At 40.3% G+C, this 72,089-nt stretch overlaps 4 protein-coding genes and 3 pseudogenes across 4 annotated transcripts in view; 4 read left to right on the top strand and 3 right to left on the bottom strand.

The window, feature by feature from the left end:
- LOC133903785 (wall-associated receptor kinase 5-like) overlaps positions 1 to 869 on the top strand; it is a 7,954-nt gene extending 7,085 nt beyond the window's left edge. The window contains exon 5 of the mRNA XM_062345247.1: positions 1 to 869. This exon is cut by the window's left edge and continues 566 nt beyond it. Coding sequence (XP_062201231.1) covers positions 1 to 684 — 684 coding nt within the window. The 3' untranslated portion in view covers positions 685 to 869.
- Positions 870 to 11,864: 10,995 nt separating this feature from the next.
- Positions 11,865 to 13,160, bottom strand: LOC133904049 (protein HESO1-like; annotated as a pseudogene).
- A 10,782-nt stretch (positions 13,161 to 23,942) lies between these two features.
- LOC133903336 (wall-associated receptor kinase 5-like) lies at positions 23,943 to 31,858 on the top strand. The gene is made up of 5 exons (XM_062344660.1): positions 23,943 to 24,132; positions 24,717 to 25,597; positions 28,817 to 29,293; positions 30,287 to 30,391; positions 30,467 to 31,858. The coding sequence occupies exons 2-5, from the start codon at positions 24,745 to 24,747 to the stop codon at positions 31,714 to 31,716; spliced, it is 2,685 nt and encodes an 894-aa protein (XP_062200644.1). The 5' UTR covers positions 23,943 to 24,132; positions 24,717 to 24,744; the 3' UTR covers positions 31,717 to 31,858.
- Positions 31,859 to 39,074: 7,216 nt separating this feature from the next.
- Positions 39,075 to 41,617, bottom strand: LOC133904048 (protein HESO1-like; annotated as a pseudogene).
- Positions 41,618 to 53,615: 11,998 nt separating this feature from the next.
- On the top strand, positions 53,616 to 58,600 carry LOC133903337 (putative wall-associated receptor kinase-like 16). The gene is made up of 4 exons (XM_062344661.1): positions 53,616 to 53,987; positions 55,430 to 55,906; positions 56,924 to 57,073; positions 57,149 to 58,600. Exons 2-4 carry the CDS (start codon positions 55,567 to 55,569, stop codon positions 58,396 to 58,398), a joined length of 1,740 nt encoding a protein of 579 aa, XP_062200645.1. The 5' UTR covers positions 53,616 to 53,987; positions 55,430 to 55,566; the 3' UTR covers positions 58,399 to 58,600.
- A 1,226-nt stretch (positions 58,601 to 59,826) lies between these two features.
- On the top strand, positions 59,827 to 60,838 carry LOC133903715 (uncharacterized). Its single transcript, XM_062345157.1, has one exon. It carries the CDS (start codon positions 59,930 to 59,932, stop codon positions 60,761 to 60,763), a length of 834 nt encoding a protein of 277 aa, XP_062201141.1. The 5' UTR covers positions 59,827 to 59,929; the 3' UTR covers positions 60,764 to 60,838.
- Positions 60,839 to 69,251: 8,413 nt separating this feature from the next.
- The window catches only part of LOC133904046 (protein HESO1-like), a 3,799-nt pseudogene continuing 961 nt past the window's right edge, over positions 69,252 to 72,089 (bottom strand).

Here is a 72,089-nt window from a genome sequence, read left to right as displayed (position 1 = left end):
CTTCATTCCGCAGCTTCAATATCAATCTTCCATCGTGATGTGAAGTCTTCTAATATACTTTTGGATGGAGACTACACTGCTAAAGTTTCAGATTTTGGTGCATCAAGATTGGTCCCTATTGATCAAACCCATGTTGTTACAAATGTACAAGGCACTTTTGGGTACTTGGATCCTGAGTACTATCACACTGGGAAATTAAATGAGAAAAGTGACGTGTACAGCTTTGGAGTGGTACTTGTGGAGCTCCTCCTTCGGAAGAAACCTGTTTTTACAAGTGAGACAGGGATGAAGCAAAATTTGGCCAACTATTTTCTTGGGGAACAAAAGGTGAAGCCTATTACAGGCATAGTGGCTCCTCATGTTCTCAAGGACACAACAGAGCAAGAAATTAACATGGTTGCCTCCCTTGCGGAGAAGTGCTTGAGACTTCGTGGTGAAGAAAGACCTACAATGAAGCATGTAGAGATGACATTACAATTGTTGCGAGCAGAAAGGTTGAACTCATGCCGTGATGTTCTTGGAAACAAGCAATGCACGGAACCATTTTTAGGTACAAGCACTACAGCCTATTCTGAGCCATTGGGTTTTGACTTTTTGGGCGAGAAAGCTACTTCCGAATCCCAACAATCCAAGAAATGTTATAGCTTGGGGCAAGAGTCTTCTTCTGTCACTCTGCCGCGTTAAATATGTCATCAGTTCTATACAGTGTGTATTTTTGTTATAAATACCGATTGTCTATTTAGAAGGATACAATACTATGGATTAGTTTACTATCCAACTGTTTAATTTAGAGGCATTGGTTCCTGAAAGAAAACTATTTTGTTAAGAATCATGTAGCGATTGTTGGACAGAACACCTGATGGTCAAAATATTCACTTATCTACTATTTATAAGTCATTAAATTGCTTGATAATTTATGTGTTCATAAATGATCAGCATTGATGAACTTTTTTATCTCCTGGTTTGAGGCTAATTAGGAATTTTTGGGCTAGATTAGGAATGGAGCATTTGGCTCCACCACTAAGTTCATATTTTTCGAATTGCTCCATTTTACTGTTTGAAATTTGTTCGTGACCAAAACTGGAATCATTGCTCCATTTTTATCCATCCTCCTACTAAATTAAACTACCCCTAATAATCAATGGCTATGATTCACCCCAAGACCTCTTGTGGAGTAAGTGGGACTGATTGGAAGAGAGAGAGATTGCTCCAGGAATGTTTAGGTCCTCCCTTTCGAAACAGGCCCAAAATGAGCCCCATAAATATCACAAAAATGACAATGGCCATTCTTGTGGGAGCATTCTTACATCCAGCCTCTTAATTCATCGTAAGAGGCTTTGCATGTGCCTTTGCTGCTTGCAGGAAGAGACAAAAGAGAGTCTCTCTGAGCTAGCCATATCTTCAATTTCCCTAGCCCGATCGATGAAACTAGCACCTAGTTTTATTTACTAAAGTATACCCTTTTCCTTGACTGCCACCAGCCGCCAAGAAAATGTGTTTAGCCGAAAGGAAAACATAGTTTCTCAGCAATCTTATTTGCACTATACAGTTGTACTAGCCATAATTAATTGCACCATTTGCACATGCATAAAGAGAAAACAGAGGTTTAACATATAATTTGTTTGCACCATTACACATTCATACACCATTCTTCCAGTTGTGAGCCAACATGTGACGAACTAGTCCCATGAGATGTGCATGTACAAGTGAGTTAAAAAAAATCAGCAAGCAATTATGCCAGTCTCTTGAGATGTGCAGAAGGTAAAGTTGAATAAAAAAACAGAAATATAAGGTTGTAATTTGTCATGCAAATCAATTGTCGGATGGTTTAGGAAGTCTTCTATCAGGAAGGAACTAATTTATTCGACATGAGGGAATTTTGGCATTCAGGCACAAGAATGCTTCGTGGCAGAGATTCTAAACTTGTATTAGCAAGCATTGTGGTCACGCAAACCGACCTTGAGTGATTTTACCATGAGCAGGGAGATCGTGGACTGACCAACCTTTGTACATCCATCCACTCACGGTCTACTGTGTTTGTACTCCAGGCCCAGAGGAAGATGCTACTGAGCAAACCTCGAAGTCCAAGCGGAGCACTCGAGCCCGGAAAGATAACACTCGCTATATTGGGCCGGATTGTGTCTAACACGAGTTTTTTTTAATTTTTATATTTTTTTATTAAAAATTTAAATAAATAGATTCCCCGTAGGAGAATTTGTAAAACTAGACGACCGTAGCCCTCTGAGATGGCGGTTAGGGCCTTTTTTTCCTCTAAAAATGTAATTTTTTGTGTAATTAAAGAAATAAAAAGGAAGGGGTGTAAGGAAATTAAGAATTTAAATTTGGAGTAGGTTATGTAATAGTCGGAGAATAAAAAATCAGTAATTAGCAGTCACAGCATTTTATGTGGGTATGGGATGCGAACGAGGACAAACATAATATTAAACATAGGGTGAAAATATTACAATACATTGTAACCGCGACGATACGATGAGGAAACAAAGGTGGCATGTACGGTTCGCACTAAGACCAACTTATTAGTGCGCCAATCCTAATCATAACATGCCTTAGGGAGGGAAAGTATGTCGGGTTACATTAGGTACTCTCTACTGAGTGCATCTACGATACTTTCCCTTTCGGAGGGCATCGGGACCTGCCGCCTTAGCACGGCGAGCTCTCTCCCACTTCCTTTCCCTCTCAGCCTCCCGAGCCTGAGCCACGGTATGGTCGTGCACCGCCTTCCTCATGCGCTCTTCTTCCTCCCGCTTGAGGCGAAGTTCCTCTTGCTGTTGCTCGTACTCCTGACGTGCGTACGCTTCCCTTCTCCACCTCATGTTCATGTCGACCCACTGCTTCTGTGAGTCATTTTGCTCATTGTTGAGCCACTGAATAAAATCACAGAGCGGTGGAGGGGACTGATAATGGAATAAGATGAGCAGTTAGTAAAAGAGGGTGCGAAATCGGAAGAGATGAGGCGGATATCTGTTACCGTACCGGTCGATAACCAATTTTTGCATGTCGAGGTTTGTCATACTCGTAGTTGGCACACATGAAGAAGCGCAGTCCATAAGTGTATGAGATGTCCTGCGACTCGCGGAGCTTACAAAGGTCACCACAGAAGCACATTAGTGGTTCGAGACCTTCAGGCATGGTAGTCCCCCAATGTTTCTTTGGTGGGTTTGATGGAGCTGAGGAAGACATTGCACTTGAGAGATATGAGAAATGAGCGATGCTTCAACGTAAGGAGGTTCGGCTATTTATAGTTGGGGGAGGCAGGAGCATTGGATTCGCTCGTGAAGAAAGGAGTGAGGGTAGGGGCGTAGCTGGTGGTAGGAGCATCGGATTCCATCTTGAAGAATGAAAAAGTTGTGTCATTGCTCATGGTCAGAGATTCCACATTTATTGGTACCCATGTTGTCATTTATTGTTTGAAAAAAAGCTGGGTAGTGTTGTCATGTCTTGTTTAAAGCCTGCACCAGGAGGCATGTGTTGTCAAGTCATGGTTAAAATTTAGTGGTGTGGTCACTTCTTCATTGAACGTGTCTGAATACGAAATGCATTTATGACATGCTAAGTCGACCATACAAAGTAAACGTGTCTTAATACATAGGAGTACATCACGAAGCGAATATGCATATGTAAGTTACATAAAATGTAAAATGCTACTGATGTCTCCCTCATTGCCGTCGCCCGTGCGCCCCATCTTGGTCCCAATGCCGCTGGTTAACCCTCACGTGACCCCTAGAGTAGGTGAGGGGGTCGGGTGGATCGACGTGTCTGGTAGGCCTAGTAGGGACCACTGGTGTCGAGGTCTTGTCCTGCGTGGGCTGTGTCCGAAGGGGAGCACTGGAAACCTGGGACTGCTGGAGGATGTCGTAGTCAGGTGTGCCCCCAAAGAAGTCACGAACGAGGTCGTATGCGGCGTCGGGGCCAGCCTCATCCTCCTGACTAGGGTAGGAGGACTGTGAAGGCTCCGCAGGCGTCCATGTGTACTGGCTGGAGGGGCCTACAAACAAATAATCACGTTAGATACGAACAATATGGTGTAGAAAGTAGTAGTAAAAATTGTATAATTGTACCTGCGTGGTACGACGGTGCAGCAGAAGAAGGCCACGCTGACGTGCCGTAGTATGGCTCGTACGTGGCGGGCGGGGTCGGGCGTGGGGCCGCTGAAGACGGACCGGCCTCGTCACCGAAGTAACCTGAGCACAATATTAACTTATTTTGCTAAAAGTATTACAAACTAGGATGAAGGGTGCCAGCAGTACCTGAGGGTGGACGCACATGGCTCGATCTACGAGGCTGCGTCGAGACTTGTGCAGGCGGATCTAATGAATGTTTAATAATAAGTAAAGGATATTGTTCAATATTATTCAAAAGTATAATTCGTACCAAGTTGCTCCAAGCCTCCATGATGTGGTAGAAGGGGTCGTGTGAATGCCGACACGGAAGAACATCGGTGAACGTCTGACAGTCGAGACGACTTGGCGTGGACACCACTGGACCTGGGAGGAGCCCCTGCTACATCTGTGGTATATCGGCAGGAGGTAAGCTTCAAGGTGCGCGCCGTCTTGTCGAAAACTCGCTTAATGAAGCTCACAACATCCGGCGCACTTAGGTGGTGCCCTTGCCGGACGCGGTCCATAGCAGCAGTTGCATCTCTATGTACATCATAAACGATATCTGCCTGCGGACACGAACAGAAGTAAACAATTACAATATACGGTTATGTTCGTTCAATATGGACTATGGACTTCAAAAAGTAACTTACTGCTAATGCGGCGTCCTCGTCCTAATGCACCGGGTATGCCTCCGTTGTCGACACGATGTGGGGCCAGACACCCTCAGGGGTGTAGGTGACACGGGTGCGCCTACGTGGAACATACCACCGTAGGTACTCCCTGAAGTTCCACTCGCTGTGGGGACGAGCCTCCTCCACGACGTCTTGTAGCGCTTGGGCCCATGTTGCCACGTAAGGGGCCAAGCGCTCTGCCCAGAGGTTGCCAGCTAGCTGGCCTTTCCGCGTGTACCTGTATTTGAACCATGGTAAATGTAAGTCACAGTGAAACGAAGGTTCGTAAAACTGTAATTTTGCATATGTACCTGTGGACTTGCATGGGGACGCTATGGATGTGGACGAGCGGGAATGCATGGTGACGGCCAAACTGCTGCATGACGCGGTGTGGTGAGTACTCTTCGACGTAGATGTCGAAGACAAAGGGCGCCTTCGTGAGCCAGTACTCCTCGTCGCGGGTACACAAGGGTGACAAACCCAACCCTGCACGCGCCTGCACGGCCAAGATGCTGTATGGCTCTCATACCACATCGTCAGGACGTAGCCTGTCAAACTGGGTAAAAAATGCTCGTACGCGCTGCGAGGCTACTCGTGCGCCCAGTGTGCCTGCGTGACAAAGATCAATACAAATATTTAGAGACAAAAAGAATATGAAGGAAACTGTTAATGTAAAATACATACACGACGATGACACCACATCGAGGCTATAGTAGGCGCTTCCTCGTCCGGCTCGCAGTACCATTCCTCTGGGTACGGGGAGCGGTCCACCATCGGCCTGCCTATGGAGAAATGCTCATACGACCACAGCTGCAGAAGAAGTGGACACCCGGCGAAAGTGGCTAGTGGCTCCTTCTTCGTGCATGCATCGCAGAGCGCCCGATACGTCGCAGCAAGAACAGCGGATGCCCAACTGAACTGCGGTACGTTCTCCGCATCAGCATCCGCTATCGACCGGGCGTACGGCACAAGCGACCTGACAACCAGGTGGCCTTGGCCACTAGTGAACATTACCCACCCAAACAACCAAATCAGGAAGGCCTCCAAATGCCTCGAGACCGCGTATGCGTTGGCGTGTGGGTGTATGTACGCCGGCTGCACATATGACTGGTGTCAAAAACGATCATTACGACATACTATATTAGTATTCGATAGGTTGTATGGTACCGTACCTGGATATGGCAATTTCGTATAAGTGTTGCAGTATATCAATAATATGGAGCAACAACAGTAATATGGCAATTTCGTATCAATAATAAGAGGGCGGTAAGGACCTCTACCCCCCCCCTCAGGGGGCGGTAAGGGCTCCGGTCGGGCGGGCAGGCCGTACCCGCCCTCTAAGGGGGCGGTTAGGCCTACCTCCCTCTCAGGGGGCGATTAGGACTCTTAAGTGCCCCCTCAGAGGGCTACAGGCGTCTAGTTTTGCAATTTCTCCTGCAGGGAATCTATTTATTTAAATTTTTAATCAAAAAAAATAAAAAAAATAAAAAAACTCCTGTATTCACAGTAGGACACCTGCGTGCGTCGCCCATATATGTTCACGCTTGTGTGACTCAAATATGTGATCAGCCGAACGGCTAACAACCTTCTTCCGCAACTAGCTAATTGTCCATATATTATAATAAAAATATAAATATTTGTTATGATAACATCAAACATAAACTAAAGATATGGAAATATGGATACACTGTGAGAACACCGACGAATGAATATGTCCGGAACGAAGTCGTTGTTTGATTTCGGATGGCATCCAGAAAAGAAAGAGATTATCCGTTAATCTTCCTCTTAATTCTTCATTTATTTTCATTAGTAAGTCTCAAATCCCTAGCTGGTAACAAGGCGGGGAGACTGGAGGACGAGAGTGGATGATAAAAGTAAGTAAATTATTCGAATTTTAGGGATTTTTATTAAATGAGAAGAAGTGACACGGGAACCAACTTATATTTTATATAGTACATATTCATCTCATATCCCAAACTCTCCTTCTCTTAATCCCAATTCCCCATTGCTTTGCTCGTCAAGACTTCCCTCTCTCTGAGGTCGTTAACAAGCAGGGTGTGATGGATCCAAAAATGAAGATCATCCTCGACAAATTGGAGAATCTTGGAGAGAGGTTAAAGGGCGTGGAGAAATGCATTGATGGGGTGGAGCACACCATCTTCAACCGGTTCAAAGCGGTGGAGGATGCCACGGTTGATCTGAATGCCTGGAAGCCAAACATCGACGCACCATGGAGGATCTCTGCCTCAAGGTCCACGCCCTCCGACAAGCATTGATCGAGTGATCCTTGATAAGGGAACGACCATGCCTGACATCTTCATTATTCCAGGGTCAGGTTGTAATGGAGTTATAATACCATTTCAACTCAAACAATTACATTTGCAATGAGAAAAAACAATTTCACTGTACACAATCTGATAGAATGTATACAATGAAATTTGTTTTTTTTATCATTATACATATTATATTTTTATCTGAATTTTTTTAAGAGCTAGATCGTAATGTTCTCTACAGTATACATTTTTTCAGAATTTTTCATAACTATTTGAATAGTGTTTTGAATTTTGAGAGCAATAGAACAAAGTATTTCTTTGATTTTTTTTAACCTGTCACCCGTTGGAAGGACGATATCTTTATTTTTTGAACCTATCGCCCGTTGAAAGGGTGAAACCTTGTGCTCTATAATAGGCTACTTTTGTAATTTTTTCAAACGGACATCTAGTTTTGCAGTTTTTTTATTTTTGAAATAAAAAAATTAAAAAAATCTCTCACACAATACCTTCTTGGGTTCTCCTGTTCTGGTCGATCGCACGGCAGAACGGGCGCACGGCAGCAAGCGGCAGAAAAGAGTGTGGTTTAGCGGCTAGGATGGGTAGCAGCGGTGCAGTGCACGACCTCGCAACATGGTTGCGCTCGTTCATCGGACCCGCGCTCACCATAATGCTGTGCTTACCGGCCGCTGAGGACTGCTGCAAGGCCACCTGGACGGCTCACGGTTGGACTTAGTGCTCGCCTGCATATTTCAGTTTGCAACTTTGCTCCTTAGGTTGATTCATTCAATGATTCAATCATTCTTGCAATAGTTAGTTTGTAATGATGTGGTCAATTGAGATCACTTGCAAAATTATGTTTTCTTGCCTAAATTTCCTAATTGATGTGTTTTGCGGATGAAAACTTAAATGGTAAATCTCGTTTATCTGAGCTTATTTTTGAAGTCTTCCGACAAAAGCAGTCGGAAATGATATTCCGATAAAATCGAAAATAGAAAAAATACACGGAAACAATATTGCGAAGAACTTTGGACTATACTGATTGTTTATGAGTTTTTACGTTTTGCACAGTAAATTACTAGCTGTAATTACAGTTTTTCTCCGATCCCCAAAAGGCCCACAAGGCCACGATGACACACAAGGGCCACACGGCCACCCAGTCACCCGATACCTCAATTCTCTCTCGCTTAGTCATGCTATCATGCATCACAGTCATGCATCACATCTAGACCTCACCTCACCTCACTTACAGATCTTGTGGCCTCCCTAACTTGCCCCTTAAAACAATAGGGTCTTATCACAAGTTATATAACACTTGTCTTATGGAACATATCTTATTGTTTGTCTTGTGAGATGTGTCATGTAAGACTTGTGAGATATCTACCCTATATTCCTATGCATTGTGTTAGGGCCCAACAGTACGGTTTGGTATTTTTCGTTCGCTTTAGTAGCAACCATTCACGGGATCTAGTATCCACATGCTTTCAAGGAATTATTGATTCTCAATCAATACCAATATCACTACATAAGAAGCCATCAAAGAAGATATATCATTAGTGATAGCTCCTCAGTATACATCACTAATACACTATTAGTGACGGGTCGTCACTGGACCCGCCACTAATGTGTGGCCCGGGATGGGCCAGGGCTGGTACCCCTGCTGTCCACTTCGACTGGGCTACCAACTGCGTCAAGTCATCCATTTGGGCCACATCTGTTGAAGACTAGGCTATGGGAAAGTATATGAAAGCCCCTAATTTGAACTGATGGCACAATCCCATATGGTCGCGTGCTCGTAGCAGTGGGTAATCAGGCAGATAACACAAAAGTTGAGCTGATGGATCATTTTGAGGCTTTGCGGAAAGAAGAATGGAGAGAGGCCATGGCTGTTGAGCATAAGGCATTAATCAAGAATCGGACCTAGAAAATAGTGCCACCACCTAAAGGTGCAAATGTGATTGATTGCAAGTGGGAATACAAGATCAAGCGAAGGCTGATGATAGCATCGACTGGTACAAGGCATGTCTTGTTGTGAAAGGCTTCAAACAATGGTATGGACTTGATTACGGTGATACATTCAGTCTAGCTGTTAAACCTGCTACAATTCGATTAGTAATCTCCATGGTTGTATCACGAGGATGGGTTCTGAAACAACTAGAGGTTCAAAATGCTTTCTTACATGGATACCTAAAAGAAGAGGTGTATATGAAACAACCTTTGGGGTATGAAGACACTACACGTGCAGATTATGTGTGTCATCTTGAGAAAGCCTTGTATGGGTTAAAACAAGCTCCTCATGCATGATACTCCCGGTTAAGTGCATACTCGGTTAATAAGGTGTGTCAGTTCCTCTCCTCTCCTACAACAGCTCATTGGAGTGCCGTGAAAAGGATCCTTCGGTACTTGCAGCTTACTACATCAACAGGGTTGGAAATTTGCAAGTCGATGTCAACAATGCTCAGTGCTTTCTTCGACGCAGACTGGGCAGGTTGCCCTGATGACCGATGGTCCACATGAGGGTATGCGGTGTTCTTTGGTGCAAACTTAATCTCAAGGAGCTCAAGGAAGCAAAGCACAATGTCCAGATCGAGTAAAGAGGCAGAATACAAATCACTTGCTAATGTAACTGCAAAACTAGTTTGGATGCAGTCACTTCTTCAAGAACTTGGCATAAATCAAGGACAGCCACCGGTATTGTGGAGTGACAATTTAGGAGCCACATACCTGTCAACAAACCCAACATTTCACACACGGACTAAACATATTGAGATTAATTTTCACTTTGTGAGGGAATGGGTTGCAAATAAGCTTTTAGAGATCAAGTTCATAGCGTCAGGAGATCAACTAGGAGACATATCCACCAAATCACTAGCCACACGATAGTTTGTGAACTTACGACACAATCTGAATATCACAACTGGATGAGATTCGATTGAGGACAGCTGTTAGAAATAGTGTTCGGTTAGGCTATTATGATATGGTGGTTAGGATTCATAGTCTGTTGTAACAAACATGTAACAACTTCTGATCTTGTACGATGACCTGCACTATATATACATGACATCGCCCCCTGGTTGTGGTGCCCCGAATATCCCCTAATCCTCATCTTTTGTTACACCCAATGTAACACCCTACTCTACGACTAAAACATAATTCAGCCAAAAATTCAAATTTTCAGCAACACCTAATTTGTATTTTGAGGTATAACTAACATATCAACACATGCATGACAATATAATATCAAGATAAGATAAACATCAATTGAACTGAGTTTTTTGCACCACAAAAGAGAATAACTCTTCTTAAAACAAAGCTTATAACAAGTAATAACGCCGCACTACTAAACTGAGTTTTTTGCAACATCAATTGGATTGTTAGCATTGTGGTGTGTGGAAGCTTCTAGTCCCCAGCCCATTATGCTCGCCAAAATGGTCTAGGCATACCTGTAAAAGATATAACAGGGTGAGATAAACTCAGCAAACAATGACTATGTATATAAACATATCTCACACACAGTTGAATAAATGATTTAATCACCAAGATAGGTAACGACATGAGCAAGTACATGGCACTTTATCTCATGATAAAAGCATATGCCAAACCAATTCTCTGGATTTTCTTAAAAAGACAATGATACCATATACTCCTTGATTTCTATATTCTCCAAAAGATTCCATACTCTTCAAACATTATGAAAATATACGAATGCCATGATGCAACTCCATTTGAGAGTTTAGTGTTGGGTGATGCCAACCTCTCATGCAACTCCATGTGCTGGTATTAGTCACGGCATGATGGCGGTGACCGACCTTTATCTCCATATGAAATGCATATCTATGCATATGAATTGACATCAACGCTCAAAATTCTCATAACTCCTTATGATGAATAACACCATCACCAATCCATGACGCCAATGACATAGTCAAAATAATTAAAATAGCATGGATTCAATTCATCAAATGCAAAATAACATACAACGTGCACCATTAAGCAACGCCATCCATGATCTGAATAAATTAGGAAAGGCAAGCATCCTAGTATACAAATTATAGGCACAGAAGCACTCGCATCGTATAACAACCAACAACCATACCATAGTTAAATATCAAGATAAATCAAATAATTATTCTTGATGCTATATACTTCATTTTATTCATAAGAGAGGTAAGACATGAATATAAACATAGCATTGACCACACTCCTACGTTACTTCCTTTTATCGAGACGAGGCATTGGATGAACTTGATTGTGTAAACCGAGAAGTATTAAAACATGGTAGCCAATATTAATAGAGCCCCAAATTATTTCCTCCAAATGGTTCCAACAACTCCCCACATCAATGTGTTAACCAAGTCTGTTCTAAAACCCACCCTAAAAACATCTGGAAGCTCAGCATACCCCGCTCCAAAGAATACTGCAGCTTGCCTACTACTGTAATGAGTTAGTGCTCCAAACAAATTTGTGTTTAACGCCAAAGAAAGTGCTGATAGCACACGAGGAACACCAGCTGCTATATGCATAGCCAGAAATGCTGAGTATAAAGCTCCGACATGCCCAGTTTGGCTTGCAAGTAAATAGTGGATGAGGAAGTAGGAGGCCTCAATAACACAAAAATGTTGCAGGCCACTTAATGAGAAAGACAAGCAACTTGGCAACACAGCTCGACATCCACAAAACTATTTCCAGATTAGTGAGCTGTCCGGCCATCCCAATCAGAGCAGCAAACCAAGCCAATGTATCCCATATTCGGGCGTCGAAATCTTGCTATGTTTGCCGCACACACTTCATCAGCATGTTTCTCACCTCAAAACGCCATTTTCTGGAGTGTTCCGATCATAAATCTCCTTTAGAGGTGGTAAGATTGCAGGCTCACATATCTGAAAAATGATAGATGATGAGCAGGCATAGAGAATATGAGTTAAGAGTTCCAGCTTTTGGACCATTAATATTTCGAGCTTTTGCCTTGACCAATAAAACCATATCGCTGAAGCACATATCTAAAGTATTGATCCAGTAGAAAATTTTGGACTTAGATCAACCAGGGAAGTTGTCAATTGATATATCACATGGAATTCCAAAATGGTTGCTCACATACTGAGGAACTAGAATCTTGCATTAGGAATGAACTGCAAATATCCAGCAACACCTCTAGATTGTGAAGCTCTCCTTAGTTCTCTTAAGACATTTTGCTCCTTTCTCTTGCTTATATGGACGTTTGATTCATTCCAGAGATCAACTGATACATCCAAATCATCTGACGTTGCATATAGATTTGATACAAAGGATGCAAAAGGTTTGACAGAAGCACCTCTCAAGGCTTCAACTGAATAGATGGAATCATTTAGCTCCTGGATTGCACATAATTGTTTCTTTCTATCTTCCTCCACCGGTTAATTTGATTAGAGAAAGGATGTCTTCGATATATTTCTCCAGCAGATCATAGTCAATACATGCGTAATCATACTAAAATCCTAGAGAAACCATAGATGGTGTAGTGGTATAGAGTGAAGTTCGATAACCCACAAAACGGAGCATAAACGGACATCATGCAACGACGATGGTACGGAATGAAGAATCTAGCATTTCAGTGGTATGTATCAAGCTGCATGCACCAACCAATTCACCTAAAAGCTTAAGCTGATAGGGAAAGATAAGCAATTCACTTATACTTCAACACTCTCCTTCATGTGGAGGCTCCCTCATGCCTCAAATGTGGAAATAAGAGTCAGCTGCAATTTTTTGTTTAATTGCGCTCGCCAAGACTTGAACTTGAGACCCTTGGCCTTGATACCATATTAAGCTGCATGCACCAACCAGATCATAGTCAATACATGCGTAATCATACTAAAATCCTAGAGAAACCATAGATGGTGTAGTGGTATAGAGTGAAGTTCCATAACCCACAAAACTGAGCATAAACGGATGTCATGCAACAACGATGGTACGGAGTGAAGAATCTAGCATTTCAGTGGTATGTATCGAGCTGCATGCACCAACCAATTCACCCAAAAGCTTAAGCTGATAAGGAAAGATGAGCAATTCACTTATACTTCAACACTCCCCTTCACGTAGAGACTCCCTCATACCTCAGACATGGAAATAAGAGTCAGCTGCAAGTTTTGTTTAATTACGCCCACCAAGACTTGAACTCGAGACCTCTGGCCCTGATACCATATTAAGCTGCATGCACCAACCAATTACACCTAAAAGCCTAAGCTGATAGGGAAAGATGGGTAATTCACTTGTACTTCAACAATATGGAGTGAAATCAAACTTTGTCGATGACAAATAATGAAATTGGGATAATCTCGATGGCATACAGTTAATTGACCCTTTTTTATACACATATGTTACACCCAATGTGCTAGATGCTGGGGTTTCCGTGGTCCAAATAATCCACCCGTCTTAGCAGCGTTCATTACCTTTTAGCATCCATTTATTGATACTTCCACCCCTTTCTAATTGCAGATGCCAACTAACATAGAAGAACTGGAAGCTGCAATACAAGGTATTGAATCGGAAGCAAATTCTATGTTGTTTCTTAGCCAAAACCGGCAATGCGAGGTACAATCAGAGTTTGCTTTACTTGCGTAGCTGTTTTGTCCTTAGCTATTCAGAATCAGTATATTTCATCAGGGATATAAATTCCTTGACAAGTTTGTTAAATAAAACTATGCCTAGTTGATGCGTACAGTGTGTTGATCAGTTATTAGGGTACTTACGTTTTCATCTTTGTTGGGTACCCATGTCGCTGGCAGAGTTGCCTATTGAAAGCTTAGCACTAGCCTTTTCTTGGGTTGTCAACATGTGTTTCTTATATCTTGCTCTAGGGCATAACTTGTTAAGGAAATGATGAATCAAGGGTGGTGATATGAAACAGTCTATTTTCTGAACCGCATTAGAATTTGTGGAGGTTGCCTCTGCCCCCAGACTTTCCCCTTGTGGAATGCTTTGCTTTATATGCATAACGTGCTGATATTTCAGTGTAATTGTGTTATTATTATGTCTTTGTGTCAAAGAAGTAGCATAGTAAATATTGCACCTTGGAGCCTTGGACCATTTCAAAACATAACAAGTTTGAGTTACAACAATAGCATTTCGTCATCTACCATATCATTATCTCTTACATTGAGCTACTCATCGACCTACTACTTCCACCTAGACTTCTTACTGACACTGCCTATTTGGATTGTACAGATAGAATCAATATCAGATAAACTTAAAGATGATAAAGAAGAATATGAACGATGCTGCTCTGAAATAGGAACCATAAAAGTTCAATCACTTCATTTTATCATATATATTGAAATCATTTTTTAGTTTTTTGGGATTAATCTCTTTTGACTTGACTTTGACTGTTTTGTAGGATAAATGGCTTCTGACTTTGCAGACTCTAGTTTCAAAAATAAACAAAAAATTTAGTCGTAACTTTCAAGATATGGCAGTTGCTGGAGAAGTTTCAGTGGGTATGTATGGTTCTGTATTTTGCCATTATCAGTAAAATATAGGATAACACACCAATTGTTGTGCATAAATCTCCTTGCAGATGAGCACGATCTGGATTTTGATCAATATGGCATTCTAATAAAGATGAACTTTAGGTGAGTTCCTTTTCCAAGTGTGAGCAACGTTCTGAATTCTGATATTTCTTGAAATTGGATAAATAAATAACCTGCACTGCTGCACCTTATTAATCACGGTACTGCCTCCAAATGGTAACCTTGCTTGGTATTGCCTACTCCTAATTCGGACAGGGTGACTAGGCTCAGTCCTGTTAGTAGTCTACAAATGATCTATTAGGAAGGAAAAATGATGAGAGGAATATTAGACAAACAGTCTTTGTCCTCTAAGGCTCTAACAAACAGTCTTTGTTAGAGCCTTAGAGGAGTCTTTACCTCATATTTTATTTATTACTTGCTAGAATTGATAATACAGATAGCTGAAAGTAATAAAAGTATAAGAAAACGACAGCCTCAAGCAGAGCGAAAAGATTGATAACAACACTTCGTTAGATGGACCAAGTCACCTATTCCTGCAAAGATTGTCTCCCTCTTTCTGTTGTCATTGTAGCCCATAGTAAAAGGTAGGTTTTCTAGAATTGGATGAATTATAGCACACTAGGTCTTATATTCACTTATTTACTCCTTCAAAGCTGTTTGAATTTCTTGCTTTCTTAAGTTCATGAACGCAAAACTGTGAACTAGACTGGCCATGTCTTGTTGTGTGCTAGTATATTTGTAGTGGACTGCACTGTCTTGAAAAAGAACACTATGTGCAGTTCCATTTCTGAGTGAAGATCACTATTCATTTCCATGTGGTCTGAAAGTGAACAATGGTCATGTGAAGTAGCCAGTAGGTTCAGTATTTCAAAAGGCGATAGGTGGGCGGTGGGGTGGCACCTACAATTCGAAGTCTTCCGACCAAAGTAATCGGAAATGATATTATGAGGAAATGATAAAAAAAATAGAAAAAGTACAAGGAAACAATAATGCAAAAACTTTGGACTCTATTGGTTGTTTATGAGTTTTTGCGTTCTAGGCCGTAAATTACCGGCGGTAATTCCATTTTTTCTCCGATCCCTAAAAGGCCCATAAGGCCACGATGACACAAAAGGGCCATAGGCCCACCCAGGCACATGATACCTCAATTCTCTCTAGCTTAGTCACGCTACAACGCATCACGGTCACGGCTCACATCCAGACCTCACCTCACGCCTTATGGTTCATGTGGCCTCCCTAACTTGCCCCTTAAAACACTAGGGTCTTATCACAAGTCATATAACACTTGTCTTATGGAATGTATCTTGGTGTTTGTCTTATGAGATGTGTCATGTAAGACTTGTGAGATATCCATGCTATATTCCTATACATGGTGTTAGGGCCCAGCACTACGGTTTGGTGTTTTCCGCTCGCGTTTAGTAGCAACCGTTCACTAGCTCTAGTATCCACATGCTTTCAAGGAATTATCGATTCTCAATTGATACCGATATGTTTCTATCCTAATAATATCGATTCCGATTTTCCTGTAGTACTAAGTCTGTTCCTAACAAAAAAATGAAACTCAAAGTGGTTTAGGTCTTTTCTCATCGTTTCCGAATTGTTTTCACCACTAGTTTTGATGGCTTTATAGTTAATTGACTACTTTGTAATTTTTAATTTATTACCAATGGTTAAAGAAAAACACTTAATTCATTTTACAAAAAGGAAAAGAGATGAATCAGTGGAGAAGATCTTTTGTCTCCTGTATTCTTAGTTGAATTGGAACAGCAAGAGCAAGATGAAGAACCATGGAAAAAATGAACCTGCCATATTTCGAGGCATTGAATTCTCAAGCGACATCCTGCATTACCGTCACAAATTTGGCATCTGCATCGTTTCCAGTACAGTTGGTTTGGTCAATTTCCATCTTGGTTAGAGTACTCAGAGAGCACTCACCATGCATATTTGTCTACTTTGCTTCATTTGCACCAAAAATATAAATAAAAAAGAAGTGGTTTTGATGTCTTCACAACACAAGGTTTTGACAATCGGAAGAGTTAACATTGAAGAAAGTGTTCATTCTTAAGTCTAAGGTCATACAGGATGTGATCTTTGCTCGCAACACAAGTTTACAGTTCAATGGAGGAGGGGGGATCTAACAGGACCAAAAAAATCAACATATCATGTCGCTTCTATCAAAGTCATCTGTCAGTCTCATGTCCATTTTCATACATCTCCATCCTAAGATGCCAAAGACAACATGTCCATATTAGTAACAACATCAAACACGCAAAGATTATTACCGGCTACCTGCCTCATACACTTAAAGAGGAAATGATTCGTCAGTAGAATAAATTGAACCTTTTTATTCAGTAGGAAATGCAAGACATGAATATTCCTTACGTACCAGAAAGTTGGTTTTTACATCATATTGCTTCCTTAATGGAAAGTAGATGATACTCTTTTTTTATCTTGTGTACGCCCTATACGTGAATATGTATACCAATTAAACTTAGATGCAATCGTCGAGAAGATTAAATGATTGATTTAACCTATTTAGCATGTTGATGAGGTGTTGGTAAGTTGTCTGATCTTTCTTTTGTGAGTTCAAGACAACTTGCTTAAGTCTGGGTGGATGACAAGGAGGATCTAATGAAAATTGCAGAATATATAACTATAGCAAATTAGTACTACAATCGAGTTGCCTATAAAATGAGGACGCCCTGGCGCGCAAACACGTACTCATAATTGTAGGGTAAGAGTATGAATTTTTTGTATTTGTGGTGAAGCAGACACGTCAATAAATAGCCCTCGGTGAAGTCTAGATTCTCCCTTATAAGTTTCTGGTTCACAAGCCCAGAATCGATGAATCCTACTTACTTATTTAAGTCTTGTCCGCATGCTTGGATCTTCATTCTACGAAAGAGAGAAGTTAGCTATGCAATTTCAAGGTACAAGATCATATAACGTGAATTATATGCATAAGTCACTTACAGAGTCTACACTCTGACTATAGCCACATCGAGGGCATCTGCCTTATACAATTCATACAAGTCATTGAACTACACCCAGAAGGAGCCATCCCCGTTTAGAAAATAATCATATGTATATCTTACGAGGAACGTCTGAAAATCCCGTCTAGAATGCTCTAAGTACCACTGATGTAATCGGCGCATTTGAGTTATAAGGTTTCTTTCTATATCTGGTTTGACCAAATGTTTGGTCAACTCAAACAGCTATGTAACATCCAACTTTTGGATATCCGCTTCCATAGTAAGCTGTGCTAGTTCCTCTGCTATTATTCTTGATTCAGCTAAGAAGTCCGCAATGCTTGGAGCATCCTTAATGATTTGGTCTGACTTACTCTTGGTGAAAATGTATCTGCTGGGTGGTGGAAAACAACTTCTTGTTCTCGCAATCGACGCATAGACAGCATATGTATTGAGGTTGTGTATTTGACTTGTGTGCCGCGGCTTGTACCAGGAAACAATCCACGTCGTTCTTGTACTCTGCGCTCACACAGCTCGCATCGTACATCTATCTTCTGTCCATCTACAATTATATCATTATTGTAAATCCAAATTCATAACATCTAGAAGATTTTATGATCACCAACAAATAAATTACCTCGTCGTCTCCTACCGGCAATTGGCCCGGGTTGAAGGAGCTGACTTTTGTAAGCTTTCGCGTACGTTTCCGATGAGTATTTGTTGGTGTCATCTCTAAAAATTTTCTTTATTATTCAACCCTTTTGTAGGACTAATTAAGTAAAAAAACGCTCATACATAAAATTTATATATTGGAGCTTGCTAATGAAATAAAATATAAAAAATATAATCGGATCTTGCTACATACCAAAATATCCTGGAGAAATTTTTTAATTCATTAAAAATCAAAATAAATACGCTCATACTTAAAGTTTTCATATAGGAGCATGCTAATTAATTAAAATATAAAAATATAATTGGAGCTTGCAACATACCTAAATATCATGGCTAATTTTTCTAATTTATTATAAATCAAAAATAAATATGCTGATACCTAAAATTACTATATTGGAGCTTGCTAAATTAGTTAAATTATAAAAAATATAATTGAAGCTTGCTATATATCTTAATTTTATGGCTATTTTTTCTAAATCATTAAAAATAAAAAATAAATATGCTCAAACCTATAGCTAATGTAAATCAATAATAAAGACATTTTCCGCCATAAGCTACTAATTGAAGCTTTCGTATAATAAATGAGATATAATTGTATCTATATTGTCTTATAACATCATAGCCATAGGTGCATCTCCATCTTTTCAAAATCTAGGGCAGTTTAGCGAATAAAATTCAACTAGAAATAGAGTGAAAATGAAGTTACATAACTTAGAACACCTAAGGCATAAGGATTCCTCAAAATTTTGAAGCCACTAAGAACTTGATGACCAAAAATAGCTGCCACCGAGCAAATAAAGCTCCTCTCTGTGGTGTGCTCGGGCTTAAGGAAGGAGATGGTGACTTTTATATAGTCGAGACATCATTGTCCGCTTATATAATAAGCCGACAGTGATGGTCTGCTATCACTGCCGATCGGTGGATTAAACCGGCAGTGAAGATGGAGCAGGACATCACTGTCGGCTCAAGCCAACAACCGGCTGTGATGTTCTTATCACTGCTGGTTCGTAAGCCACAATGACTATATTTTTTCCGCGTGGCTTATGAACTGGCAGTGATTCCCCATCACTACTGGCCCATTAGGAACTAGCAGTGATGGACTGGTATATATAGGAGTTTATGCAGTAGTGTGTGCAAGTGTCTTAAAGGTGAATATGATTGATGACGGAATTGAAATTAAGTTCAAAGAAAGACCAATATTCTAGTGATCAAAAATATTATACGGAACGTTCATACTAGAAAATAGTGTACGTGGAGTTGAGGATACAGACATGTAACGAAGATACAAGTGAGCACGGTGTGGATGGCGCGACTTCTGGTGTTTTGGATTGAGGTGCTGCGGCGTATGGATTGTCCGTGAAGGGGCGTCGGGCAGGAGTGCAGTACGAGGTTTGCTGTCAGTCTCCATCAAGCGTAGCGTGTAATAGAGGCCAGATGTTCAGTGTTTTTCATTCTGAATTATCGATTCTCAATCGATACCGATATGTTTCTATCCCGACAATATTGTTTCTGAATTTTTTTTAGTACTAAGTATGTTCCTAAGAAAAACAAAATGAAACTGAAAGTGGTTTAGATCTTTTCTCATCGTTTCTGAACGGTTACCCCTAGTTTTGATGGCTTTACAGTTAATTGACTACTTTGTAATTTTTAATTTATTATCAATGGTTAAAGAAAAATGCTTTATTCATTTTTTTTCAAAAAGGAAAAGAGATGAGTGGGGGAAGATCCTTTGTCTCCTGCATTCTTAGTTGAATTGGAACAACGAGCAAGATGAAGAACCACAAAAAAAAAATGAACCTACCATTGTCAGAGGGTGAACTCCTAAAGCAGGGATCCGGAGGGACCCCCTTTGAGATTCGGCTGGGGGGATGATTCTGAATCTGTCTTGCGGGAGAAATAAATGGGCGTAAATGCGATGACAGGTGGAATGGAATGATCGGATGCAGAATGCAATAAATGCACTGGAGGTTTTTAGACAGGTTCGGGCCGCACTGAGCGTAATACCCTACTCCTGTGTGGATGCTATAAATGCACTGAGAATGTCTCTCAAGGATGTTGCTGGTTACAAGAATATTTGTCTATCCTAGAGCTTCGGGCTCCTTGTTCTTCGGTGATCTCAGTTTCTGTGCTTGTACTGGTGTGTTCGAAATCCCAGAGTCGATTCGGGGTCAGATCCTTTTTTCCATCCAATCTCCCTCTTCTGTGTCGATCGGATCCTCTTAAATACTCACCAGTGGTAGCGTGCCCAGAAAAGGAGGGTACGAGTTCTAAGGCACCATAAATGAAAAAGCAACCATCATGGGCTGCTGCGTGAAGTGATGGGGGGTTGAAAACGCGCCCCCGCCCAGTTTCGATCGTCATGATGTTGTTCTGCAATGGGCGCCCCGAAGAGGGCCCACTGGGCAGCCACTGAACGGCCCAGCGTGCCCGCCCGATTTTGTACGCCTGACACAGCAGGGTGGCAGGCGGGGCGCCTTGGGCCTCGCGATGTTATCCCGAGGCATGCCGGATGACGCGAGATGGGATCCGTGCATTAAATATCCCCACGCCCTCCTGCCAGAATGTGACAGGGACTGACACCGAGCATGGCAGAAGCAGTTGGAAGTGACAGGCCGCACTCCCTCTTAAATGCGGCATCGGGCCTTTCACTGGTTGACACCTCACCGCTGGACCTCTGTGGGAGCCACCGGCGAAGGACTTCTTAGGCCGTCGGGGAACCGAGTGCTCGGAGGTCACTGTTCACATCCCTGAGCACTCTCTCTCGGATATGCCCTTTTTTGGTCCTCAGGGAACCGAGTGCTCGAAGTCCACTGTTCATGACCCCGAGCACTCTCTTCTGGAATTGACTGTTCAGATCCTCGGAAAACCGAGTGCTCGGGGGCCGCTGTTCATGGCCCCGAGCACTCTCTCCCGGAACTAACTCCCTTGGATCCTCGAGGTACTCGGGTGCTCGGGGGTCGCTGTTCGCAGCCCCGAGCACGCTCTTCCCGGTACTCGGCTTTTCTAGTCGTCGGGGGAGTTGGGTGCTCAGAGGCCACTGTTCACGGTTCTGAGCACTCTCTTCCCGGCGGTTGGTCTTCGCGGATCATCGGAGAACTCGGGTACTCGGGGACCACTGTTTATGACCCCGAGCACCCTCTCCTGGGACTTAGTCTTCTCGTACATCGCGGAGATGATCCCCGCGGGAGGACGCCACGTGGCAAATTGCTGATCTGGCCTCAGGACTCAGGACCCCTGGTTCCTGATTCACCGACAGCCATATTTGGAGGCATTTCTCGAGCGAGATTCTACATTACCACCACAAATTTGGCATCAACATCGTTTCTAATACAATTGGTTTGGTTAATTTCTATCCTTGTTAGAGTCCTCAGAGTGCAATAAGCATGCATATTTGTCTACTTTGCTTCATTTGCACCAAAATATGAATAAAAATAAGTGGTTTTGATGTCTTCACAACACAAGATTTTGACAGTCGGAAGAGTTAACCTTGAAGAAAGTGTGCATTCTTAAGTCTAAAGTCATATAAGATGTGATCTTTGCTCGCAACACAAGTTTATGGTTCAATTGGGAAAAAATCTAACAAGGCCAAAAAAAATCAACATATCATGTCGCTTTTATCAAAGTCATTCGTTCAGTCTCATGTCCATTTTCATACATCTTCATCCCAAGATGCCAAACCAACTTGCATTGTCCACAGGATTTGTGGAAAGTAATTTAGAACACATAACGGTATGCGCTGCATTGTGTGGAGGATCTGTGGAAAGTAATTTAGATCACAAATTCTTCGGTTGTACTTTAATTTGATAGCGACTTCCTCCTTTAGTTTTCATATAAGTGTTATTTCCGATGTTTGTAAGGTCATCGCAGCATACCCTTCATTGACCCTGAATAGTAATATGCTTGCTTGTGGACTTAATAAAATTTTAATATTATGAAAGTATTCTACAAACCGTATTAGTACTATTCTACTATGGTAGATCTAAATATTCATAAAGATATATTGTTGATCAGTGTTAATGTAATTTTATTGCACATGTTCATGGATGATTTTTTCACAGGAGAGAAGATCAAACTATCGTTATCATGGACTAAATTTCCTATTGAGCAGGTGATAGAATAGTCACGGTGTTTCATATTCTTGGATACAATACCATTCACTTTCCTGGAACTTACAACGTTAGACTTCTCGGTGTGCAGATTATCCAAGAGAGTCTGAAATCATTATTCAAAACTGTACCTCTAAATTGATAATTTTTTATTCGCTATTCATAATGATATTTTCGATGAATGTTATAATGGTTTAACTTGATGCATTCCAAGATGACTTTTTCAGGGGAAAGAGTAGGTCAAGTTATCATAATCATGGTTTCGCATTTTTTTGGGTGCCCATTTTAGCTACTTGAAAATTCTGATGTTACACTTTAAGTGTGCTGATTTTCTACGCATAGTAATGAACTACCTGGAATATTCCAAAGATATTCTGAAATCGTTATCCAAAACTGCAGCTCATATATTGATAGAATTTCTGTTAGGCAGTTGAGGAAGCACACCCTAGACCTACTACACAAACATACTGACACCACACTGTACGTCCTGTAAACATAATAGGATTTTGGAGGCTCTGACAATCGCAGGATCTTACACGAAGGACATTATCTGCGTCCTCAGTGAATGCACACATATGTGTACTCTAAAACCAGCTTCCAATTGGTTGTTGTGTTGGCTGATATATTGGTATTATTTTCTAAACAGAATCAACTTGGCAATATCATTTCAATATGTCAAATTAGAGCATATCGCCCAATACGACCAATTGATGTGGCTGATATCTAATTTTTAATGTTTTAGATGTGAATTGAAAGTTCCTAGTGACATGGATCAAATGTTTTTTATTTTCTCTTGTTGCCATAGAGGATCAAAGTACCATCCAATGTGGTAGACCCACCAAATCTTGCTACCATCCAATGTTGTGGAAATGCGAGTAAACAAAACCCATAAGGCACTGTTAGTTTCTCTTGAGTGGGATTATATGTGATAAAAAAATTGGTTTAATGATAAAATTGATAAAAATAAAGTGATTTAGCATTATAGCATAGATGATATGCATGCGTTAATAATACATTGTTTCGATATTCTCATGGTAACATAGTAATATTTTTTATTTTAATATTGATACAATATACCTGTGTGAGTGTTGTTGCATAAAAATCTTAACTCTAAGTTAGAAAAAACTTATGCTCATATATATGTGTCTTAAGAGGAACATAATCGATGATACGATTGAAACTAAGTTTAGAGATAAACTTAGGTTCTAGGGATCAATAATATTACAAGAAATATTTATGCTAGAAAACTGTGTACATAAAGTTGAGGTTGCAGACATACAACCAGATGCGTTGTGAGTAACGAAGATGTAGGTGAGGTCGTGGCACGGAAGAGCAACAAGACCGGAGTGAGCACGGTGTGGATGGCGCGACTTCGGGCGTTTTCGGACTGAGGGGCTGCGGCGTGTACGTGCGGGCAATTTGGGTTGTCCGTGAAGGACACGACACGGCGTCGGGCTGGATCAGGTTTCCTGTCAGTCTCCATCAAGCGTAGCATGTAACAGAGGCCAAAGGTTGCATGTGCAGCCGCATGCAGGAGGGCCCACGGGTGTCCCATTAATGCAAATGAAGGAAAAAAGGTACCCAGGCGTTTTGGAAGTTGAACTCCAGTCTTGCACCTCTGGATCACTGCTGGAGTTTGCAGCCGAGTATAAAAAGAAGGCCTCGGGCCTGTTGTCTTCAGGTAGAGTAGAGCACAGAGATAGTGCAGGTGCCGTTGAGACCGAGAGAGAGAGAAAAAAAACTCGTATAGGGCTTCATGAATTCGTGAAGAATTCTTATAGGATGCTTGTAAGAGGCATCTACGTAATGAGATCAAATTTTGTAAGTTAATGTGTTGATATAATTCCGTTCCTTTTCTTCATTCTTCGTTTTGCATACTCTTTTTGGTTTTTACGGAGTTCTTGTTTTAACGTGATTTGTTTTAATTTGATCCATCCAAAATCTTTCTAAGTATCAAATCAATATTTAAAAAATCCATTGGTTAATCTTTCGTAATTCTTTCTTAATCAAGAAATTAGAATTTAATCAATTTTTATCATCATCTGTCGCAGTCTGCTTTCAGAGTTTATAACTTTAAATCTAAATATCCGATTGACATGATTTTTAGTGGTTTAGTTTTACAATTTTATCTAGTTCTTGCTATTAAAATTTGAGGTCGATAAGAGTTACAAATTTGGATTTACGTTATTTTTATGATGTGTCTACAGTCTATCTAAAAGTGAAATACGGGATTAATTTAGGTTTTTTATTAAAATAAATTTTTATTTAAAAAATTAGTTTCCATAATCATTCAACGTCCCTCTGATTGACTGATTAGTGAATAAACGATCCTATATCTTGTGTAAAATGCACAATCTACATACCCTGCATAAACCTCGGACATAAACATACTGAAGTCATTTCAGAATTAGTTTCAGCACCAGTGGTGATGAGATGGGCCTCCTCGATGCAATTCTCCCTGTGCTCTTCTTTGGATTACTACAGATGCCAAGGGCAGGAGCATCGTTGGGTCTCCCCTCTGCTACCACGCTCTCTAGCTGCCCGAAAAGATGCGGCAACGTGGACATCATTTATCCTTTTGGCATTGGATCTGGGTGTTTCCGACAGCCCGATTTCAACCTTACCTGCGATGACACCAACCAGCCGCCCAAGCTCTTCCTGCACGATGGCGCCACCGAGGTCGTCGCTACTCCTCGTAACACGGTTGGGTGGTCGTCGTTGATGACCTACGTAGCTATTTCTCACACTATCCCTATGATACCTGATGTTCGCATTTACAACTTTTTATGGAATCTCAGCTCTTTCATTATGGCTTATGCCTCTTTTAATATTACTGGGTGTGACTTGGATATTTATCTTCTCGAACAAGAAAGGAATAGTTCCATATTGTTGTGTACCAACAGTTGCCTCCACAGCAACATCACAGAGATGGTAGCCAGACAGAACTGTAATGGTACTGGATGTTGCACAGTACATATTGGACGGTATATTCGTGATTTCCAGCTCAAATTTGTCCGACATAATAAAACCAAACTAGATGCTTACTCTAGTCGAAGCTCCTTATGGGACATGATTAATATAACTACCAACGAGGCGGTCCTCCGGTGGAGTATAGTCGATCAACCCACATGCGCCAGGGCAAAGGACAATAAGACAAACTATGCATGTGTTAGCGTCAACAGCGAGTGCTATGATGTCGCGCTGTGGGATCCTGGTTACATATGTGAATGTAACAGTGGTTATGAAGGCAATCCTTATCTACTTGATGGCTGCAAGCGTGATGAAGGTGATTATTCTCTTATACTAAATCATTTTAATACCTCATGTTCTATTTATTATATATATAGGTCAGTATGCAATCATGTTAAATTAATTTATAATGTGTCATACAAATATAGACTATTTTGGGATTTTAGACAACAGACACCGCCGTATTTGAGAAAATAGATAACATATTGACGTATTTACAAATTTAGCATCCGTATTCGGAACCTCAAACACCGAAAACTGACTTTCGGTAACTCAGAATCCGAAAACACTCTGGCCCCACAATTTTCGGCAACTCAGTTGCCGAATACGGCCTCTGCATGCGCCGGCGCCCGGAAGCTACAGGAAAGAAGCTAGAAAGCAAAAGTGTATAAAAGTGCATGTTTTTTATTTAATTCACGATTTTTTTTGAAAATACAAAAATAGTCCAAAAATTCTAAATGTTTTCATGATCAAACTAGAGATCACCATCAACCCATTTTAATTAGTTTGGTCCAAAAAGTCTGAGCCAATATTTAATTAGAATTCTCCAAATAAATCAACTTTTATAAATTCTAGCAATATTTAATGCCTCAAATAATTTCTAAAAAATCTAGAAAAATTCACTAATATTGTTATAATGTGATATACTAATTTATAAAAATATTTCCATCCCTATGTTATTTAGTGTAAAAGTGAGTTCCTTTGTAATGCTTCGTTTATATGCATTTTTATCATTTCATGTGATATTCTCTTTTTAATTCAATTTGAATAAAAATAATGCAACATGCACAAAATTTTGGTTCTCATATTAATATTAAGCCTTTGTAATGCTCTATTTATATTTTTTTTTTATCATTTCATGCCATATTATCTTTTTAATTCAATTTGAATAAAAAAATTCAAACATGCACAAAACCTTGGTTCTCAGATTAATATTAAAGCATTTATAGAATTTTGTATTCAAATTGAATTAAAAAGATAATATGGCATGAAATGATAAAAAAAATATAAATAGAGCATTACAAAGGCTTAATATTAATATGAGAACCAAAATTTTGTGCATGTTGCATTATTTTTATTCAAATTGAATTAAAAAGAGAATATCACATGAAATGATAAAAATGCATATAAACGAAGCATTACAAAGGAACTCACTTTTACACCAAATAACATAGGGATGGAAATATTTTTATAAATTAGTATATCACATTATAACAATATTAGTGAATTTTTCTAGATTTTTTAGAAATTATTTGAGGCATTAAATATTGCTAGAATTTATAAAAGTTGATTTATTTGAAGAATTCTAATTAAATATTGGCTCATACTTTTTGGACCAAACTAATTAAAATGGGTTGCTGGTGATCTCTAGTTTGATCATGAAAACATTTAGAATTTTTAGACTATTTTTTATTTTCAAAAAAAAATCGTGAATTAAATAAAAAACATGCACTTTTATGGACTATTTTTGCTTGCTAGCTTCTTTCCTGTAGCTTCCGGGCGCCGGCGCATGCAGAGGCCGTATTCGGCAACTGAGTTGCCGAATACGGCACTGTTTACCGTGTTTTCGGCAACTGAGTTGCCGAATATGGTACTGTTTACAGTGTTTTCGGTAACTGAGTTGCCGAATATGGTGAACAGTGCCGTATTCGGCAACTGAGTTGCCTAAAATTATGGGGCCGGGCTGTTTTTGGCGTTTGAGGTTCCGAATACGGATGTTAAATTTGTAAATACGTCAACATGTTGTCTATTTTCTCAAATACGACGGTATCTGTTGTCTAAAATCTCAAATTTGCCTACAAATATATGTTGGTTATTTCCGTTTCCATTGTACATTTATTCTTGAATAGTATGCGTTTATGCCTGACTACTCGTATAAAAACTCTTTCTTTTTTCTTGCCAAGATCTATACTTAGGGAGGTTGTATATATATTATCAACCGACTGAAAAGTCAGTCTTTCACACTCAATGATTGTAGATCACCATATCTTGATTGGATGTGCCTCCTTACAGAGACCTCCAACCAAAGAGTTCTCTCTGTCTCTCTTCACAGTGCTGGCGTGACTTGCTCTCCCACCATGCCCTCCTCCTTTGTCTTGGGTTGTTCTCTCGTCGCTAGGTCTACGACTACCAGTCATTCCCAATTAACCCGACGGTGTTGTAGGAAAATTATTCAGTACTATAAAAGTGAACCAACATCTCCGATATAGCTCTATGCCTCCTGTATTTAGGATTTTTTATTATATTTTTTAAATTTAGCAATTTTAGACTGTCGTTTGAAAAAAATAACTATAGGTGTTTGTCGCCCGTTAAAAGGGCGATAGGTACATGTTGCCCTACCACTAGGCGTCACGTTAAAAAAATAAAAATACAATTAAGGCATTAAAGCTCAGCGGCATATAATATGGCGCGGATAAAAGGGGTCCATTTTTTAAATAAAGTTCTAGGTCCAAATGAGGTTTTACCAAGTAATAAACAGTTAGGGGTGCCAAAAAATGTGCCATTTTGAGTGCCAACTAAGTCCACGTCAATGAAACGTCTACCACCTAGTAATCTAGTATACAGATTTGATAACTCGCACATATGTTTTATTCAATTGCACATAGATTGTCAAATATGTCTACAACTCTAAAGCATTTCAAGCATGAAAATTAGGAGAACTATTATTACTTGATATGTAACTGAGAAAATCAAAGGAACTGAGAATAATAATATATAAGTATTTAACTATGATCATAGTAATTATTTCACACATATTACATTTTGTTAGATTAAAGAAGATTTATTCTAAGATGAAATAATGTTCCGGCTTTGAACCAAGTGGGTACACGTAGCGATTACATAGAAAAAAGGAGAGAAAAAGAAAAAGAAAAAGACAAAAACTGATCATGCACAAAGCAATACCGAATCTCAAAACAAGACCAAGAGCTCGTAACAATCGTACACTTCTAGTCGATGAAAAGCTTTCTTGTTGGTATTTCAATTGCTCATGTAGGGAGAGAAAAATACTAGCATCTATTGTCTTCCACCACAGATTGAGAGGATCTCGATGACTCCCCAAAATCTAATGTCTGCCCATTTGAATTCATAATCAGATTTGACCAATTGAAGTATTTTTCATGCGGAAGTTATTTGATTCCAGTATTTATGTCTTATGATACTAATTGTTGGATCATTATTTTTACACAAAGAAACTAGAAAAATATTTTTTTTGTAAAATTAGTGGTGAACCTCACGATTTGTTCACTGAATGCAGGATACAATCCAATTCAACTAAAGGAAAATTGTGCTCAGTCATGCGGGAATATCACGGTTCCATTTCCTTTCGGTTTACAGGAAGGCTGCTCTGCAAGGAAGCTATTTCAACTCAACTGCACCAATGTGACATCGTCCATTCTCCAATTTGATGATGACCATGTTGTGACGGATATAAATCTTACGGAAGGTCTTGTGGGCATTAAATTTACCTCACGTTACGAAGATCAGGAACTTGGAATGTACGTACCAGAAGAACCAAGTCTGTTTGTTGGTTTTGGGGAATCTGTGTTCTTAGTGCACTGGGCTGCTGCCAATCTAACATGTCAGGAGGCTCAGAAAAACCTCTCTAAATATGCATGTGTCAGTACGAATAGCAGATGTTTAGGTGTTAACTCTATGGAAGGTTATGTTGGATATCGGTGCAAATGCTTAGATGGTTTTCAAGGAAATCCATATATAACTAATGGCTGTGAAGGTATAACTATGGTCCCCCTCTTTCCCCCTGTTAGATTAACTATTTCTATGCTACACTGGAGAACAACTTACATCCTCAATTTTGTATATTAAGTCTATATTATTTGGAGTTGTTGCTTAACATACATGTCCACTTAGAAAATCAAAATTGTTGTTATTGAAATTTTTTCTCTCTACCTTGATTTAAGCAGGCATATCATACACATTTATGGGTTTGTATGATCCCACATTAGTTATTGCTACGAGTGAATAATTGTTGCAACATACAAACATTTTCTACTCTAAAGAGAGATGATACATTGATATTATCTGCATTCTATACACGAATAGTAGCTTTGGCGTGGTTGTAAGTTACTATGTGCGCAATGGTGTGATCTCAAGTTCGACTGCCATTGGTGAGGAACTGAGATCCGGCAATGCCTTGTGAAAAATCCTATAATCCTTGGAAGCCCATGATGCCAAGACTGTTTAATTGTTATATTTACTTTTATCTATACCCATGACTTGAGCTATTATAGGGACAAATATGAGGGGAATATGAATTTTTTTTCATGTTTCTGAGTCAGCATTCAGCATAGATGAGAGTTCAAAAATTATTTTTATTTCTCACCATTGACATGGGAATTCAGGAGCAGGAATAAATTCTCTGGTTACATAGTCACGCCCTTAAAAGTGTACATTTTTGTAAGAATTGTTGTCTTGAATTACATGCATATTTGAATGCGTTAATGGTGATTATTATATATACAACTTTTTTATTTAAAAATATATTTTTTGGGAAATTTTGCACTTTACTTTTTATGTACAATGGTCAAAGATTGAATAGTTGACAACAATAATACTAGAGAGAAACGTTTGTTACTTTCATCTGAAACATTTAGGGTCTAAAAACAATTTATTATCTGAATCTGAGATCAATCGTTACTTCCAGCTTAGCAATGTCGTTTGCCATTTGTATGCGGGTTTCTTATTTTACAGTTAATTATGTTTCCAGACATTGATGAGTGCGGAATGCCAGGCATTTGCAAAGGGGTATGCCATAATGTTGTAGGGAGCTACTACTGCACCAATTCATCCAAAAGACAGAATCTTCTCTTTGGTATGTTCTCTGGTCGACTTGAGTCTTCAGAACTGAAAATTCTATGAAAATAACATTAATCAAATATCTTATTAGGTGTGATCATTGGGCTTAGTGTTGGCTTCGGCATTCTACTATCTGCCTTGGGTGTGATGTTTCTCATCCGTAGATGGAAAAGGGACATTGAAAAGCAACTACGAAGAAAATATTTCAGAAAAAACCAAGGCCTTCTCCTGGAACAACTAATATCATCTGATGAGAATGCCAATGACAAGACAAATATTTTTTCTTTAGAAGAGCTCAAAAAGGCAACAAATAACTTCGATCCATCACGTATCCTTGGACGTGGAGGCCATGGAATGGTATACAAAGGTATCTTGTCAGATCTGCGTGTGGTAGCAATAAAAATGCCTAAGATCATCGAGCAAGATGAAATCAGCAATTTCATCAATGAGGTTGCCATTCTTTCTCAGATAAATCACCGCAACATCGTACGGCTCTTTGGATGTTGTCTTGAAACCGAAGTCCCACTGCTTGTGTACGACTTTGTTCCCAATGGTTCTTTGTTTGAAATTCTCCATGCTGATGCTGGCAATGATTTCCAATTGTCTTGGGATGAATGCTTAAAGATTGCTTTAGAGGCTGCAGGAGCTCTCTGTTATCTTCATTCCGCAGCTTCAATATCAATCTTCCATCGTGATGTGAAGTCTTCTAATATACTTTTGGATGGAGACTACACTGCTAAAATTTCAGATTTTGGTGCATCAAGATTGGTCCCTATTGATCAAACCCATGTTGTTACAAATGTACAAGGCACTTTTGGCTACTTAGATCCTGAGTACTATCACACTGGGAAATTAAATGAGAAAAGTGACGTGTACAGCTTTGGGGTGGTACTTGTGGAGCTCCTCCTTCGGAAGAAACCTGTTTTTACAAGTGAGACAGGGATAAAACAAAATTTGTCCAACTATTTTCTTGGGGAACAAATGGTGAAGCCAATTACAGACATAGTGGCTCCTCATGTTCTCAAGGACGCAACAGAGCAAGAAATTAACGTTGTTGCCTCCCTTGCGGAGAAGTGTTTGAGACTTCGTGGTGAAGAAAGACCTACAATGAAGCATGTAGAGATGACATTACAGTTTTTGCGAGCAGAAAGGTTGAACTCATGCCGTGATGTTCTTGGAAACAAGCAAGACATGGAACCATTTTTAGGTACAAGCACTACACCCTATTCTGAGCCATTGGGTTTTGACTTTTTGGGCGAGAAAGCTACTTCCGAATCCCAACAATCCAAGAAATGTTATAGCTTGGAGCAAGAGTCTTCTTCTGTCACTCTGCCGCGTTAAATATGTCATCAGTTCTATACAGTGTGTACTTTTGTTATAAATACCGATTGTCTATTTAGAAGGATACAATACTATGGATTAGTTTACTATCCAACTGTTTAATTTAGAGGCATTGGTTCCTGAAAGAAAACTATTTTGTCAAGAATCATGTAGCGATTGTTGGACAGAACACCTGATGGTCAAAATATTCACTTATCTACTATTTATAAGTCATTAAATTGCTTGATAATTTATGTGTTCATAAATGATCAGCATTGATGGATTTTTTTTTATCTCCTGGTTTGAGGCTAATTAGGAATTTTTGGGCTAGATTAGGAATGGAGCATTTGGCTCCACCACTAAGTTCCTATTTTTCGAATTGCTCCATTTTACTGTTTGAAATTGGTTCGTGACCAAAACTGGAATCATTGCTCCATTTTTATCCATCCTCCTACTAAATTAAACTACCCCTAATAATCAATGGCTATGATTCACCCCAAGACCTCTTGTGGAGTAAGTGGGACTGATTGGAAGAGAGAGAGATTGCAACAGGAATGTTTAGGTCCTCCCTTTCGAAACTGGCCCAAAATGAGCCCCATAAATATCACAAAATGACAATGGCCATTCTTGTGGGAGCACTCTTACATCGAGCCTCTTAATTCATCGTAACCGCGCGTCCAGCTTTGCTTGTGCCTTTGCTGCTTGCAGGAATAGACAAAAGAGAGTCTCTCTGAGCTAGTCATATCTTCAATTTCCCTAGTCCGATTGATGAAACTAGCACCTAGTTTTATTTACTAAAGTATACCCTTTTCCTTGACTGCTACCGACCGCCATGAAAATGTGTTTAGCTGAAAGGAAAACATAGTTGCTCAATCTTATTTGCACTGTACAGTGTACTAGCCATAATTAATTGCACCATTTGCACATGCATAAAGAGAAAACAGAGGTTTAACATATAATTTGTTTGCACCATTACACATTCATACACCATTCTTCCAGTTGTGAGCCAACATGTGACGAACTAGTCCCATGAGATGTGCATGTACAAGTGAGTTAAAAAAAATCAGCAAGCAATTATGCCAGTCTCTTGAGATGTGCAGAAGGTAAAGTTGAATCGAAAAACAGAAATATAAGGTTGTAATTTGTCATGTAAATCAATTGTCGGATGGTTTAGGAAGTCTTCTATCAGGAAGGAACTAATTTATTCGACATGAGGGAATTTTGGCATTCAGGCACAAGAATGCTTCGTGGCAAAGATTCTAAACTTGTATTAGCAAGCATTGTGATCACGCTAACCGACCTTGAGTGATTTTACCATGAGCAGGGAGATCATGGACTGACCAACCTTTGTACATCCATCCACTCACGGTCTACTGTGTTTGTACTCCAGGCCCAGAGGAAGATGCTACCGAGCAAACCTCGAAGTCCAAGCGGAGCACTCGAGCCCGGAAAGATAACACTCGCCATATTGGGCCGGATTGTGTCTAACACCTGTATTCACAGCAGGAAGCCTGCGTGCATCGCCCATATATGTTCGCGCTTGTGTGACGGTGTGGGGTATCAAATATGTGATCAGCCGAACGGCTAACAACCTTCTTCCGCAACTAGCTAATTGTCTATATATTATAATAAAAATATAAATATTTGATATGATAACATCAAACATAAACTCAAAATAGGGAAATACGGATACACTATGAGAGCACTGACGAATGAATATGTCCGGAACGATGTCGTTGCTTGATTTCAGATGGCATCCAGAAAAGAAAGAGATTATTCGTTAATCTTTCTCTTAATTTCTTCATTTATTTCTGTAGCTGGTAATAAGGCTTTGCTCCTCGAGACTCTCCTTCTCTTAATCCCAATTCCCCATTGCTTTGCTCGTCGAGACTTCCCTCTCTCTGAGGTCGTTAACAAGCAGGGTGTGATGGATCCAAAAATGAAGATCATCCTCGACAAATTGGAGATTCTTGGAGAGAGGTTAAAGGGCGTGGAGAAATGCATTGATGGGGTGGAGCACACCATCGTCAACCGGTTCAAAGCGGTGGAGGATGCCACCATTGATCTGAATGCCTGGAAGCCGAACATCATGGAGGATCTCCGCCTCAAGGTCCACGCCCTCCGACAAGCATTGATCGAGTGATCCTTGATCAAGGAACGACCATGCCTGGCATCTTCATTATTCCAGGGTCAGGTTGTAATGGAGTTATAATACCATTTCAACTCAAACAATTACATTTGCAATGAGTAAAAAACAATTTCACTGTACACAATCTGACAGACTGTATACAATGAAATTTGTTTTTTTTATCATTATACATATTACATTTTTATTTGAATTTTTTTAAGAGCTAGATCATAATGCTCTCTACAGTATACATTTTTAAGAATTTTTCATAACTATTTCAATAGTGTTTTGAATTTTGAGAGCAATAGAACAAAGTATTTCTTTGATTTTTTTAACCTGTCACCCGTTGGAAGGACGATATCTTTATTTTTTGAACCTATCACCCGTTTAAAGGGCGAAACCTTGTGCTCCATAATAAGCTACTTTTGTAATTTTTTCAAACGGACACCTAGTTGTGCAGTTTTTTTATTTTTGAAATAAAAAAATTAAAAAAAACTCTCACACAGTACCTTCTTGGGTTCTCCTGTTCTGGTCGATCGCACGGCAGAACGGGCGCACGGCAGCAAGCGGCAGAAAAGAGTGTGGTGTAGCGGCTAGGACGGGTAGCAGCGGTGAAGTGCAGGACCTCGCAACATGGTTGCGCTCGTTCATCGGACCCGTGCTCACCATAATGTCGTGCTTCCCGGCCGCTGAGGACTGCTGCAAGGCCACCTGGACGGCTCACGGTTGGACTTAGTGCTCGCCTGCATATTTCAGTTTGTAACTTTGCTCCTTAGGTTGATTCATTCAATGATTCAATCATTCTTGCAATAGTTAGTTTGTAATGATGTGGTCAATTGAGATCACTTGCAAAACTTTTTTTTATTGCAAAATTATGTTTTCTTGCCTAAATTTCCTAATTGATGTGTTTTGCGGATGAAAACTTAAATGGTAAATCTTGTTTATCTGAGCTTATTTTTGAAGTCTTCCAACCAAAACAGTCGGAAATGATATTCCGATAAAATCGAAAACAGAAAAAATACACGGAAACAATATTGCGAAGAACTTTGGACTATACTGATTGTTTATGAGTTTTTACGTTTTGCACAGTAAATTACTGGTGGTAATTACAATTTTTCTTCGATCCCCAAAAGGCCCATAAGGCCACGATGACACACAAGGGCCACACAGCCACCCAGTCGCCCGATACCTCAATTCTCTCTCGCTTAGTCACGCTATCATGCATCACAGTCATGCATCACATTCAGACCTCACCTCACCTCACTTACAGTTCATGTGGCCTCCCTAACTTGCCCCTTAAAACAATAGGGTCTTATCACAAGTCATATAACACTTGTCTTATGGAACATATCTTATTGTTTGTCTTGTGAGATGTGTCATGTAAGACATGTGAGATATCTACCCTATATTCCTATGCATTGTGTTAGGGCCCAGCAGTACGGTTTGGTATTTTTCGTTCGCTTTAGTAGCAACCATTCATGGGATCTAGTATCCACATGCTTTCAAGGAATTATTGATTCTCAATCAATACCAATATCACTACATAAGAAACCATCAAAGAAGATATGTCATTAGTGATAGCTCCTTAGTATACGTCACTAATACACTATTAGTGACGGGTCGTCACTGGACCCGCCACTGATGTGTGGCCCGGGATGGGCCAGGGCTGGTACCCCTGCTGTCCACTTCGACTGGGCTACCAACTGCGTCAAGTCATCCGTTTGGGCCACATCTGTTGAAGACTAGGCTATGGGAAAATATCTGAAAGCCCCTAATTTGAATTGATGGCACAATCCCGTATGGTCGCATGCTCGTAGCAGTGGGTAATCAGGCAGATAACACAAAAGTTGAGCTGATGGATCATTTTGAGGCTTTGCAGAAAGAAGAATGGAGAGAGGCCATGGCTGTTGAGCATAAGGCATTAATCAAGAATCGGACCTAGAAAATAGTGCCACCACCTAAAGGTGCAAATGTGATTGATTGCAAGTGGGAATACAAGATCAAGCGAAGGGCTGATGATAGCATCGACCGGTACAAGGCATGTCTTGTTGCGAAAGGCTTCAAACAATGGTATGGACTTGATTATGGTGATACATTCAGTCTAGCTGTTAAACTTGCTACAATTCGATTAGTAATCTCCATGGTTGTATCACGAGGATGGGTTCTGACACAACTAGAGGTTCAAAATGCTTTCTTACATGGATACCTAAAAGAAGAGGTGTATATGAAACAACCTTTGGGGTATGAAGACACTACACGTGCAGATTATGTGTGTCATCTTGAAAAAGCCTTGTATGGGTTAAAACAAGCTCCTCATGCATGATACTCCCGGTTAAGTGCATATCTTCATAAACTAGGCTTTATTCCATCAATGACGGATACATCATTATTTATCTTCTATCGAGATGGTATCACAATGTTTATGCTTATATATATGGATAATATTATCGTTGCCAGCACCTCTCTACAAGCAGCTAGCTGGTTACTTGTTCAGCTAAAGGAAGCATTTACTGTCAAAGATCTAGGTGACCTCAATTTCTTTCTGGGTATTGAAGTCATAAGAAAAGGATATGGGCTACTGTTGATGCAACAGAAGTATGCACAAGAACTGGTCAAGACAACCATTATGGAGATGTGTAAGGTCATGCCAACTCCAATGGCTACCTCAGAACGGCTGACAAAAGGAGAGCCATTGAATAATGAAGAAGCTACAAGGTACCGTAGTGTGGTTGGTGCACTACAATACTTTGACACTTACTAGACCAGATATATCATACTCGGTTAATAAGGTGTGTTAGTTCCTCTCCTCTCCTACAACAGCTCATTGGAGTGCCGTGAAAAGGATCCTTTGGTACTTGCAGCTTACTACATCAACAGGGTTGGAAATTTGCAAGTCGATGTCAACAATGCTTAGTGCTTTCTTCGACGCAGACTGGGCAGGTTGCCCTGATGACCGATGGTCCACATGAGGGTATGCGGTGTTCTTTGGTGCAAACTTAATCTCATGGAGCTCAAGGAAGCAAAGCACAATGTCCAGATCTAGTAAAGAGGCAGAATACAAATCACTTGCTAATGTAACTGCAAAACTAGTTTGGGTGTAGTCACTTCTTCAAGAACTCGGCATAAATCAAGGACGGCCACCAGTATTGTGGAGTGACAATTTGGGAGCCACATACCTGTCAACAAACCCAATATTTCACACACGGACTAAACATATTGAGATTAATTTTCACTTTGTGAGGGAATGGGTTGCAAATAAGCTTTTAGAGATCAAGTTCATAGCGTCAGGAGATCAACTAGGAGACATATCCACCAAATCACTAGCCATACGATAGTTTGCGAACTTACGACACAATCTAAATATCACAGTTGGATGAGCTTCGATTGAGGACAGCTGTTAGAAATAGTGGGCTGTTATGATATGGTGGTTAGGATTCATAGTTTGTTGTAACAAACATGTAACAACTTCTGATCTTGTACGATGACCTGCACTATATATACATGACATCGCCCCCTGGTTGTGGTGCCCCGAATATCCCCTAATCCTCATCTTTTGTTACACCCAATGTAACACCCTACTCTACGACTAAAACATAATTCAGCCAAAAATTCAAATTTTCAGCAACACCTAATTTGTATTTTGAGGTATAACTAACATATCAACACATGCATGACAATATAATATCTAGATAAGATAAACATCAATTGAACTGAGTTTTTTGCACCACAAAAGAGAATAACTCTTCTTAAAACAAAGCTTATAACAAGCAATAATACCGCACTACTAAACTGAGTTTTTTGCAACATGAATTGGATTGTTAGCATTGTGGTGCGTGGAAGCTTCTAGTCCCCAGCCCATTATGCTCGCCAAAATGGTCTAGGCATACCTGTAAAAGATATAACAGGGTGAGATAAACTCAGCAAACAATGACTATGTATATAAACATATCTCACACACAGTTGAATAAATGATTTAATCACCAAGATAGGTAATGACATGAGCAAGTACATGGCACTTTATCTCATGATAAAAGCATATGCCAAACCAATTCTCTGGATTGTCTTAAAAAGACAATGATACCATTTACTCTTGGATTTCTATATTCTCTAAAAGATTTCATACTCTTCAAACGTTATGAAAATATATGAATGCCATGATGCAACTCCATTTGAGAGTTTAGTGTTGGGTGATGCCAACCTCTCATGCAACTCTATGTACTAGTATTAGTCACGGCACGATGGCGGTGACCAGCCTTTATCTCCATATGAAATGCATATCTATGCATATGAATTGACATCAACGCTCAAAATTCTCATAACTCCTTATAATGAATAACACCATCAACAATCCATGACGCCAATGACATAGTCAAAATCATTAAAATAGCATGGATTCAATTCATCAAATGCAAAATAACATACAACGTGCACCATTAAGCAACGCTATCCATGATCTGAATAAATTAGGAAAGGCAAGCATCCTAGTATACAAATTATAGGCACAGAAGCACTCGCATCGTATAACAACCAACAACCATACTATAGTTAAATATGAAGATAAATCAAATAATTATTCTTGATGCTATATACTTCATTTTATTCATAAGAGAGGTAAGACATGAATATAGACATAGCATTGACCACACTCCTATGTTACTTCCTTTTATCGAGACGAGGCATTGGATGAACATGATTGTGTAAACCGAGAAGTATTAAAACATGGTAGCCAATGTTAATAGAGCCCCAAATTATTTCCTCCAAATGGTTCCAACAACTCCCCACATCAATGTGTTAACCAAGTCTGTTCTAAAACCCACCCTGAAAACATCTGGAAGCTCAACATACCCCGGTCCAAAGAATACTGCAGCTTGCCCACTACTGTAATGAGTTAGTGCTCCAAACAAATTTGTGTTTAACGCCAAAGAAAGTGCTGACAGCACACGAGGAACACCAGCTGCTATATGCATAGCCAGAAATGCTGAGTATAAAGCTCTGACATGCCCAGTTTGGCTTGCAAGTAAATAGTGGATGAGGAAGTAGGAGGCCTCAATAACACAAAAATGTTGCAGGCCACTTAATGAGAAAGACAAGCAACTTGGCAACACAGCTCGACATCCACGAAACTATTTCCAGATTAGTGAGCTGTCCGGCCATCCCAATCAGAGCAGCAAACCAAGCCAATGTATCCCATATTCAGGCATCGAAATATTGCTATGTTTGCCGCACACACTTCATCAGCATGTTTCTCACCTCAAAACGCCATTTCTGGAGTGTTCCGATCATAAATCTCCTTCAGAGGTGGTAAGATTGCAGGCTCACATATCTGAAAAATGATAGATGATGAGCAGGCATAGAGAATATGAGTTAAGAGTTCCAGCTTTTGGACCATTAATATTTCGAGCTTTTGCCTTGACCAAAAAAACCATATCGCTGAAGCGCATATCTAAAGTATTGATCTAGTAGAAAATTTTGGACTTAGATCAACCAGGGAAGTTGTCAATTGATATATCATAGGGAATTCCAAAATGGTTGCTCACATACTGAGGAACTGGAACTCTTGCATTAGAAATGAACTGCAAATATCCAGCAACACCTCTAGATTGTGAAGCTCTCCTTAGTTCTCTTAAGACATTTTGCTCCTTTCTCTTGCTTATATGGACGTTTGATCCATTCCAGAGATCAACTGATACATCCAAATCATCTGACGTTGCATATAGATTTGATACAAAGGATGCAAAAGGTTTGACAGAAGCACCTCTCAAGGCTTCAACTGAATAGATGGAATCATTTAGCTCCTAGATTGCACGTAATCGTTTCTTTCTATCTTCCTCCACCGGTTAATTTGATTAGAGAAAGGATGTCTTCGATACATTTCTTCAGCAGATCATAGTCAATACATGCGTAATCATACTAAAATCCTAGAGAAACCATAGATGGTGTAGTGGTATAGAGTGAAGTTCCATAACCCACAAAACTGAGCATAAACGGACGTCATGCAACAACGATGGTACGGAGTGAAGAATCTAGCATTTCAGTGGTATGTATCGAGCTGCATGCACCAACCAATTCACCCAAAAGCTTAAGCTGATAGGGAAAGATGAGCAATTCACTTATACTTCAACACTCTCCTTCACGTGGAGGCTCCCTCATGCCTCAGAAGTGGAAATAAGAGTCAGCTGCAATTTGTTGTTTAATTGCACCCGCCAAGACTTGAACTCAAAACCTCTGGCCCTGATACCATATTAAGCTGCATGCACCAACCAGTTGCACCTAAAAGCCTAAGCTGATAGGGAAAAGTGGGCAATTCACTTGTACTTCAACAATACAAAGTGAAATCAAACTTTGTCGATGACAAATAATGAAATTAGGACAATCTCGATGGCATACAGTTAATTGACCCTTTTTTTATACACAGGTGTTATACCCAATGCGCTGGATGCTGGGGTTTCCGTGGTCCAAATAAACCACCCGTCTTAGCAGCGTTCATTACCTTTTAGCATCCATTTATTGATACTTCCACCCCTTTCTAATTGCAGATGCCAACTAACATGGAAGAACTGGAAGCTGCAATACAGGATATTGAATCGGAAGCAAATTCTATGTTGTTTCTTAGCCAAAACGTTTTGCAGGAGTATCAAAACCGGCAATGCGAGGTACAATAGTTCCTAAGTATTCTGGTTTTAAATCAGAGTTTGCTTTACTTGCATAGCTGCTTTGTCCTTAGCTGTTCATAATCAGTATATTTCATCAGGGATATAAATTCCTTGACAAGTCTGTAAAATAAAACTATGCCTGGTTGATGTGTGTAGTGTGCTGGCCAGTTAGCAGGGTAATTACGTTTTCATCTTTGTTGGGTACCCATGTCGCTGGTAGAGTTGCCTATTGAAAGCTTAGCACTAGCCTTTTCTTGGGTTGTCAACATGTGTTTCTTATATCTTGCTCTAGGGCATAACTTGTTAAGGAAATGATGAATCAAGGGTGGTGCTATGAAACGGTCTATTTTCTGAACCGCATTAGAATTTGTGGAGGTTGCTTCCGCCTCTAGACTTTCCCCTTGTGGAATGCTTTGCTTTATATGCATATCGTGCTGATATTTCAGTGTAATTGTGTTATTATTATGTCTTTGTGTCAAATAAGTAGGATAGTAAATATTGCACCTTGGAGCCATGGACCATTTCAAAAGATAACAAGTTTGAGTTACAACAGTAGCATTTCGTCATCTACCATATCATTATCTCTTACATTAAGCTACTCATCGACCTACTACTTCCACCTAGACTTCTTGCTGACACTCCCTATTTGGATTGTACAGATAGAATCAATATCAGATAAACTTAAAGACGATAAAGAAGAATATGAACGATGCTGCTCTGAAATAGGAACCATAAAAGTTCAATCACTTCATTTTATCATATATATTGAAATCATTTTTTAGTTTTTTAGGATTAATCTCTTTTGACTTGACTTTGACTATTTTGTAGGATAAATGGCTTCCGACTCTGCAGACTCTAGTTTCAAAAATAAACAAAAAATTTCAGTCGTAACTTTCAAGATATGGCAGTTGCTGGAGAAGTTTCACTGGGTATGTATGGTTCTATATTTTGCCATTATCAGTACAATATAGGATAACACACCAATTGTTGTGCATAAACCTCCTTGCAGATGAGCATGATCTGGATTTTGATCAATATGGCATTCTAATAAAGATGAACTTTAGGTGAGTTCCTTTTCCAAATGTGAGCAATGTTCTGAATTCTGATATTTCTTGAAATTGGATAAATAAATAACCTGCATTGCTGCACCTTATTAATCATGGTACTGCTTCCTAATGGTAACCTTGCTTGGTATTGCCTACTCCTAATTCGGACAGGGTGACTAGGCTCAGTCCTATTAGCAGTCTACAAATGATCTATTAGGAAGGAAAAATGATGAGAGGAATATTAGACAAACAGTCTTTGTCCTCTAAAGCTCTAACAAATAGTCTTTGTTAGAGCCTTAGAGGAGTCTTTACCTCATATTATATTTATTACTTGCTAGAATTGATAGTACAAATAGCTGGAAGTAATAAAAGTAAAGAAAACGACAGCCTCAAGCAGAGCAAAAATTGTCTCCCTCTTTCTGTTGTCATTGTAGCCCATAGTGAAAGGTAGGTTTTCTATAATTGGATGAATTATAGCACACTAGGTCCTATATTCACTTATTTACTCCTTCAAAGCTGTGTGAATTTCTTGCTTTCTTAAGTTCATGAACGCAAAACTGTGAACTAGACTGGCCATGTCTTGTTGTGTGCTAGTATGTTTGTAGTGGACTGCACTATCTTGAAAAAGAACACTATGTGCAGTTCCATTTCTGAGTGAAGATCACTATTCATTTCCATGTGGTCTGAAAGTGAACAATGGTCATGTGAAGTAGCCAGTAGGTTCAGTATTTCAAAAGGCGGTAGGTGGGCGGTGGGGTGGCACCTACAATTCACTAAAGGGTTATGGTGTCACGACCCTGAGGTAATGACCTAATAGGATAGCTGTGGGAGGAGGCCAACCTTTCCTTGGCCGGTTTCCTGCCCGTGGTGGAAGGTAGGATGCCTGGGTGTCGGTTGTAGCAGCCAGGGGATGAGGAATAGAGGTAACAACAGGGAGATGAAAACTAGAGAACAGGGATGAGAAACTAGATTGATTTATTGTTTGATCTTCTAAAGAGACCAACTGCTCTTTATATACAGAGTTGTAGCCGATTACATCTCATACTCGGCCATAGCCGAGTCCTAAACCAACTCCACACAAATCCTAACCGAATTGGACTGCAATCCCAAACCTACCAAACTTATCTCTAATAGCCGAATTGGACTCAGCCTCATATCCTTAACCGACTAGACCCTATCTAAAACTTCTTGATTTATTGAATCCGACTATGGTAACCTTAGCCGCCACTTTGATCTCCAGTCTTCTTTGGTCGCCTCCTACTATAGATAGGGGATCATCTTTGCCATTGAGAGCGAGAATTCCAATTTGAAGAACTGAGTCATAGCCCCTGAGCTGCGGCTGCCCGTGTTTGGCCTGATGTTGGTCATGCGTGAGCCGCCAGTGCTGGACGGATGTGGCTGGGGGTGGGTGATGGTGCAGGGGCACTGCTATGAGCTTGCAGGATTCCGACGCCACCCAAAGGTGGGAATGTCGGTTGCGGAGGGGGCTGGTGGTGGTCATGTTTGGAGAGATCAGCAACTGATGAGACTGAATCACCCATGATTGGAGCTTGATCTATGCCTGTAGCCTTCTCCACTGCAGTTACACGACCCATGAGGCCAGTCATTGCACATGTGAGGGTGGACAAGGAGTTCTGGATGTCACCCATGAGGCCAAGCTACTGCTTGATGTCAGCCAGGGTGTTGTTGATGGATGTGAAACCCTCGTGAAACTCCTTACGCAGCATGTCTTCTTGAGCAGCGAGCAATGTCTTGAATTGCTCCTGATCAGTGCTGGAATCCATGGTCTCTGATACCAAGTTGTCACGACCATGAAGTAATGACCTAATAGGATAGCTGTGGGAGGTGGCCGGTTTCCTACTCGTGGTGGAAGGTAGGATGCCTGGGCGTCAGTTGTAGCAGCTAGGGGATGAGGAACAGAGGTAACAACATGGAGATAAGAACTACAAAATAGGGATAAGAAATTAGATTAATTTATTGCTTGATCTTTTAAAGAGGCCTACTGCTCTTTATATATAGAGATGTAGCCGGTTACATCTCATACTCGGCTATAGCTGAGTCCTAAACCAACTCCACACGAATCCTAACCGAGTTGGACTGCAATCCCAAACCTACCAAACTTATCTCTAATAGTCGAATTGGACTCAGCCTCCTATCCTTAACCAACTAGACCCTATCTAAAACTTTCTGATTTTAATCCGACTATGGTAACCTTAGCCGCCACTTTGATTTGCTGTCTTCTTTGGTCGCCTCCTACTATAGACCTTACCGACCATAACATATGGAAATTGTAACTGAACACTAAAGAAATTGTTATGTTCTAACTCGATTGTTTTAAAAAAAAAGTTTCCAGCCAAGAAGAACAATTCTAGCTGAAAATAATTTATTCTTGTTCCAATCTATTTTCCCTTTTTCTGCAATCCCGCTTGATTCCTTATTCCTACTTCCTAGTCTATCAGGAGGTTTAGGTAGATGGTGACATGATGCCTCCTTATATATAGTTTTTTTCAGAAGAAAAGTTTCTTTATTTGCATGGCATGTCAGCAATCTTGATTGCATATGGGTTGCTAATTCCTTCTTTGTCTATTTTACGCCGCTTCTGTGTCGATAGAGTTTCTTTTGGACCCTAATGTGCTATTATTTTCATCAGGCAAACTAGTCAGTTGCAGATGCTGAGTGCTCATCACCAATCTGGAGGGGTATGAAGAAAATTTGTCGGATTGATTGTCAAAGCTTTTCCTTATGCCTACTTGCTACCCGAAGTAAGGGCGGCAAAAATCATGTAATTCTCTTTTCACCTTTTTGTATTTTCTATGTTATCCTCTGGGTCATAATTCATTGTAAATTCTTGCAGGTCCTTCCTCAGATTATGCCGAGTTCTATAGGCGGCACGACCTGGGCCTCTAACCAAGGGCCTAGTGGTTGAGGAAAAAATAGTACCAAGTCTCCTCCGACCCAAGGTAATGTTACCTTAACCCGAGCCAGTAAGAAGACATGGATCATAGTGGACAACTCAGAGACGGAGTCCGAGGATGCAACTGTCTATGTTCTCCCTGCTACAAGCCAAGGGAACTCTACATGAGGTAATCTTCAAACTAGAGTCCCGCACATTCGAAGTTGTTGGAGATCTAGGATGGCATTTGGGTTGCGAGAGCCCAAGTCCCGCTCAACAATAGCTCCTATGTTATGACGCCCCCCTTCACTAAAAAAAAATGTTTTCCTGTCACTTGGGTGGGTTATCAACCCGTCTGAAATGGGTTATTTTTGTGTTAGGTTGTGCATCCTGAGAAATGTAATAGGGAGATTTTGGAGTCTCATGTGATGCTTACATGGCTTTCTATCTGATATGATTGGGAAAGGAAGTTGCTTGAAATTGTATTATGATGAAAAGAGGGTGGGTGTTAATATGATGTGAGATAAATTTAGGAATGAAGGATCAAACTGCAAGGTTTGGGAACCTATACGGCTACATGCAGCATAAGAGGGCGGAGCCCAGCGGAGACCATACTGGGCTCCGGCACTCCTTGGCTGAAAGAAATTTTCCAGAACCCAGGTATACCAGCCTAGCCCCATTAAGCTCAGTAGCAAATCAGCCCATGTGAGAAGCAAATACATGGCCGGTGGGCTATGGAAACCAACATCGATCTCATCTCACACAGTACCTTCTTGGGTTCTTCTGTTTTGGTCGATCGCACGGTAGAACGGGCGCACGGCGGCAAGCGGCAGAAAAGAGCACGGTGTAGCGGCTAGGACTGGTAGCGACGGTGCAGTGCAGGAGCTCGCACCATGGCTGCGCTCGTTCGTCGGACCTGTGCTCACCGCACTGCCGTGCTTCCTGGCTGCGGAGGACTGCCGCAAGGCCACCTGGACGGCTCATGGCTGGACCTGGTGCTCGCCTGCAGATTTCAGTTTGCAACTTTGCTCCAATGATTCGATCATTCTTGCAATAGTTAGTTCGTAACATGTAGTCAATTGAGATCACTTGCACAAAAAATTTTATTGCAGAATTGTGTTTGTTTGCCCAAATTTCCTAATTGATGCCTTTTCATTAGGGATGAAAACGGAAATGATAAATCTCATTTATCTGAGCTCATTTTCGAAGTCTTCCGACCAAAGTAGTCGGAGATGATACTACGAGGAAATGATAAAAAAATAGAAAAAGTACACGGAAACAATAATGCAAAAACTTTGGACTCTACTGGCTGTTTATGAGTTTTTGCGTTCTAGGCCGTAAATTACCGACGGTAATTCCAATTTTTCTCCGATCCCAAAAAGGCCCATAAGGCCACGATGACACAAAAGGGCCATAGGCCCACCCAGGCACATGATACCTCAATTCTCTCTCGTTTAGTCACGCTACAACGCATCACGGTCACGGCTCACATCCAGACCTCACCTCACGCCTTATGGTTCATGTGGCCTCCCCAACTTGCCCCTTAAAACACTAGGGTCTTATCACAAGTCATATAACACTTGTCTTATGGAATGTATCTTGGTGTTTGTCTTATAATATGTGTCATGTAAGACTTGTGAGATATCCATGCTATATTCCTATACATGGTGTTAGGGCCCAGCACTACGGTTTGGTGTTTTCCGCTCGCATTTAGTAGCAACCGTTCACTAGCTCTAGTATCCACAGGCTTTCAAAGAATTATCAATTCTCAATCGATACCGATATATTTCTATCCTAATAATATCGATTCCGATTTTCCTGTAGTACTAAGTCTGTTCCTAAGAAAAAAATGAAACTCAAAGTGGTTTAGGTCTTTTCTCATCGTTTCCGAACTGTTTTCACCACTAGTTTTGATGGCTTTACAGTTAATTGACTACTTTGTAATTTTTAATTTATTACCAATGGTTAAAGAAAAACACTTAATTCATTTTACAAAAAGGGAAAGAGATGAATCAGTGGATAAGATCTTTTGTCTCCTGTATTCTTAGTTGAATTGGAACAGCAAGAGCAAGATGAAGAACCATGAAAAAAATGAACCTGCCATATTTCGAGGCATTGAATTCTCGAGCGACATCCTGCATTACCGTCACAAATTTGGCATCTACATCGTTTCCAGTACAGTTGGTTTGGTCAATTTCCTTCTTGGTTAGAGTACTCAGAGAGCACTCACCGTGCATATTTGTCTACTTTGCTTCATTTGCACCAAAAATATAAATAAAAAGAAGTAGTTTTGATGTCTTCACAACACAAGGTTTTGACAGTCGGAAGAGTTAACATTGAAGAAAGTGTGCATTCTTAAGTCTAAGGTCATATAGGATGTGATCTTTGTTCGCAACACAAGTTTACGGTTCAATGGAGGAGGGGGGATCTAACAGGACCAAAAAAATCAACATATCATGTCGCTTCTATCAAAGTCATCCGTCAGTCTCATGTCCATTTTCATACATCTCCATCCTAAGATGCCAAAGCCAACTAGTATTGTCCACCGGATCTGTTAATAATATGCATACGTTAATAATATGTTGTTTGGATATGCTCGTGGTAGCATAGTAATATTTTTAGTTTTGATATTAATGTAATATACTCGTGTGAGTGGTGTTGCATGAATTGATCTTGACTCAAGCTAGAAAAAACTTATGCTCGTATATAAGTGGTTTCGTGGTTTGTTTATGTCACTACTGCAGAAACCCCCTTCACTATCGGCTCCAAAACCACCTTCATTGCCGGTTTTGGAACCGGCAGTAGGCAACGGGCAGTGATAGTAGTTGACTATCATTGCCAGCTCGGTGGACCGGTAATAAAGGGTCCTATCATTGCTGGCTAAATCCTTCAACCGGCAGCGATAAACCTGAAATCACTACCGGCTGAAGTGTTTTGCCTCTCCTCCCTTCCCCTCCTCTATCCTCTCTGTACTCCCTCTCACTCCTCGATCTCTCTGTCTCTCTCTCAATACATGCATACAATGATACATATATTTAATATAAATCAATAATAAAAGCACCTTCATTAATACATAGTCTCTACGGTGTGAGCCTTCGGTCTCGTCCGTAGCACACCGACAGGCCACCCTCTCCTCCACCTCCTCCTGGTCACGCTCACGGGACACAGCTTCTTGCTCCTCCGCAATGCACAGCTGACGGGCCAGCCTCTCATCCTCCTCCTGGGCACGCTTCCTGGCCGCTACTTCTTGCTCCTCCTTTGCATCATCGTTGGAAGGCCATCCTGTCGATACCAACTTTGCATCATACATAGTAATTCATATCATTCATTAATAAATAGTAATTAATGACATACATTAATATCATGTCATTTGGCGAAATATAATACGTTGTCAAGCCCCTGGTAGAAGGAATGCTATCATCTGAAGATCTGTGATGCGTAGACGGCACGATCGATTCATGAAACTTGCCGTTTGGATTGATAATATGTTCTAAGTAGAACCCGACGATCTGTTCTTGAAGGGCATGTATTTCTGCAGGTTGTAACGCATTTGTGCGTAGTTTCGAGCGCTGTGTTTGAAGAATCGAAAGAATTAGTCATTGAAAACGTATAGAAATTGAAAAGAAGTTATCCATATGTTATTTCATACCTCAAGATCATTGAACCTAACAATGTCTCCGTTTGGGCTGAATGCGTGCATATTAGTAACAACATAAAACATGCAAAGATTGTTGCCGGCTGCCTGCCTCATAAACTTAAAGAGGAAAGGATTCATCAGTAGAATAAATTGAACCTTTTTATTCAGTAGGAAATGCAAGACATGAATATTCCTTACGTACCGGAAAGTCGGTTTTTACATCATATTACTTCCTAAATGGAAAGTAGATGATACTCTTTTTTTGGTATCTTGTGTACGCCCTATACGTAAATATGTATAGTAATTAAACTTAGATGCAATCGTCGAGAAGATTAAATGATCGAGTTAACCTGTTTAGTATGTTGATGAGGTGTTGGTAAGTCGTCTGATCTCTTTTTTGTGAGTCCAAGATAACTTGCTCAAGTCTGGGTGGATGACAAGGAGGATCCAATGAAAACTACATAATATATCACCATAGCAAATTAGTACTAGAATCGAGTTGCCCATAAAATGAGGACGCCCTGGCGCGCAAACACATACTCATAATTGTAGGGTAAGAGTATGAATTTTTTGTATTTGTGGTGAAGCAGACACGTCAATAAATAGTCCTCGGTGAAGTCTGGATTCTCCCTTATAAGTTTCTGGTTCACAAGCCCAGGATCGATGAATCCTACTTACTTATCTAAGTCTTGTCCGCATGCTTGGATTTTCATTCTACGAAAGAGAGAAGTTAGCTATGCAATTTCAAGGTACAAGAACATATAACGTGAATTATATGCATAAGTCACTTACAGAGTCTACACTCTGACTATAGCCACATCGAGGGCATCTGCCTTATACAATTCATACAAGTCATTGAACTACACCCAGAAGGAGCCATCCCCGTTTAGAAAATAATCATCTGTATATCTTACGAGGAACGTCTAAAAACCCCGTCTAGAATGCTCCAAGTATCAGTGATGTAATCGGCGCATTTGAGTTGTAAGGTTTCTTTCTATATCTGGTTTGACCAAAGGTTTGATCAACTCAAACGGCCATGTAACATCCAACTTTTGGATATTCCCTCCCATAGTAAGTCGTGCTAGTTCCTCTGCTATTATTCTTGATTCAACTAGGAAGTCCGCAATGCTTGGAGCATCCTTAATGATTGGGTTTGACTTACTCTTGGTGAAAATGTATCTGCTGGGTGGTAGAAAACTACTGCTTGTTCTCGCAATCGATGCATAGATAGCACATGTATTGAGACTGTGTATTTGACTTGTGCGCCGCGGCTTGTACCAGGAAACAATCCACGTTGTTCTTGTACTCTACGCTCACACGGCTCGCATCATACATCCATCTTCTGTCCATCTACAATTATATCATTATTGTAAATCCAAATTCATAATATCTAGAAGATTTTACGATCACCAACAAATAAATTACCTCGTCGTTTCCTACCGGCAATTGGCCCGGGTTGGAGGAGCCGACTTTTGTAAGCTTTCGCGTACGCTTCCGATGAGTATTTGTTGGTGCCATCCCTAAAAATTTTCTTTATTATTCAACCCTTTTGTAGGATTAATTAAGTAAAAAAAAATACGCTCATACATAAAGTTTATATATTGGAGCTTGCTAATTAAATAAAATATAAAAAATATAATTGGATCTTGCTACATACCGAAATATCATGGAGAAATTTTCTAATTAATTAAAAATCAAAATAAATATGCTCATACCTAAAGTTTTCATATAGGAGTGTGCTAATTAATTAAAATATAAAAATATAATTGGAGCTTGCAACATACCTAAATATCATGGCTAATTTTTCTAATTCATTATAAATAAAAAATAAATATGCTCATACCTAAAATTACTATATTGGAGCTTGCTAAATTAATTAAATTATAAAAAAATATAATTGAAGCTTGCTATATATCTTAATTTTATGGCTATTTTTTCTAATTTATTAAAAATAAAAAATAAATATGCTCAAACCTATAGCTAATGTAAATCAATAATAAAGACATTTTCCACCATAAGCTACTAATTGAAGCTTCCGTATAATAAATGAGATATAATTGTATCTATATTATCTTAAAACATCATAGCCATAGGTGCATCTCCATCTTTTCAAAATCTAGGGCAATTTAGCAAATAAAATTCAACTAGAAATAGATTGGAGATGAAGTTACATACCTTAGAACACCTATGGCATAAGGATTCCTCAAAATTTTGAAGCCACTAAGAACTTGGTGACCAAAAATGACCGCCACCGAGCAAACAGAGCTCCTCTCTGTGGTGTGCTCGGGCTTGGGGAAGGAGATGGTGACTTTTATATAGTCGAGACATCACTGTCCGCTCATATAACAAGCCGACAATGATGGCCTGCTATCACTGCCGGTCGGTGGATTAAACCGGTAGTGAAGATGGAGCAGGGCATCACTGTCGGCTCAAGCCAAGAACCGGCTGTGATGTCCTTATCACTACCGGTTCGTAAGCCACGATGACTATATTTTTCCTGCGTGGCTTATGAACCGGCAGTGATTCTCCATCACTACCGGCCCATTAGGAACTGGCAGTGATGGACCGGTGTATATAGGAGTTTATGCAGTAGTGTGTGCAAGTGTCTTAAAGGTGAATATGATTGATGACGGAATTAAAACTAAGTTCAAAGAAAAACCAATATTCTAGTGATCAAAGATATTATACGGAACGTTCATACTAGAAAATAGTGTACGTGGAGTTGAGGATACAGACATGTAACGAAGATATAGGTAACGAAGATACAAGTGAGCACGGTGTGGATGGCGCGACTTCGGGCGTTTTGGATTGAGGTGCTGCGGCGTATGTATTGTCCGTGAAGGGGCGTCGGGCAGGAGTGCATTACGAGGTTTGCTGTCAGTCTCCATCAAGTGTAGCATGTAACAGAGGCCAGATGTTCAGTGTTTTCCATTCTGAATTATCGATTCTCAATCGATACCGATATGTTTCTATCCCGACAATATTGTTTCTGATTTTTTTCTAGTACTAAGTATGTTCCTAAGAAAAATAAAATGAAACTGAAAGTGGTTTAGGCATTTTCTCATCGTTTCCGAACGGTTACCCCTAGTTTTGATGGCTTTACAGGTAATTGACTACTTTGTAATTTTTAATTTATTATCAATGGTTAAAGAAAAATGCTTTATTCATTTAAAAAAAGGAAAAGAGATGAATCAGTGGGGGAAGATCTTTTGTCTCCTACATTCTTAGTTGAATTGGAACAACGAGCAAGATGAAGAACCACGAAAAAAAATGAACCTGCCATATTTGGAGGCATTGAATTCTCGAGCGAGATTCTGCATTACCGCCACAAATTTGGCATCAACATCGTTTCCAGTACAGTTGGTTTGGTCAATTTCTATCTTGGTTAGAGTCCTCAGAGTGCACTAAGCGTGCATATTTGTCTACTTTGCTTCATTTGCACCAAAATATGAATAAAAACAAGTGGTTTGATGTCTTCACAACACAAGGTTTTGATAGTCGGAAGAGTTAACCTTGAAGAAAGTGTGCATTCTTAAGTCTAAAGTCATATATGATGTGATCATTGCTCGCAACACAAGTTTATGGTTCAATTGGGAAAAAATCTAACAGGGCCAAAAAAAATCAACATATCATGTCTCTTCTATCAAAGTCATTCGTTCAGTCTCATGTCCATTTTCATACATCTTCATCCCAAGATGCCAAACCAACTTGCATTGTCCACAGGATTTGTGGAAAGTAATTTAGAACACATAATGGTATGTGCTGCATTGTGTGGAGGATCTGTGGAAAGTAATTTAGACCACAAATTCTTCGGATGTACTTTAATTTGATAGCGACTTCCTCCTTTAGTTTTCATATAAGTGTTATTTCCGATGTTTGTAAGGTCATCGCAGCATACCCTTCATTGACCCTGAATAGTAATATGCTTGCTTGTGGACTTAATAAAATTTTAATATTATGAAAGTATTCTATAAACCATATTAGTACTATTCTACTATGGTAGATCTAAATATTCATAAAGATATATTGTTGATCAATGTTAATGTAATTTTATTGCACATGTTCATGGATGATTTTTTTCACAGGAGAGAAGATCAAACTATCGTTATCATGGACTAAATTTCCTATTGAGCAGGTGATAGAATAGTCACGGTGTTCCATATTCTTGGATACAATACCATTCCCTTTCCTGGAACTTATAACGTTAGACTTCTCGGTGTGCAGATTATCCAAGAGAGTCTGAAATCATTATTCAAAACTGTACCTCTAAATTGATAATTTTTTATTCGCTATTCATAATGATATTTTCGATGAATTTTATAATGGTTTAACTTGATGCATTCCAAGATGACTTTTTCAGAGGAAAGAGTAGGTCAAGCTGTCATAATCATGGTTTCGCATTTTTTTGGGTGCCCGTTTTAGCTACTTGAAAATTCTGATGTTACACTTTTAAGTTTGCTGATTTTCTACGCATAGTAATGAACTACCTGGAATATTCCAAAGATATTCTGAAATCGTTATCCAAAACTGCAGCTCATATATTGATAGAATTTCTATTAGGCAGTTGAGGAAGCACACCCTAGACTTACCACACAAACATACTGACACCACACTGTACGTCCTGCTAAACATAATAGGATTCCGGACGCTCTGACAATCGCAGGATCTTACACGAAGGACATTATCTGCGTCCTCAGTGAATGCACACATGTGTGTACTCTAAAACCAGCTTCCAATCGGTTGTTGTGTTGGCTGATATATTGGTATTATTTTCTAAATAGAACCAACTTGGCAATATCATTTCAATATGTCAAATTGGAGCATATCGCCCAATACGACCGATCGATGTGGCTGATATCTAATTTTTAATGTTTTAGATGTGAATTGAAAGTTTCTAGTGACATGGATCAAATGTTTTTTATTTTCTCTAGTTGCCATAGAGGATCAAAGTACCATCCAATGTGGTAGACCCACCAAGTCTTGCTACCATCCAATGCTGTGGAAATGCGAGTAAACAAAACCCATAAGGCACTGTTGGTTTCTCTTGAGTGTGATTATATGTGATAAAAAATTAGTTTAATGATAAAATTGATAAAAATATAGTGATTTAGCATCATAGCATAGATGATATGCATGTGTTAATAATATGTTGTTTCGATATTCTCGTGGTAACATAGTAATTTTTTTTTATATTGATGTAATATACTTGTGTGAGTGGTGTTACATAAAAATCTTAACTTTTAAATTAAAAAAAACTTATGCTCGTATCTATGTGTCTTAAGAGTGAATGTAATCGATGATATGATTAAAACTAAGTTTAAGTTCTAGCGATCAACAATATTACAAGAAATATTTATGCTAGAAAACTGTGTACATAAAGTTGAGGTTGCAGACATACAACCAGATGCGTTGTGAGTAACGAAGATGTAGGTGAGGTCGTGGCACGGAAGAGCAACAAGACGGAGTGAGCACTTCGGGCGTTTCGGACTGAGGGGCTGCGGCGTGTACGTGCGGGCAACTTGGGTTGTCCGTGAAGGACACGACACGGCGTCGGGCTGGATCAGGTTTCCTGTCAGTCTCCATCAAGCGTAGCATGTAACAGAGGCCAAAGGTTGCATGTGCAACCGCATGCAGGAGGGCCCACGGGTGTCCCATTAATGCAAGTGCAGGAAAAAAAGGTACCCAGTTGTTTTGGAAGTTGAACTCCAGTCTTGCACCTCTGGATTTCTCGGCGCGCACTGCTGGAGTTTGCAGCCGAGTATAAAAAAAAGGCCTCGGGCCTGTTGTCTTGAGGTAGAGTAGAGCACAGAGATAGTGCAGGTGCCGTTGAGACCGAGAGAGAGGAAAAAAAAAAACTCGTATAGGGCTTCATGAATTCGTGAAGAATTCTTATAGGATGCTTGTAAGAGGCATCTACGTAATGAGATCAAATTTTGTAAGTTAATGTGTTGATATGATTCCGTTCCTTTTCTTCATTCTTCGTTTTGCATGCTCTTTTTGGTTTCTATGGAGTTCTTGTTTTAATGTGATTTGTTTTTATTTGATCATCCAAAATCATCCTAAGTATCAAATCAATATTTAAAAAATTCCATTGGTTAATCTTTCGTAATTCTTTCTTAATCAAGAAATTAGAATTTAATCAATTTTTGTCATCATCTGTTTTGAATTTTGAGAACAATAAAATATTGTATTTTTATTTATTTTTTAACCTATCGCCCATTAAAAGGGTGACAATATGTTTAAAAAAATACGACAGATACCTATTCATGCTATTTTTTCAAACGGGTGTCTAAAATTTCTAAATTTGAAATTTTAAAATAAAAATATAAAATAATTCCTGTATTTAGAACGTGGGAGGGGGGATGTTACAGCAAAAATGTATCTTTTTTTATATCAGTTCCATAGCTTGTAGCTTCGAGCTTTAATGTCTCTGCACTGGCATCATTGTTGCCCGGGTACCTGTCATACATAACAACGAGATCTCAGTGCCACCTACACCGGTGCAAAGGCATTAAAGCTCAGCGGCATATAATATGGCGCGGCTAAAAGGGGTCCATTTTTTAAATAAAGTTCTAGGTCCAAATGAGGTTTTACCAAGTAATAAACAATTAGGGGCACCAAAAATGTGCCATTTTGAGTGCCAACTAAGTCCACGTCAAGGAAACGTATACCACCTGGTATACAGATGTGATAAGTCGCGCATATGTTTCATTGAATTTCACATAGATTGTCAAATATGTCTACAACTCTAAAGCATTTCAAGCATGAAAATTAGGAGAACTATTATTACTTGATATGTAACTGAGAAAATCAAAGGAACTGAGAATAACAATATATAAGTATTTAACTATGATCATAGTAATTATTTCACACATATTTCATTTTGTTAGATTAAAGAAGATTTATTCTACGATGAAATAATGTTCCGGCCTTTGAACCAAGTGGGTACACGTAGCCATTACATAGAAGAAGGAGAAAAAAAGAAAAAAAAAAGACTAAAACTGATCATGCACAAAGCAGTACCAATCTCAAAACAAGACTAAGAGCTCGTAACAACCGTACACTTCAAGTCGATGAAAAGCTTTCTTGTTGGTATTTCAATTGCTCATGTAGGGAGAGAAAAATACTAGCACCTATTGTCTTCCACCACAGATTGAGAGGATCTCGATGACTCCTCAAAATCTGATGTTCGCCCATTTGAATTCATAATCAGATTCGACCATTTGAAGTATTTTTCATGCAGAAGTTATTTGATTCCAGTATTTATGTCTTATAACACTAATTGTTGGATCATTATTTTTACACAAAGGAAACTAGAAAAATATTTTTTTCTTGTAAAATTAGTGGTGAACCTCACGATTTGTTCACTGAATGCAGGATACAATCCAATTCAACTAAAGGAAAATTGTGCTCAGTCATACGGGAATATTGCGGTTCCATTTCCTTTCGGTTTACAGGAAGGCTGCTCTGCAAGGAAGCTATTTCAACTCAACTGCACCAATGTGACATCGTCCATGCTCCAATTTGATGATGACCATGTTGTGATGTATATAAATCTTACGGAAGGTCTTGTGGGCATTAGATTTACCTCACGTTATGAAGATCAAGAACTTGGAATGTACGTACCAGAAGAACCAAGTCTGTTTGTTGGTTTTGGGGAATCTGTGGTCTTAGTGCATTGGGCTGCTGCCAATCTAACATGTCAGGAGGCTCAGAAGAACCTCTCGAAATATGCATGTGTCAGTACGAACAGCAGATGTTTAGGTGTTAACTCTATGGAGGGTTATGTTGGATATCGGTGCAAATGCTTAGATGGTTTTCAAGGAAATCCATATATAACTAATGGCTGTGAAGGTATAACTGTGGTCCCCCTCTCTCCCTTTTCTCCTCCCCCACTTTCCCCCTGTTAGATTAACTATTTCTATGCTACACTGGAGAACAACTTACATCCTCAATTTTGTATATTAAGTATATATTATTTGGAATTGTTGCTTAACATACAAGTCCACTTAGAAAATCAAAGTTGTTGTTATTGAAAAATTTTCACTCTCTACCTTTGCTTTAAGCAGGCATATCATACACATTTACGGGCTTGTATGATCCCACATTAGTTATTGCTACGAGTGAATAATTGTTGCAATATACAAACATTTTCTACTCTAAAGAGAGATGATAAATTGATATTATCTGCATTCTATATATGAATAGTAGCTTTGGTGTGGTTGCAAGTTACTATGTGCGCAATGGTGAGATCTCAAGTTCGACTGCCATCGGTGATGAACAGAGATCTGGCAAAGCCTTGTGAAAAATCCTATAATCCTTGGAAGCCCATGATGCCAAGACTGTTTAATTTTTATATTTACTTTTATCTATTCCCATGACTTGAGCTGTTATAGGGACAAATATGAGAGGAATATGATTCTTTTTCATGCTTCTGAGTCAGCATTCAGCATAAATGAGAGTTCAAAATTTATTTTTATTTCTCACCATTGACATGAGACTACAGTAGCAGAAATAAATTCTCTTGTTGCAAAGTCACACCCTTAAAAGTGTACATTTTTGTAAGAATTGTTGTCTTGAATGGCATGCATATTTGAATGCGTTAATGTTGATTATTATATATACAACTTTTTATATAAAATTATATTTTTTGGGAAATTTTGCACTTTACTTTTTATGTACAATGGTCAAAGATTGAATACTTGACAACAATAACACTAGAGAGAAACGTTTATTACTTTCATCTGAAACATTTAGGGCCTAAAAACAATTTTATTATCTGAATCTGAGATCAATCGTTACTTCCAGCTTAGCAATGTCGTTTGCCATTTGTATGCGGGTTTCTCATTTTACAGTTAATTATGTTTCCAGACATTGATGAGTGCAAAACGCCAGGCATTTGCAAAGGGGTATGCCATAATGTTGTAGGGAGCTACTACTGCACAAATTGTCCTGGTAAAACAGAGTACGATACAACAACAATGCAGTGCAGTTCATCCAAAAGACAGAATCTTCTCTTTGGTATGTTCTCTGGTCGACTTTAGTCTTTAGAACTGAAAATTCTATGAAAATAACATTAATCAAATATCTTATTAGGTGTGATCATTGGGCTTAGTGTTGGCTTTGGCATTCTACTATCTGCCTTGGGTGTGATGTTTCTCATCCGTAGATGGAAAAGGGACATTGAAAAGCAACTACGAAGAAAATATTTCAGAAAAAACCAAGGCCTTCTCCTGGAACAACTAATATCATCTGATGAGAATGCCAATGACAAGACAAATATTTTTTCTTTAGAAGAGCTCAAGAAAGCAATAAATAACTTTGATCCATCACGTATCCTTGGAAGTGGAGGCCATGGAATGGTATACAAAGGTATCTTGTCAGATCTGCGTGTGGTAGCAATAAAAATGCCTAAGATCATAGAGCAAGATGAAATCAGCAATTTCATCAATGAGGTTACCATTCTTTCTCAGATAAATCACCGCAACATCGTACGGCTCTTTGGATGTTGTCTTGAAACTGAAGTCCCACTGCTTGTGTACGACTTTGTTCCCAATGGTTCTTTGTTTGAAATTCTCCATGCTGATGCTAACAATGATTTCCAATTGTCTTGGGATGAATGCTTAAAGATTGCTTTAGAGGCCGCAGGAGCTCTCTGTTATCTTCATTCCGCAGCTTCAATATCAATCTTCCATCGTGATGTGAAGTCTTCTAATATACTTTTGGATGGAGACTACACTGCTAAAGTTTCAGATTTTGGCGCATCAAGATTGGTCCCTATTGATCAAACCCATGTTGTTACAAATGTACAAGGCACTTTTGGCTACTTAGATCCTGAGTACTACCACACTGGGAAATTAAATGAGAAAAGTGACGTGTACAGCTTTGGAGTGGTACTTGTGGAGCTCCTCCTTCGGAAGAAACCTGTTTTTACAAGTGAGACAGGGATAAAGCAAAATTTGGCCAACTATTTTCTTGGGGAACAAAAGGTGAAGCCTATTACAGGCATAGTGGCTCCTCATGTTCTCAAGGACGCAACAGAGCAAGAAATCAACATGGTTGCCTCCCTTGCGGAGAAGTGCTTGAGACTTCGTGGTGAAGAAAGACCTACAATGAAGCATGTAGAGATGACATTACAATTGTTGCGAGCAGAAAGGTTGAACTCATACCGTGATGTTATTGGAAACAAGAAATACATGGAACCATTTTTAGGTACAAGCACTACAGCCTATTCTGAGCCATTGGGTTTTGACTTTTTGGGCGAGAAAGCTACTTCCGAATCCCAACAATCCAAGAAATGTTATAGCTTGGGGCAAGAGTCTTCTTCTGCCACTCTGCCGCGTTAAATATGTCATCAGTTCTATACAGTGTGTACTTTTGTTATAAATACCGATTGTCTATTTAGAAGGATACAATACTATGGATTAGTTTACTATCCAACTATTTAATTTAGAGGCATTGGTTCCTGAAAGAAGACTATTTTGTCAAGAATCATGTAGCGATTGTTGGACAGAACACCTGATGGTCAAAATATTCACTTATCTACTATTTATAAGTCATTAAATTGCTTGATAATTTATGTGTTCATAAATGATTAGCATTGATGGACTTTTTTATCTCCTGGTTTGAGGCTAATTAGGAATTTTTGGGCTAGATTAGGAATGGAGCATTTGGCTCCACCACTAAGTTCATATTTTTCGAATTGCTCCAGTTTACTGTTTGAAATTTGTTTGTGACCAAAACTGGAATCATTGCTCCATTTTTATCCATCCTCCTACTAAATTAAACTACCCCTAATAATCAATGGCTATGATTCACCCCAAGACCTCTTTTGGAGTAAGTGGGATTGATTGGAAGAGAGAGAGAGATTGCCCCAGGAATGTTTAGGTCCTCCCTTTCGAAACAGGCCCAAAATGAGCCCCATAAATATCACAAAAATGATAATGGCCATTCTTGTGGGAGCACTCTTACATCCAGCCTCTTAATTCATCGTAACCGCACGTCCAGCTTTGCATGTGCCTTTGCTGCTTGCAGGAAGAGACAAAAGAGAGTCTCTCTGAGCTAATCATATCTTCAATTTCCCTAGCCCGATCGATGAAACTAGCACCTAGTTCTATTTACCAAAGTATACCCTTTTCCTTGACTGCTACCAGCCAGGGGCGGACCTCTTATGATGCAAGGGTATTCACTTGAATACCCAACATTTTTGCAAAATGAATATATATAGTTTAGTTGGGCCGATTTTTTCTTAAGTCCTGCAGCCAGCCAAAGTCAGCAGTCGCGTAGGCCGGCAGGCGCAGCGGCAGCGGGCCAGCACTCAGCAGCCAAAGTGCCAAACGCAGGTGCAGCGCAGGCAGCCAGGCACCCGGGCGGCCGGGTAGACAGCCGCAGAGCAGAGCTGCGCAGGGCCGCAAGCGAAGGCTGCTCAGCTGCTCTGGCGCAGTGGCGCTCTGCTGACTGCTACTCAAGCTCAACAGGCATTCAGGCAATCAGGCAATAGCTCAAGTGACAAGTGCTCACTCTGCTGCTGGGGTGCTGGCGCCTGGCTGTGGCAATAGTGCAGCACTGCAGTCCACAGCACGGCAGCAACCAGCAGGCAGCTCCAATCTCCACCGCTCCACCTAATTAGCAAGTGAGAAATACTCAACTAGTGAACCCAATCTATTTCTTAATTGAATTAAGAGATGGGTTTAGGAAGACCGGTAGATACTCGTTGGGGATCTTACTATAAAACTATTATGCATGTTATCTCTTTGTAGTTTGTATCCTTCAATCCGACGAGTTCTCATAAAGGTTAGAAAAGATCCCTCTCAAGGCGCAGAAGCTACACAAGCTCAAACAATATTGAAGTCGTTTACTTTATTTGAGTTTGTTTTCATGGCACATTTATTGCTAACCATATTTGGGTACACAGATGATTTAAATCATGCTTTGCAAAAGAGGGATCAAGATATTGTTAATGCAATAGAGCTCATCTATGATACAAAGACTCAACTACAGTTTTTGTGGAAGGATGGTGGATGGACAGATTTTCTTAAAACTGTCAATTCCTTTTGTGACAAGCATGGCATCAAAATTCCTAGTATGGATGATTTTTACAAGCCAGTTGGAAGAGACAGGAGATTCTTTCCAAAAGCTAACAATCTACATCGTTTTCATGTCGACATGTTCTTAAGTGCCATTGATAGGATATTGCGAGAGCTTAATGACAGATTTGATGAGGCAAACACAAATTTGCTTCTTTGCATGGCATCATTCAATCCTGTTGATTCATTTGTTGCGTTTGACAAGGATAAATTGGTTAAGCTTGCTCAGTTCTATCCTAATGATTTCTCAAGCATTGAAATGATTCATCTTCCTTTTCAACTTGCACACTTTGTTACTGATATGCGTAGAGATGAAAGGTTTAGAGCAGTGAAAAATCTTGTTGAGCTATCCATTATGCTTGTTGAAACAAAGAAAAATCTCAACTATGATATTGTGTACAAGCTTCTCAAATTGGTATTACTTCTTCCTGTGGCAACTGCTAGTGTTGAGAGGGTATTTTCTTCGATGAATTATGTGAAGAATAAATTGAGAAATAGAATGGGGGATCAATATTTGAATGATTGCTTGGTTACCTTTTTGGAGCGTGAATTTTTTGTCCAAATCAAGTATAATGACATCATAAATCGGTTCCAAGCTATGAAGAAACGCAAAGTTGAATTGTAATTTTCTTTACATATTTTGTAATTTGGATCATTTTGTAACCTAATTTAAGTTATTGTGGACCATTTATATTTTGGATGGAACAACTTTTTTTTTTTGCTTGAATACCCAGTTATTAAATCCTGGGTCCGCCACTGCTACCAGCCACCAAGAAAATGTGTTTAGCTGAAAGGAAAACATAGTTTCTCAGCAATCTTATTTGCACTATACAGTTGTACTAGCCATAATTAATTGCACCATTTGCACATGCATAAAGAGAAAACAGAGGTTTAACATATAATTTGTTTGCACCATTACACATTCATACACTATTCTTCCAGTTGTGAGCCAACATGTGACGAATAGTCCCATGATATGTGCATGTACAAGTGAGTTAAAAAAAATCAGCAAGCAATTGTGCCAGTCTCGTGAGATGTGCAGAGGGTAAAGTTGAATAAAAACAGAAATATAAGGTTGTAATTTGTCATGTAAATCAATTGTCGAATGGTTTAGGAAGTCTTCTAACAGGAAGGAACCAATTTTTTCGACATGAGGGAATTTTGGCATTCAGGCACAAGAATGCTTTGTGGCAAAGATTCTAAACTTGTATTAGCAAGCATTGTGGTCACGCAAACCGATCTTGAGTGATTTTACCATGAGCAGGGAGATCATGGACAGACCAACCTTTGTACATCCATCCACTCATGGTCTACCGTGTTAGTACTCCAGGCCCAGAGGAAGAAGCTACCGAACAAACCCCGAAGTCCAAGCGGAGCACTCAAGCCCGAAAAGATAGCACTCGCTATATTGGGCCGGATTGTGTCTAAGACCTGTGTTCACAGCTGGACACTAGCATGCGTCGCCCATATATGTTCACGCATGTGTGACGGTGTGGGGATGATCAGCCGAACGGCTAACAACCTTCTTTCGCAACTAGCTAAGTACTCGTGTATTACAATATAAATATAAATATTTGGTATAGTAACATCAAATATAAACTCAAGTATAGAGATGTGGGTACGCTATGGGAGCACCGACCAACGAATACATCGGGAGCTATACCGTAGTTTGATTTCAGATTGGGTCCAAAAAGAAGAGATTATTTGTTGGTTTCCCTCATAATTTTTTCATTTATTGTTTTTAGTAAAACAAGTCATATATCCGTAGGTGGTAACAAGGCAGGGAGGCTAGAGTATGAGGGCGGATGATAAAAGTGAGTAAATTATTCAAATTTTAGGGATTTTTATTAGATGGAAAGAGAGTAAGGGAAATAGGTGACGTAGAACCAACTTGTGTTTTATATAGTACAGATTCATCTTCTACCCTAAACTCTCCTTCTCTGAATCCCAATTTTATATTGCTTTGCTCGTCGAGACTTCCCTCTCTCTGAGGTCGTTAACAAGCAGGGTGCGATGGATCTAGAAATGAAAATCATCCTTGACAAATTGAAGAATATCGGAGAGAGGTTAGAGGGCGTGGAGAACTGCATTGATGGGGTGGAGAACACCATCGTCAACCGGTTCAAAGCGGTAGAGGATGCCGCCGTTGATCTGAATGCCTGGAAGCCGAACATGGACACCACCATGGAGGATCTCCGCCTCAAGGACGGTGCCCTCGACAAGCAGATTAATCGAGTGATCCTTGATCAAGGAACGACCACGCCGGGCATCTTCACCATTCTGGAGGCGATCGTGGTGCTCAACTCTGCCGACAACCCAGTTGTTGGCCCCGATGAGCACTACATCGACAAACTTACTAAGACCATGCATACGGTTTGGTCATGACTCTGCTGGTCAAGCATGCATCTCATTCCCACCCTCCCAACCCATTAGATTCTTCCATTCTTTAATTTTTTAGGATTCCAAGGTCTGGTTGTAATGGAATTATAATACACGTAGATTAGTGACCTATTATAAGTTGGCTGACGTTCAAGTGGTGTTGTGAACGTGTCAAACATGCCACAGCATATATCATGTATGTTTCATTTTTCTGGCTATCGATAGTCGTGAGCTCGTTGCAGCCCTCTACAGTGGGAACTAGATAGATCTAACTCTTGTATCAAATTCTCAAACGGAGAAAGGGGAGAGCTCCCCATTCCTAGTCCTCCTGTAGCCGGATTTCTCACAACCAAAAGTTTATATGTTGCATTCATATTGAAATAGTATATCATTGCATTAAGGTAAGTATCCTCGTCCAGTTACATATACATACACACAGACACCTCTACATTCTCCATCCATAGTTCTGTGCGTGTCTATCGTGATAGCGTTCCTGATGTCTCCCAATCCCAGTTGCACATCACGACCGGCATAATCTAGAAGTTGCTGGCTATATCACAGGTATGTGTTTCAAAAGACATGCGTTAAGGGCTAACTCTTGCAAATAAGGTGGAAGGGTCAGTTGACCATATATATGTGGAATTTGTAAGCCAACAAGTGACCATGTGGATGCATTATGCTTCCTGTCCTGAAAAACAGGACACATCAGTTATTCAACCTTTGTGAAAAGGAGCTAGCTAAATTCTGCCAGCTTTTGCATCTGCAGCCATGTCGCAATCCGTATCAATTACTACAACACTGTCGTTGAAAACCTACTATCGTGAATAAGAGAGAAGACATTTCACCATTCGGAAATACGCTACCATGATTTGCCAAATTCCAATCAATTTAACTAGAGAAAGCACAAGGACCGGAGGGCGCGACCCAATGCACATAGCAGAGGAAGCAACAGAGAGGGAGAGAGGATGAGGAATTCATACATTCTCAGTACATTGAACATCATATATGTTATGTACCATCATTCCTTATGGCCTACAATCCCTGTTGCACATCACCACAGCACATGTCAAAGCAAAACAAGGAACAACCACAGTTACTATATTGCGAAGTAAAGGCATGCACATTGAGGGCAACTAGCGATCTGCAAACATGCAGGCAGACTTTGGAAGCCAAGAAGTCACTATTCGTGTGCATGCAAAATAGTTCCATCTTTATGGGGAGGAACTCAATAGCATCACTGTGATGTACTCCCAACAAGAAGCAAAATAGGGTTAAAAGGTGAAGTTATAGGATCCTGATCAGAGAGCTGGAGCCTACCTAAATGCTCTTCAGCTGGCGGTTGGTGCTTGCTTGCATCAGTCCCCGACGTCATCCGTGGCGTCCATCTGCTTCTTGTACAATTGTACTCGTTGTACGTGCCGCCGTAGAAGCGCTCGTCCATGGCGTCGCCGTAGTACTCGACACAGTTCCGCAGTTGTCGTTCCGTGAGGCGTTGGCGAGGTCGAGCCCGGTGCACGGGTGAGCACGCACGTCGGTGGCGTTGGCAGCCGTGGTTGATCCCGCGCCGATTCCGGACGTCGCCGCCCGCTGTTCCGCTTCTGGCACGAAGGTGTCCGCCTCATAGTCATGCCACCCGACCATGTGGTTCATACCCAACCTCCTCTATCTCTGTGGTGCGCGAGCACGAAGGTGTCCTGCCATCTATATGGAGGAACGTTTCCTTTTTTTCTTTCCCCTTCGTTCATGTGGCTAGCATGTTATTTGACGTTTCGTTATCTCGTAAGAATTGTAAGATGTATTTCCATATCTATGCTGTAGTATGCATGTCGGACTCCTTTTCCATACCTTTTTTATTTGCCTTTTAAGATGTATTTCCGTATCAATGTTCTAGTATGCATGTAGGGAATTTTTTCAATATAGTTTTTCATATTCTACTAGTCTTTTAAATATGAACCAAATTCATCTCTCTGTTGTAACCCCTCTCATGTACGCATGAGTTTTTCTCTCTCATACTCGTATAACACGTTAGATAAGATCTAACCATCATAATCTGGGCCTACTAAACTAATGGTGAAGATCTTTTCTTTTTCAACGATTAACATGATAATTTCTACCTCTTGAGGTATTACTTTTAAGGAGGTACCATAAATCCTTTCGAGGCATCAACGATCTGACCATATGCTGTGTGCTTGTTTCCTGTTTTAATTTCCGCTTCTGTTAGGCTGTGTCTACCTTATTAGGCATTTTCTTGGCTTGGAGATTGCATGGAATGTTTGTTCAGCAATGTTGAAGAGTTGAAAGATACCACTTCGCTTGGGATTTCCATGAACTTGCAGTGAGCATTCTCTGCTCTGCAGCACTGAAGACAGAATAATCATCGAACGGGGGACCTGCAACTTCTGCAGTGTGAGAGGAGAGAGACCCTCTGAAGGCTACACAGAAGCTGCATCCTGCTGACGTCTCACGTACGATAAAATTGGAAGGATACAGAAGCTGCATCCTGATTCCTCTGGATGCCGACACGCTTGGAGAAAAGCCGAGGGTGCTGTCCAAGAGGCAGTGCAAGAACCATGAGACCTGGAGAAAGTGGTGGAGCAAAACAAAAGGAGTCTAGCACCCATTTCATCTCATCGGACTCGTGGTCGGCGAGCAGCAGCAAGCCAGAACTAGAGCAATCTCGTGCGAAGAATCGGTCAGGCTACTCGTAGGTCGTAGCATTCCAGGCACTAGATTTTGTGATCAAACGAGTCGCGTGCAAATGAATATTATGCTTACGCGATCACTGATGTCAGCAGGCTAGATTTCTTTTTTGTTAGCGAGATTTGCTTGTCGTCAGCGTGCGTGTCCGTTCTGTTCACGCCGTGCGAGCTCTCCTCAGTGATTGTATGGATGCATGTCATGCTGGAGATGTTGTCGAATAGCACGAGCTTGAATTCTGAACAGCGTTTTTTCCTCCAAATTTCAGCTCGTGAATCAGTTCGATGTGGAACTGTGCCGTGCGTGCTCACGTCACGCACCAGGACGGCTCTGCCGATTGCCAACAAGGCGAGCTGCACGCCACGGGTGCCGATCGGGATTCTCGCGTTTCCTCCGCGAGATGCCGACGAGGGGCGCGCCGCCGGGCTATGTGGATCCACGGTTGCCGAGCAAGCACGTGATCGATCGGCCCGGCGCAAGGTCTGCTAGCGTGTGATGCGCTTGCCCTGCCAATTTTTTGATGTTGACCTCGCGGGAGCGCTGCTGTTTGGTTTGGAGCCGGCGGTCGGCTCGTCGTCCACGCCCCCTTGTTGGCTGCTAGTTTATTTTCCGCGTCCACGCTGGTGACCGATTCCGCTGCTAATTTTTTTTGGCGTGTCTAAGTTTGACCGGTAGGCGTACGCCGAAATCAAACAGGCCCGTCGCCGCTCGCCTTGCGGTCGGTTGGGCTGCGCGCCCGCGCGTACGGGCGCGGTTGGCTTGGGTTCGACCGTGTGCCACGGCGGTGCGACGCACTGTCGGAGCCCGAAGCTCTTTTTTTATTTTTATATTTTTTCAATTAAAAATTTAAATACATAGATTACTCATGAAAAAAATTACAAAACTAGACGTCTGCAATCCCTAAGAGGGCTACAACCCTCTGAGATAACGGTTAGAACTGCATATCGCTCCCTGGGAGGGCGGATGGCCTAACCGCTCCCTTAAAGGGCGGCAAGAAGGTACCCGCCCAAGCCAACATCTTACCACCCCCAAGAGGGCGAGTACAGCTCCTTGCCGTCCTCCCAGAGGGAGGTAAGGTGGCTGCTCGCTTGCGCCCGCCCGCCTCCACCCCTTGCTCCCTCCTCTATAAAAAGCCCTAAAATGAGGTAAAATTCATATTTTATTCAAAAAAAGAAAAAACTCTGAAGAGGGAGGAGAGGAGAGGAAGAGAGCGCGGCGAAGCCCTGCTGTATTTGATCCGTGAATTTGAAGATCACTTTCCGGTAAGTTCCTCTATATTTTTATTGTTGTTAATTAGTACAGTAGTAGTATATGACATAGGCTTTAGACATGTATGATATAAGGTTTAGAAAATGCTATGTTTAGTAGAAAATTGTCAATTTTATTTACGATATGGTTCATATCACAATCTACCTCATCAATTAGCCATAATTTATAGAAGGAACCCAGGCAGCTACTATGATATCAAGCATTACCCCTCGACTGATGGGGAGTACAGCGGGAAACGAGTATTACAGCGTGCTTTCTTTGCATTCGTTGTAACCATCAAAGTATTTCAGTATTATTGACCCATCATATGCCTGGATGGAACATTCCAGACTGAGAAGTACAAAGGACATATATTGTCTGCAATTGGGGTCGACGGTAAAAATCAAGTCCTGCCACTGGGGTTTGCTTTCGTGGAGAGTGAGAACAGGGACAGCTGGTATTGGTTCCTTAAACGGGTGAAATATGCTATTGTTCTTGACTGGCCAGATGTGTGTCTAATTCATGATAGACATGCAGGGTTGTTGCAGGTTTTGCTGGATATGCATCATGGTAGTGTTTGACGAGGTGTAGCAGCACAGTGGCCTGACCTGAAGAGCAGGTGGTGCATGCACCATATGGGTGCAAACTTCTACATACAGTTTAAAACAAAGAGTTGATGAAGTTTTTTAAAAAGTTGTGTAGTCAAAACCAGCAACAGAAGTTCAATGCCCTATGGGCAAGGCTGGACGAACTAACTATAAAATAAACAGCGGAGGCTGCACAAACTGGTGATGAACTGATAGTTCTTAGACCTCTCCTAAAAGATACTCCGTAGATAGTAAGGAGGTTAGGGTCAGCTATTAGGAGTTTTTTACAGTGGATATGTAATGAGCCAAATGAAAAATAGGTTTTGCTGTACGATAGTGGTGGGGCAAGGTATGGAGTAATGACAACAAATTTTGCTGAGATTTATAACTGGGTCATACGAGGAATGAAGTCTCTCCCACTTGTTGGAATTGTAGAAGGCATTTTGCATGGGACTTGTAAGTACTTTATTGATCGGTACGCAGCTGCTAAAAATGTAATGGAGGATAATCGTATGCTGTATGGACGGATGCTATGTGAGTATATGGAGAAGGTTACAAAGAAGGTCCACATGCATCGCGCAAATCAAGAGGGGACTGCAGAGCATAGGTTCAGTGTCCTGTGCCGGGATAAGGGTTGGAGGGGTGGAAGATGTGAGCGGCATGTTCAAAAGTGCGTGCTAAGGAGTGGGATATGCATTTTTACTTGCCAGAAGCCACAATTATTCCACAAACCTTGTACACACGTCATAGCTACATGTGCGGAGCACAATATACTTCCCATGCAATATGTTTCAAAGTACTTCATGAAGGATAAATACTGAACACCTGGAATCATGAGCTGTATGGTTACAACATTGTTGACACTTTTACAAGTAATCCAGGGCCTTCACGAATCTATGTGCCTGATTTGGAAAAGATGAAGAACGCACCTGGCCGCCGACAAACTCGCCAGATTCGCAATGATATGGATGAATCCGAGGTGGATCCTAGGGTCAAGCGATGCAGTCAATGCAAAGAAACAGGTCACACGTACAAGTATTGTCCTAAAAATGCACCTGTTGTCTATGTGAGTATTATGACGCGTTCTAGTGTGATTGTATTTAGCATAGCATGCTGTCTTAATTGTACTTCTCATTTGAACCTTCATTTTTAAGTACATGTCACAATATATTCATGTTGATTAGAACCTTCATTTTTAAGTACATGTCACAATATATTCATGTTGCATATAGTTGTAAAGTGAATTTGCATTCAATATATATTGTTCCTATCTACATGTTGCAATGCATTAATGTACATGTCTTCAAATGCAGATATGACGGACCCTGCGACCCCCGAGCTTCTCGACCCTACAGTGGACAAGAGGCACCGCAACTTCTTGTCCGTTGAGCACCAGACGGAGTTAGGAGTGTTCCGACCATGTGGCCCTGGAGAGCTACTTACGATCGATGATCGGTGGAAGCACAGGTACTCCGATACTTTCATACGAAATTGCCATATCATTGATGTATTGCATTCCCTTGTTTATTTATATTCCTAATTGTTCAGGTTGGCAGCAGTGGGACTCCTACTGCTTTGCCGTTTGGTTGAGGCCCGATCGACGGAGAACCCCGAGGCAGTGGCGCGTCATTTCTATTTTGACCGGTCACTGATAGCAGCACTTATTGACCAATGGAGGCCAGAGACACATACGTTCCACCTCCCTTGCGGCGAGATGACCCTGACCTTGCAGGACGTAGCCTACCTTTTAGGCTTACCTTCCGCGGGAGCTGCGGTTGGGGTTATCGATATGGATGCTGACTGGATCAACGTCATACCTCAGCGCTTTGGCCCGGTTGAGCGGAAGGCCGACGCACCCCCCCTACGTGCCTGAGTTTTTGTCCGATGCATGAGGGCCAACGAAGAAGTGGATCCTATAGTTTCAGGTTTGGTACAATACAACCTCTCATTTACTATTCGAGTATCTAGTTATGATCCTTATTGGCACCTATCATATTTGCAGCCGACATACATGCACCCGCAGGCCAACGCAAACTCGGTTTCCAAGCATTTGGAGGCCTATCTGCTTTGGCTATTTGGGTGGGTTATGTTCACCAGCGGCCAAAGCCAATTAGAGCAGCAAACCAAGCCAATGTATCCCATATTCGGGCGTCGAAATCTTGCTATGTTTGCCGTACACACTTCATCAGCATGTTTCTCACCTCAAAACGCCATTTCTGGAGTGTTCCGATCATAAATCTCCTTTAGAGGTGGTAAGATTGCAGGCTCACATATCTGAAAAATGATAGATGATGAGCAGGCATAGAGAATATGAGTTAAGAGTTCCAGCTTTTGGACCATTAATATTTCGAGCTTTTGCCTTGACCAATAAAACCATATCGCTGAAGCGCATATCTAAAGTATTGATCCAGTAGAAAATTTTGGACTTAGATCAACCAGGGAAGTTGTCAATTGATATATCACAGGGAATTCCAAAATGGTTGCTCACATACTGAGGAACTGGAACTCTTGCATTAGGAATGAACTGCATATATCCAGCAACACCTCTAGATTGTGAAGCTCTCCTTAGTTCTCTTAAGACATTTTGCTCCTTTCTCTTGCTTATATGGACGTTTAATCCATTCCAGAGATCAACTGATACATCCAAATTATCTGACGTTGCATATAGATTTGATACAAAGGATGCAAAAGGTTTGACAGAAGCACCTCTCAAGGCTTCAACTGAATAGATGGAATCATTTAGCTCCTGGATTGCACATAATCGTTTCTTTCTATCTTCCTCCACCGGTTAATTTGATTAGAGAAAGGATGTCTTCAATACATTTCTCCAGCAGATCATAGTCAATACATGCGTAATCATACTAAAATCCTAGAGAAACCATAGATGGTGTAGTGGTATAGAGTGAAGTTCCATAACCCACAAAACGGAGCATAAACGGACTTCATGCAACAACGATGGTACGGAGTGAAGAATCTAGCATTTCAGTGGTATGTATCGAGCTGCATGCACCAACCAATTCACCCAAAAGCTTAAGCTGATAGGGAAAGATAAGCAATTCACTTGTACTTCAACAATACATAGTGAAATCGAACTTTGTCGATGACAAATAATGAAATTGGGACAATCTCGATGGCATACAGTTAATTGACCCTTTTTTATACACAGGTGTTACACCCAATGTGCTGGATGCTGGGGTTTCCGTGGTCCAAATAAACCACCCGTCTTAGCAGCGTTCATTACCTTTTAGCATCCATTTATTGATACTTCCACCCCTTTCTAATTGCAGATGCCAACTAACATGGAAGAACTGGAAGCTGCAATACAAGATATTGAATCGGAAGCAAATTCTATGTTGTTTCTTAGCCAAAACTTGCATAGCTGCTTTGTCCTTAGCTGTTCATAATCAGTATATTTCATCAGGGATATAAATTCCTTGACAAGTCTGTAAAATAAAACTATGCCTAGTTGATGTGTGCAGTGTGCTGGCCAGTTAGCAGGGTAATTACATTTTCATCTTTGTTGGGTACCCATGTCGCTGGCAGAGTTGCCTATTGAAAGCTTAGCACTAGCCTTTTCTTGGGTTGTCAACATGTGTTTCTTATATCTTGCTCTAGAGCATAACTTGTTAAGGAAATGATGAATCAAGGGTGGTGCTATGAAACGGTCTATTTTCTGAACTGCATTAGAATTTGTGGAGGTTGCTTACGCCTCCAGACTTTCCCCTTGTGGAATGATTTGCTTTATATGCATAGCGTGCTGATATTTCAGTGTAATTGTGTCATTATTATGTCTTTGTGTCAAAGAAGTAGGATAGTAAATATCGCACCTTGGAGCCTTGGACCATTTTAAAAGATAACAAGTTTGAGTTACAACAATAGCATTTCGTCATCTACCACATCATTATCTCTTACATTGAGCTATTCATCGACCTACTACTTCCACCTAGACTTCTTGCTCACACTGCCTATTTGGATTGTACAGATAGAATCAATATCAGATAAACTTAAAGATGATAAAGAAGAATACGAATGATGCTGCTCTGAAATAGGAATCATAAAAGTTAAATCACTTCATTTTATCATATATATTGAAATCATTTTTTAGTTTTTTAGGATTAATCTCTTTTGACTTGACTTTGACTGTTTTGTAGGATAAATGGCTTCCGACTCTACAGACTCTAGTTTCAAAAATAAACAAAAAATTCAGTCGTAACTTTCAAGATATGGCAGTTGCTGAAGAAGTTTCACTGGGTATGTATGGTTCTGTATTTTGCCATTATCAGTACAATATAGGATAACACACCAATTGTTGTGCATAAACCTCCTTGCAGATGAGCACGATCTGGATTTTGATCAATATGGCATTCTAATAAAGATGAACTTTAGGTGAGTTCCTTTTCCAAGTGTGAGCAATGTTCTGAATTCTGATATTTCTTGAAATTGGATAAATAAATAACCTGCACTGCTGCACCTTATTAATCATGGTACTGCTTCCTAATGGTAACCTTGCTTGGTATTGCCTACTCCTAATTCGGACAGGGTGACTAGGCTCAGTCCTATTAGTAGTCTACAAATGATCTATTAGGAAGGAAAAATGATGAGAGAAATATTAGACAAACAGTCTTTGTCCGTTAGAGCCTTAGAGGAGTCTTTACCTCATATTTTATTTATTACTTGCTAGAATTGATAGTACAGATAGCTGAAAGTAATAAAAGTAAAGAAAACGACAGCCTCAAGCAGAGCGAAAAGACTGATAACAACACTTCGTTAGATGGACCAAGTCACCTATTCCTGCAAAGATTGTCTCCCTCTTTCTGTTGTCATTGTAGCCCATAGTGAAAGGTAGGTTTTCTAGAATTGGATGAATTATAGAACACTAGGTCTTATATTCACTTATTTACTCCTTCAAAGCTGTGTGAATTTCTTTCTTTGTTAAGTTCATGAACGCAAAACTGTGAACTAGATTGGCCATGTCTTGTTGTGTGCTAGTATATTTGTAGTGGACTGCACTGTCTTGAAAAAGAACACTATGTGCAGTTC

The sequence above is a fragment of the Phragmites australis genome, chromosome 21 (genome assembly GCF_958298935.1).
Source record: "Phragmites australis chromosome 21, lpPhrAust1.1, whole genome shotgun sequence".
Taxonomy (NCBI): domain Eukaryota; kingdom Viridiplantae; phylum Streptophyta; class Magnoliopsida; order Poales; family Poaceae; genus Phragmites; species Phragmites australis.
The sequence above is the reverse complement of the archived record's forward strand: the minus strand, read 5'-3'. Positions and strand labels throughout refer to the sequence as shown.

Excerpts from the sequence above, each read along its gene's own strand:
- LOC133903336 (XM_062344660.1), top strand. The coding sequence starts at position 24,745 with ATGGGCCTCCTCGATGCAATTCTCCCTGTGCTCTTCTTTGGATTACTA. Across the intron at positions 25,598-28,816 it reads TGGCTGCAAGCGTGATGAAG|GATACAATCCAATTCAACTA; the intron begins GTGATTATTCTC and ends CACTGAATGCAG. Across the intron at positions 30,392-30,466 it reads AAGACAGAATCTTCTCTTTG|GTGTGATCATTGGGCTTAGT; the intron begins GTATGTTCTCTG and ends ATATCTTATTAG.
- LOC133903337 (XM_062344661.1), top strand. The coding sequence starts at position 55,567 with ATGCTCCAATTTGATGATGACCATGTTGTGATGTATATAAATCTTACG. Across the intron at positions 55,907-56,923 it reads TATAACTAATGGCTGTGAAG|ACATTGATGAGTGCAAAACG; the intron begins GTATAACTGTGG and ends TTATGTTTCCAG. Across the intron at positions 57,074-57,148 it reads AAGACAGAATCTTCTCTTTG|GTGTGATCATTGGGCTTAGT; the intron begins GTATGTTCTCTG and ends ATATCTTATTAG.
- LOC133903715 (XM_062345157.1), top strand. The coding sequence starts at position 59,930 with ATGGCACATTTATTGCTAACCATATTTGGGTACACAGATGATTTAAAT.